General features: G+C 49.5%; 1 protein-coding gene across 1 annotated transcript; it reads left to right on the top strand.

Moving 5' to 3' along the window:
- Positions 1-14,959: 14,959 nt before the first annotated feature.
- Positions 14,960-69,541, top strand: LOC116951024 (solute carrier family 23 member 1-like). The gene is made up of 17 exons (XM_032969294.2): positions 14,960-15,294; positions 20,763-20,882; positions 32,912-33,013; positions 37,106-37,198; positions 37,420-37,545; positions 38,192-38,349; positions 40,357-40,445; positions 41,223-41,293; positions 43,804-43,985; positions 44,609-44,729; positions 45,526-45,682; positions 46,080-46,227; positions 47,493-47,598; positions 47,940-48,069; positions 48,773-48,916; positions 52,079-52,174; positions 52,596-69,541. Exons 2-17 carry the CDS (start codon positions 20,781-20,783, stop codon positions 52,841-52,843), a joined length of 2,073 nt encoding a protein of 690 aa, XP_032825185.2. The 5' UTR covers positions 14,960-15,294; positions 20,763-20,780; the 3' UTR covers positions 52,844-69,541.
- Positions 69,542-72,089: the final 2,548 nt, after the last annotated feature.

The raw sequence follows: 72,089 nt of genomic DNA, 5'->3' as shown, positions 1-72,089 counted from the left end.
TCCCGGTGACGCCACTAGAGTGCTCCTGAGAGTCCCGGTGACGTCACAAGAGTGCTCCTGAGAGTCCCGGTGACGTCACTAGAGTGCTCCTGAGAGTCCCGGTGACGTCACTAGAGTGCTCCTGAGAGTCCTGGTGACGTCACTAGAGTGCTCCTGAGAGTCCCGGTGACGCCACTAGAGTGCTCCTGAGAGTCCCGGTGACGCCACTAGAGTGCTCCTGAGAGTCCCGGTGACGTCACAAGAGTGCTCCTGAGAGTCCCGGTGACGTCACTAGAGTGCTCCTGAGAGTCCCGGTGACGTCACTAGGGTGCTAATGAGAGTCGCGCCCGGCACAGCCCCAGCGAGTCGCTTACAAGAGAGGAGCGACTTGCGGCTTTTGGGGTTTGACTCTGTGTTGAAGTTCATCGACGTTTCGATGTCTCTTAATAATGGTGACGATGTGTCGTCATGGTGACGATGTGTCGTCATGGTGATAGTGACGATGTGTCGTCATGGTGACGATGTGTCGTCATGGTGGTAGTGACGATGTGTCGTCATGGTGATGGTGACGATGTGTCGTCATGGTGGTAGTGACGATGTGTCGTCATGGTGATGGTGACGATGTGTCGTCATGGTGGTAGTGACGATGTGTCGTGATGGTGATAGTGACGATGTGTCGTGATGGTGATGGTGACGATGTGTCGTGATGGTGATGATGTGTCGTGATGGTGATGGTGACGATGTGTTGTGATGGTGATGGTGTGTCGTCATGGTGATGGTGACGATGTGTCGTGATGGTGATAGTGTGTCGTCATGGTGATGGTGACGATGTGTTGTGATGGTGATGGTGAGTCGTCATGTTGATGGTGACGATGTGTCGTGATGGTGATAGTGACGATGTGTCGTGATGGTGATGGTGTGTCGTCATGGTGATGGTGACGATGTATCGTGATGGTGATGGTGACGATGTGTCGTGATGGTGATGGTGTGTCGTCATGGTGATGGTGACGATGTCTCGTGATGGTGATAGTGACGATGTGTCGTGATGGTGTGTCGTCATGGCGATGGCGACGATGTATCGTGATGGTGGCGATGTGTCGTGATGATGACGACGTTGCGAGTGTGTTCAAGGTTTTTGCTAATTATTTAATTAAACGCACGTGCGTGCATCCACGTGACCGTGTCTTGCAACCATCCGTGGGTCACAATGGGTCGATGAGAAGTGACGTTCAATCCCAAGTGTCTCTCTCCCTCTCCTTGTCCAAACACTCGCGTGCGCTCAACATCAGTCGCATTGCGACTCGCAGATGGCAGTGAGGCGGTGGTCGTCTCGACCCGAGGTCCATCCATTTAGGCACGCGCTGCCCACTCCCCAGCTCAGACCACATCCTCTCGACGCGGAGTTGCGTTAGGACGTTAGAGGCGGAGGGATGGAACTTGTATCGTTCTGTCACGGTCTATACAACGTTGCACGAACGTTCAAAAAGATACTGTCGACATGGCCGAGCAGTTGCGCATTCGCCGAATGTTGCAGAAATTCACGGTTCGAATCTAGCGGCCGCCCTGATTCACGCGGCACCACCGTCTGCTTCGAAGCGGACGGTAACGATCCCGTGACGTTTTTCGCAAGATAAGCATCGTGGTCCAAATTTGCCAAACGTGAAAAAGATTTACCAAACAGATTATTAAATTGTGTTTACACGTAGCTTTTGGGCCGTCCATAAATGACGTCACGCACCTAGCGGGGGGGGGGGTCAGACATTTGTGACGATGTGTAACGAGGGGGGGGGGGGGTTGAGAAATGTGACGTCACATCAAAATGCGCAACTTTAAATAAATATAGACAACACGTTCTACTTAATTAAATAGACTTTTTAATAAATGTTTTCTCCTACAACATCAGAGTGCAGCGCCACATTAAATACGCACTACAATGACAATAGTTTCAAGCGATTTGAAGCATGTTTTATTTTCAAAATGAAAATATGAATATGGTTTGGGGGGGGGGCAGAGCTTTGTGACGTCATATTTGAGGGGGGGTCTGACTTTTTGTGACGTCATTTATGGACGGCCCCTTTTTACACAACCCGAACCACTGGCAACATCGTGGGATTTGATTTCAGACAGGCACCGCATTCCCTTCCAGGTGCAATGCTGCGAGACGGACACAGGGTGGCAGCACACAGCTGGGGTGGCGGTGGTGGCGGTGGTGATGACGGGGCAGTGGAGCGGTTAGCGCGCTGCGCTTAACAACCTGGCCACCCGAGTTCGATTCCCGTTCGCGGCTAACATCAGTGAGGATTATCTGAACCGGTCCTGGACCTCCCTTAGGTCGACTCAGCCTCAAATGAGTACCTGGTGCGGTGGGTAAAAATATCACCACTGGGGAGACAAAGGCGGCTGAAGAATTACTCGCAAAATTACTCAATTGGGATCGCAGAGCAGTAGCAGCGGCAGAATCATCGCCGCCACCTGTGAAAGCTTGGCAGGACCCTCCTGGACGAGTCTTGAGACTCTGGGGTGTTTCTGGGTAAACAAGGATCACACGCAGGAAGACCACGTAGAACCAGACTATAGGCGATTCGTGTGTATATATAGTCACCCTCAGAGAGAGACACACGCTCATAGAGATTACACGCATAGATACACTCATAGGGGCCATCCATAAATGACGTCACGCACCTGGGGGGGGAGGTGGGGGATCAGACATTTGTGACGATGTGTGACGAGGAGGGAGGGGGGGTTTGAGAAATGTGACGTCACATCAAATTGCGCAACTTTAAATATAGACAACACGTTCTACTTAATTAAATATACTTTTTAATCAATGTTTTCTCCTACAACATCAGAGTGCAGCGCCACATTAAATACGCACTACAATGACAATAGTTCAAAGCGATTTGAAGCATGTTTTATTTTCAAAAAATGGAAATATGGTTTTGGGGGGGGGGGGGGGCAGAGCTTTGTGACCCAGCCAACGCAGCCTCCCTTGCCGGAGGAGCTCACTTGATGGGACCGTGCCAAAATCTATCACCGCCCGCAGGGCTCGCCATGCAGTTGTCGATCATGGCGAGTTGTTTGACTTAACTTCACCGTTGCTGACCAGCGCAGGCTTAAGAATGCGGATAGCAAAGAGTATGGATCCTTGCAGTCACGAAAGCTTCAAATCTAGAAATGCGGATAGCAGCATGGTTGGTGGCGCAGTGTACTGACCACTGCTCCTCCCAACACGGTAACTACCACTGTACTGCTCACAACTAAAACCGCAGTGGCCATCGTGGCTAGGTTATTGTGAAATATTACATAACTGGGTGAATACTGTGCTTATAAAACGAGTCCCATTCACTTAGATAACGCCGCATTACGCAAGGCGGCAAGAGGGTGAGAGTTATCTAACCACGCGGCCTGAGCAGCAGCAGCAGCAGCGGTGAATTCGCGTGGTCCTTGACCCAGGGGCTCTGTCGCCACCACCACGGCGCGTCGCGCTCGTACGGGAAAGCTTCAAGGATAATTATCAACATCGCGTGCGTATGCTGAACTTCTTTCGCACCGTACACAGCCAACCGTGCCAATCGGAGGTGCGGATCATCATCCTGATGCTGCTGCTGTTGCTGCTGCTGATAATGACCTTAATCTAATCATCAATGTCTCACCGCGTCTCAGGAATAGTTTTCAAGAGGGTCTTTCTGCGTTGGGATGTGTGACCGACAGTGTTCATGGGAGTTTGGCTTAGTGAATGAGGAAATTGGAGATCCCAGCACCGCGCTCTATAACTGGGGGGTAGGAGGACACTCGGAACTCTCACATCTCCTGGCCGCACCTCGCCGTCCCGCACCTGCAACGCCCGGCATGCCCTGGAGGCCGTCAATCCAAACACCGTGTGATCGAGCAGGCCAAATCCCAACTGGGCGTGCGACGTCTGGCCAGGTCTGGCGCCGTCTGGCACAGTCCGCATGGACGCTGGTGCAGGGCGTGAAGAGGGGCCACCTCCTACTCTTTGGTTCTATACGGTAAAGTCACGTAGGTAAAAAAAAATAAAACAACAAAAATCACGACGTTTCGGCCACAACACAAGTGGCCTTCATCAGGTGAAGGGACCAGACTGTCTCGAGGACAGCGCTGGAGTGAACACAGCTAAGCTCAGACCGCGACCTTTAAGCTGTGTGCGAGGAAACAAGGTGCCTTGACAAAGGAATAAGCATAACAAATAGCATTTAATTGGCGGACTGAGCATGATGAAAGGTGAACATGTGCAGGTCGGCGAGGGGGGGAAGTGTGAAAAGGGAAGGAAAGGGAAGCTGCGAAAGTTTGGGGTGCCACTGCTTGAAAAAATATACTGTGCCATTGAAAATGAGTTTAATGTTTGGTTCGATTTAGAACATCTTTCCAATGGTTGCTAAATTTGAAACCACCTTCTCGGTTGAAATTGTGTCTGTGTTTGTAAATCTGAATTGCCTCGTGAACAAATCTCTGATAAAAAAAAACTCCTGTCCAATGCCCCCCAGACCCCTGGGCCCCTTCCGACCTGTGGGCTCAGGTGAAGTTGCACGGTTTGTTTTACCCACGAATCGGATAACATGAAAATTGTTGAAATGTAACTCTTTAACTTTTATGTTTTGTTTACCAGGAAAGGCCCACTGAGCTATACAGCTCCTTTTCAGATGCGAGCTGGCTATCACAAATTATAGCTCAACTAAGTGGCTAATCGCGTGGAAATGTATAGCAGCCATATACTCTAAACGCATGTTTCTCAATGTGGAGGAAAAAGCCGAAGGACCCAAAGTAAAAATCCCCACGACCACGAGGAGAACACGCGCACTCCAAATAGACAACAGGCGTCAGGGTTCGGATCTAACCCACGACCTCCTGTACACCAGGCGAGGCAGAACTCATCTCGCCATTGGGACAACCCCAACACCTTTTATTTACACGCCTGCCACTGGACAGAAGGTGGTGAGCCACGTCATCATAATCAGCAGCATGACGCCGGCGTGGCTTGCAGTGACACCCTCGCACATCAGCAGCAGAGCAAGGCTCTTGTCGGCTCGCGGCTCGGCCTGGCTGCAGACACCGCTCAGATGGGGCTCGCGCAGTAACACCCCCTCCCGCCCGGCTAGAACACACCCTGCCTGGTGTACACCCTGCCTGGTGTACACCCTACCTGGTGTACACCCTGCCTGGTGTACACCCTACCTGATCTACACCCTACCTGATCTACACCCTGCCCGGTGTACACCCTGCCTGGTGTACACCCTGCCTGGTGTACACCCTACCTGATCTACACCCAACCTGATCTACACCCTGCCTGGTGTACACCCTGCCTGGTGTACACCCTACCTGGTGTACACCCTGCCCGGTGTACACCCTACCTGATCTACACCCTACCTGATCTACACCCTGCCTGATCTACACCCTGCCTGGTGTACACCCTCCCTGGTGTACACCCTGCCTGGTGTACACCCTACCTGATCTACACCCTACCTGATCTACACACTGCCCGGTGTACACCCTGCCCGGTGTACACCCTACCTGATCTACACCCTACCTGATCTACACCCTGCCCGGTGTACACCCTACCTGATCTACACCCTACCTGATCTACACCCTACCTGATCTACACCCTACCTGATCTACACCCTACCTGATCTACACCATACCTGGTGTACACCCTCCCTGGTGTACACCCTACCTGATCTACACCCTACCTGATCTACACCCTACCTGGTGTACACCCTACCTGATCTACACCCTACCTGATCTACACCCTGCCTGGTGTACACCCTGCCTGGTGTACACCCTGCCTGATCTACACCCTGCCCGGTGTACACCCTACCTGGTGTACACCCTACCTGATCTACACCCTACCTGATCTACACCCTGCCCGGTGTACACCCTACCTGATCTACACCCTACCTGATCTACACCCTGCCCGGTGTATTGTAGCCGGACACGCCGGTGATGCAGCACCGTGCTGCGTCACAGGGTCGATGGATTACCGCACAAATGTTGCGAAACTCCCTTCCTGTGGTTGCCAAGGAGGTGACATACTCTGGGCCCGCCAGCAGAAGGCGGCAGAAGCAAATCATGGAGACTCCACCTGGTGTAAGAGTATTTAACACGAGCGTGCATGTTTTTTTTTCTCCCGGTTTCCTGCCATAACACTTTGGTATATATAGGACCGCAGAGCTTGGGAAACTGTTCACTGCGGCTCCTCTCGCCGCCTCTGAGTGGCCCTCTCTCGGTGGGTGTGAGCCGAACCCTGATGCTCCTGGCCTGTCCAACTGTGTCATCGATTAATGTTGTGCAACCTACAATCATTGACAGAGTGGAAATACTGCAGTGACGTGCGGTGAGGTCAATGGCTGGGGAGGCTAGTGTCACAGCCATATTCACAGACTGAGGGGGGCGTGGCCTCACGGAGGGGGTGTGGCCTCACGGAGGGGGCGTGGCCTCACGGAGGGGGACGTGTTAAACACGCCCCCCTCAGTGAGGCAGATGTGATAGCGGCCTCCCCTGGTGCTTTTGCCTTGCAGTTTCATGACGAGACCAGCGAACCTAAATATCTTTATACACATACGTGAAATAAGTTACCTGGAGTATGGAAGGCGAGGACATGAAATGAAGGGGTCTACAAACATTACATTGGTGACATACTGAGATAGTAACAGGCACGCGCTTATTGCCCGCGCTCCATCCAGTTACTGAGGGGTTGCGCAATCAGAGGGGAGGCTGAGCGCGTCGCTGCCTCACCTCTCGTCTCTTCCTCTATTTGCAACGGAGCTCCGCAAATTTGACGATTTTGACTGTAAAAATGATTGGAATCGTACAGAAATGACATTTATAACACCGATCAGTGGAAAAATCTTAATAGTTACTTCATTTTTTTTTTCTTTTCGTAACAGCTATTTTCATTGGAGTATGACAGGTGAGGCTCTGCCTCCCCTGATCGCACGTCCCTGATATACTGCATTTTAAAAAAAGAGCCATACACACGAAGCTGGTTTGGGTAGTACTCGTGTTCGGGGGATGAATGCCGGTGAACGAGAATAGCAAAGTTGGTGGTAGCCAAACGCCCCCAAAATGACCCTCCCCCCCCACCCCCCCCACCCCCCAGCGCAGGCGGAGCACTGAAATAATCTCGTGAGCAGATGCTCACGGTCGTTGAGACCGCAGAGACCCTCGTCTAGCAGTGGATTGACCATGGCTGGTGATGACGACGGCCACGACGATGATGATGTTGTGAAAAAGCTGCACCCTTTGAAACTGCAAAGGAGGCTTACTGCGACGTTGGCAACACCGCCACCCATCCACGACTTGCCACGCGGGTCGTACTGCAATCGCAAAGGGTGATTCATCATCATAATAATATAAAACTAATCGTGACACAGCACTAACTCAGCCTGCGTCAGCATGTCGGTGACTCGGCTGCTTTGTCTCGAGATGTGGAGACGTTCGCTTGGGTGGGTTTAGAAAGCGTCTGCGGCGCGTGACTTATCCTGAACGGTGATTGCCAAATAGATTTTTTTTTTAAATTCTTCCAAATCCAAGCTCAGCGCTGAGGCTGCGCTGCGTGAGTTGGTTTCTGCCCGTCGGATGCTATTTTGAGTGATGAATTCTTTGCGCGTTGTGTAACCCTGCGTGGATATGGGGTCCACATCTAACAAGGGATGGAGGGGAGGGCCCCCTTTGTCAACACTGGGCGACTGTCGCCAGCATTGATTCAAGAGCAAGCCTGAGCCGGCTGGTGTCGAGGCGCTTCGCGTGTCGAAACCGGCTCAGAGTATGGATTGCGTTTAAATCAGTGCCGATGTTACGATGAGGTCGTGCGGCCGAGGAGCTGCGTTAGGAACATTTGTGGGGGCTAATGCCCCCCTCCCCACTCCCCATTAGGTGGGGGCAGATCTCCCTCACCACGAGCGGGGGGGGGGGGCGCCACGTCTACTTGGTGGGGGCTGATGCCCCCCCCTTCACTCCCCATTAGGTGGGGGCCGACGCCCTCCCCCCCACCCGCCATGGGGGGGGGGGGGTCAATCACCTCCTCCCCCTCCTCGCGCGTCCTAACCGCGTGGATTACGTAATTGTTTGACTCGCCGCTGTGTGGGGTTTAATTAATAATTTCCACTAAGACGTGTCAGCAAGGCGAACGCTCCCGCGCGGTCCGGATATTAATAAATTAATCGGCGCTCGCGCGGCCCCCCACCCACCCACGCGTTTTCTCCACGTGACACTCGCGCGTGTCTCACCGTTAACACTGTGGTGCACACATAGACACTAGTGACACTCGCGTGTCTCACCGTTAACACTGCGGTGCACGCATAGACACTAGTGACACTCACGTGTCTCACCGTTAACACTGCGGTGCACGCATAGACACTAGTGACACTCACGTGTGTCTCACCGTTAACACTGTGGTGAGACACACAGACACTAGTGACACTCACGTGTGTCTCACCGTTAACACTGTGGTGCACACATAGACACTAGTGACACTCGCGTGTCTCACCGTTAACACTGCGGTGCACGCATAGACACTAGTGACACTCACGTGTCTCACCGTTAACACTGTGGTGCACGCATAGACACTAGTGACACTCGCGTGTCTCACAGTTAACACTGCGGTGCACACACAGACACTAGTGACACTCACGTGTGTCTCACCGTTAACACTGTGGTGCACACACAGACACTAGTGACACTCGCGTGTCTCACCATCAACACCGCTGTGCACACACAGACACTAGTGACACTCGCGTGTCTCACCATCAACACCGCAGTGCACACACAGACACTAGTGACACTCACGTGTCTCACCATCAACACCGCAGTGCACACACAGACACTAGTGACACTCACGTGTCTCACCGTTAACACTGCGGTGAGACACACAGACACTAGTGACACTCACGTGTGTCTCACCGTTAACACTGCGGTGCACACATAGACACTAGTGACACTCACGTGTCTCACCGTTAACACTGTGGTGCACACACAGACACTAGTGACACTCACGTGTGTCTCAACATTAACACTGCGGTGAGACACACAGACACTAGTGACACTCACGTGTGTCTCACCGTTAACACTGTGGTGCACACATAGACACTAGTGACACTCACGTGTGTCTCACCGTTAACACTGTGGTGCACACATAGACACTAGTGACACTCACGTGTGTCTCACCGTTAACACTGTGGTGCACACATAGACACTAGTGACACTCACGTGTGTCTCACCGTTAACACTGTGGTGCACACATAAGACACTAGTGACACGTGTGTCTCACCGTTAACACTGTGGTGCACACATAGACACTAGTGACACTCACGTGTGTCTCACCGTTAACACTGTGGTGCACACATAGACACTAGTGACACTCACGCGTGTCTCACCGTTAACACTGTGGTGCACACATAGACACTAGTGACACGTGTGTCTCACCGTTAACACTGTGGTGCACACATAGACACTAGTGACACTCACGTGTGTCTCACCGTTAACACTGTGGTGCACACATAAGACACTAGTGACACGTGTGTCTCACCGTTAACACTGTGGTGCACACATAGACACTAGTGACACTCACGTGTGTCTCACCGTTAACACTGTGGTGCACACATAGACACTAGTGACACTCACGCGTGTCTCACCGTTAACACTGTGGTGCGCGCATAGACACGCGCCGGCACGGGCAACCGTTTTTATTTTAATATGCGCGCGCGTCACACCCTCGCTGATTTATAGTCACCCACACACCGTCGTACGCCGATCGCTGTCCCACCGCTCTTCACACGCACACCTGCACCACGCGTCACAACGTTAGTCTGTGCTAAGATTTATTTCCCGGAGCGAATAGTGACCCCCTGTTTATGGCCCCATCCAGCCAGCACCCTTTGGGCAGCGCCTAACCTCCTATCACCTGGCCGTCGCAGAGTGCGTCTATCCCCCAAGCTCGAGCTGAATGCGAGCTGGGCTGAGTTGGCCCCCCTCCCCGTACCTACTCACCTCTTCAGCTGCCCGATGGGGGCTGGGGAAGATGCTCGCCTTGGGGACTTTTTCTGGCCGATCGTTTCCAGTTGCACCCTGCATGCGTCAGACGGACGCTGAGGACGGCTGGTCTCTTCCGCCGCTCCAGAAGAACTCTGATTCAATCCGCCCCTCCGGCCCCCTTATGTCTCAAAAGCCCCTTAACCCCCGGATCATATGACGTCATCCTGCGCATCCAATCGAATCCTCTTTTTTACGGCCGTTTTGAGCGCTCTGGCCGTTGGGGGGGAGGGGGGTCGCGTCACCCCCCCCCTTCCCATTGTCTCTGTGCCTGCGTTCCTCGCCTTTGACTCATCGATAATCCCCTCGCTCCCTCCAACTTAAATAAACTCTTATCTGCCTAGGTGCTTTTCCCTCCCACCCCACTGTTTACCCTGCCGCTGGGTGCTGGCCTTGAGGTCCCACCACCCCCCCCCCCCCCCCGTGTTGTGTATGCTTCATCGCGGCCGGCCTGTCAAGCTCTATGCCCCCTTCTTGGGGGGGGGGGGGGCGCCATGTAATCCGGTCTGGGGGGCTCAGCCAATTTCCTGGTCCGGGGAAACCGTGGAACGTCCTTGCTAGTGGGGTCCTCAGGTGAAAACCCATCGTACCACGTGATCCCTCCTCGAGACCCTACGGGGGTGCATGTGAGTGTTTAGTGGGGCGTGTGTTCGTGGGGGGGGGGTAAGGGTAGCGCCGGCCGAGTAGCTCCGCTGCGGTGGCACCACGCATGCGTTTAGACCATTTAGATGATTCTGCTGCTATAAATGCCCACATGAGAAGCCTCTTTTGTTGAGCTGTCGTTTGTGGCCAGGTCGATTTATAAAGATAAGTTAGTGCATCAGTGGGCTCTGTCTGATAGGATCGGGACGGTTTAGTCTTATTTGAACGTGTATGGGTGATTTGTTTACACGGCTTGTACTTTTCACTCCTATCGTGGTTTTTTTTTCTGTATTGTTTGTTGTTGGAACGTTCTTGCCCGCCCCGACTGAACATCCTGTGAAAAAAAGAGCTTTACAGCTCATCGGATTCCTCCAGTCTAAATAAATATTTCTGATTCAGATGATGTATTGTTTCTAAAGGAATTCTCGTACAGGCGGATTGCGTGTGACGCGCACATTGGGTGGCTGCTCAATTGTGTTCTTATACGAGGTCACGTGGGGGCCATTGCGCAACGATGACGTAACCGAATTCACTGGCAGCCCCCCCATGCGTGGTATGAAATGTAACTACGGGCGACTGCGCTTATGTGGACTATGAATTTGCAAGCGGAAATATTCAGTGGTGGGGGTGTGGGCGGTGGGGTAAGCAAAACGAGTCACGATTTGAGGGGGGTCACGTGAAAGCGTGGGAGTCGATACCGATTCCGCTGCAAAAGCTATCGATTTCTGGAATCGATCTGCGAATTCCGAATAATGTAATTTTTATTGAAATCGTGGAAGCGGGATCAGTCGCTAGAAGGATGCTTGGTCGTGTCAACGCGTGGATGGAACGGGACATTTGTTGTTGTTGTTGCGCGACAGAATAGGTTGTTGGCACCGAGATTCGAATCGACAGTTCAACGACTCTCGATCGAGTTGATGACCACCGGGAAAATTGAGATCGGCACGCCGCGGCCTTCTCACCGCCACGCGTTGTTGCAGGTGGCGAAAATCGTCGCGCGTCTGAAGAGGCGAGGGGGCGGGGTCCCGAGTGGAGGGCGGGGCTCGTGGCTCACGGGGCGGGGCTACGGGGAAGAAGTTCAATGGCATGGAGGGCGGGGGTCTCGTGCGTGGGAGGGGGCGGGGTCTCGATGGCAGTGGGCGGGGTTAATTGGTTTGGAGTGGGCGGGGTTAATGAGAGGTGTGTACCAATGTAAATGAAGGGGACTGTTCCTAATAATAATTACAGTATATTTATATAGCGCTTTTCATCAAGTACTGTATCTCAAAGCGCTGTACAGGACAGCAGTTGCAGACACAAAGCATACAAATAATATAAATACATTTTAATAATACATTTTTGTCTTGCATATAAGTACCTGTAATGTACGTTTAACTTCTCACGCTCCGTACGTAGCCAACCCTGCTAATCGGAGGTGCGAATCGGTCTTGGTGTCATCTGGGACCGTTTTTGTTGTTTTGCTGCCTTGCCCCAAGCTTGCGTTTAGTATATTAAAAAAATCGCCCACAATGTATGTTGTCATTTACGAAAGTTCGCGCTTACGAAATTTCGCGTTCACACAGTTGACGAAATTATGCACACTTCTCAATTAACGAACTCACATTTCCGTGTCAACGAAAATGTTCACACGGCACAGCATGAGGTCGAACAACATACCTGTCAAACCCTTAACAGTGACCTACTTCAGTACAGACCAATTCAGACGTGATTGGTCATCCAGTGCCCTTAGAAACCTCAACGTTCATCCTACAAAGTCCCATCACAAGGGAGAAACACAAACAAATAGACTCGTATTGAAACGGCTGTACGCCGTATGCACGTGAAAACTCAATGTCCCCAGCACAAGAAGAATACGGGGTAAACCACATGGGTTGACAGCTATGGAACAGGGAGCAGCCAAGAGGCTGCGTCATCCATCGCGTCAGTGTCACGGTGACCCTGCAGCAGTACAACAACCACGGTCACACATCTGCCTGTTGCGGTGACCCTGCAGCAGTACAACAACCACGGTCACACATCTACCTGTTGCGGTGACCCTGCAGCAGTACAACAGTCACGGTCACACATCTGCCTGTTGCGGTGACCATGCAGCAGTGCAACAACCACGGTCACACATCTGCCTGTTGCGGTGACCCTGCAGCAGTACAACAACCACGGTCACACATCTACCTGTTGCGGTGACCCTGCAGCAGTGAGACAACCACGGTCACACATCTGCCTGTTGCGGTGACCCTGCAGCAGTGCAACAACCACGGTTCCACATCTGCCTGTTGCGGTGACCCTGCAGCAGTACAACAACCACGGTCACACATCGGCCTGTTGCGGTGACCCTGCAGCAGTGAGACAGTCACGGTCACACATCTGCCTGTTGCGGTGACCATGCAGCAGTACAACAACCACGGTCACACATCTGCCTGTTGCGGTGACCCTGCAGCAGTACAACAACCACGGTCACACATCTGCCTGTTGCGGTGACCCTGCAGCAGTACAACAACCACGGTCACACATCTTCCTGTTGCGGTGACCCTGCAGCAGTGCAACAACCACGGTCACACATCTGCCTGTTGCGGTAATCCTGCAGCAGTACAACAACCACGGTCACACATCTGCCTGTTGCGGTGACCCTGCAGCAGTACAACAACCACGGTCACACATCTGCCTGTTGCGGTGACCCTGCAGCAGTACAACAACCACGGTCACACATCTTCCTGTTGCGGTGACCTTGCAGCAGTGAGACAACCACGGTCACACATCTGCCTGTTGCGGTGACCCTGCAGCAGTGCAACAACCACGGTCACACATCTGCCTGTTGCGGTGACCCTGCAGCAGTACAACAACCACGGTCACACATCTTCCTGTTGCGGTGACCTTGCAGCAGTGAGACAACCACGGTCACACATCTGCCTGTTGCGGTGACCCTGCAGCAGTGCAACAACCACGGTCACACATCTGCCTGTTGCGGTGACCCTGCAGCAGTACAACAACCACGGTCACACATCGGCCTGTTGCGGTGACCTTGCAGCAGTGAGACAACCACGGTCACACATCTGCCTGTTGCGGTGACCCTGCAGCAGTGCAACAACCACGGTCACACATCTGCCTGTTGCGGTGACCCTGCAGCAGTACAACAACCACGGTCACACATCTGCCTGTTGCGGTGACCCTGCAGCAGTACAACAACCACGGTCACACATCTGCCTGTCTGTGTCCAGTTTGTTGTCCTTCCCACGCACCTCCGATTAGCACGGTAGGCTACGTACGGTGCGAAAGAAGTTCAACATACACCACCTGTTCAGTCATTCCAACATGCAGATATTTTGGTGAGGTCCATAAAAGGTGATTTTTAAAAGTATATCATTCAGTAATTTTTAGATTTATGTTCCTTTATTACTTGTTTGTGTATTGTGAAAAGTAATATCGGTGTACAGTACATGTACGTATATTTTTAGGTGAGGAGAGTTGGAATTGCTCATTTTTCGTATTAAAATAATGTTGGAAGCCATTCCGATGTTCGTTGTACGCGCGTGCTTTTTTGAAGAACGCATCCCTTTCGTAAATCGAGGGATAGCTGCATAAACTTAATGTTGTTTATTTTTCATGACTTACATTTTCTCTATTTTGCACTCCTATCGTTTGTTACGTATTGTTTGTTGTTTTAACTTGCTGGCCCGCCCTCCCTGCTGGGCATCTGTGAATAAGAGCTTTACAGCTCATCGGATTTCACCCTGCAGTCAGAAATAAAGAGTCTGTGGGTGGGCGTGGTTATGAGTAAGTGGGCGGGGAGCGGGAGTGTAGCGATTAGCGCGCTGCGCTCCCAAGCTGGACCACCCGAGTTCGATTCCCGCTCACGGGCAACGCCAGTGACGATTACCTGAACCGGTCCTGGGCCTCCCCTAGGTCGACTCAGCCTCAAATGAGCATCTGGTGCGGTGCGTAAACATCGCCACTGGGGAGACAAAGGCGGCCACCCAGCCCCTCGTGTGCTGTTCCCGCCTTCATAAGGTGCTCACTAACAGCACTTTGCCCCAACAGTCCGTTGAGGCTATACGGGGGATCTTTGTCTTTGGAGGTAGGTTGGAATGGGGGGGGGTCAGTGATGGCCGGGGCTACTGCGTGGAGTGGGCGGGGTTACCCGATAGGGCATGAGGAGGCGAAACCAGGAACGGAGTGGGCGGGGTTTATGAATAGTGGGCGGGGGCTATGGGAGAGAGTGGGTGGGGTTTACGGGGGCCACTTGGCGCAGGGGGTGAGGAGGACAGTGGGCGGGGTTTTGAAGAGAGTGGGCGGGGTTTTATGGTCAGTGGGCGGGGTCTGGTGTAGCCGTAACGGTTTGACGCGGCGGAGCCCGCGAGCTTGGCTTCTTCGCGTTGTGGCCGCGCGTGCGCCGCCTCAGCGTGGCGGTGATCGCCCAGCCCCGAACCCAACCCCGCCGCCGCATCCACGGCCTGCAGCGGTTGTCTCGCTTCTCCACCAATAGCAGCCGATATCTATAGCTACATATTTTAATTTGCGTTATTAAACGCGCTCTCTTTATGTAACGCCCCTGAACTGGCCGGCCGCCTCTCTCTCGGCGAGAGAGGAGTAGGAGGAGGAGTAGGCGGCGAGGAGGAGTCGAGCGTGTGGAGCGAGGTAAGGAAGGCCGCGCACGGCGAGCTCTACTGGCGGGGACTGCCGTGGACTGCTGCTCTTGTAGCGAAACCGGCTGCTCGTTCGATGTAATGGCAATTGAGAGTCATCGGGTTCCCAGGTTTGCCGTGCGGATATACAACAAAAATCAATGTCGAGTGGTAATGGTAGCACCGCGGTTGTGTGTGTGTTTTTTTTTAGGGGCTGAGGGGAAATAAAATCTGACGGGAGCTGCTTGTTGACGACGGTGGTTGTTGTAATGGGGGAGCCGCGGCGCGCTGGGCTTGCAGTCCGGCAGTGACGACAACGGGACAGGTTTAGTGGGGGGGATGCAGGAGTGGTGATGGGTGAGGCAGGATAGGTGAGGGATGAGGGAGGAGTGGTTATGGATGAGGAGTGATGCAGGAGTGGTGAGAGGATAGGTGAGGAATGAGGGAAGAGTGGTTATGGGTGAGGAATGATGCAGGAGTGGTGATGGGTGAGGCAGGATAGGTGAGGGATGATGCAGGAGTGGTGATGGGTGAGCCAGGATAGGTGAGGAGTGAGGGAGGAGTGGTGATGGGTGAGGCAGGATAGGTGAGGAGTGAGGGAGGAGTGGTGATGGGTGAGGGAGGATAGGTGAGGAGTGAGGGAGGAGTGGTGATGGGTGAGGGAGGATAGGTGAGGGATGAGGAAGGAGTGGTTATGGGTGAGGAATTATGCAGGAGTGGTGAGTGAGGATAGGTGAGGAATAGGGAAGGAGTGGTTATTGGTGAGGAGTGATGCCGGAGTGGTGAGAGGATAGGTGAGGGATGGGGAAGGAGTGGTTATTGGTGAGGAGTGATGCCGGTGTGGTGAGAGGATAGGTGAGGAATGAGGAAGGAGTGGTTATTGGTGAGGAGTGATGCCGGTGTGGTGAGAGGATAGGTGAGGAATGAGGAAGGAGTGGTTATGGGTGAGGAATGATGCAGTAGTGGTGAGAGGATAGGTGAGGAATGAGGAAGGAGTGGTTTTGGGTGAGGAGTGATGCAGGAGTGGTGAGAGGATAGGTGAGGGATGAGGGAGGAGTAGTTATGGTTGAGGAATGATGCAGGAGTGGTGAGTGAGGATAGGTGAGGGATGAGGGAGGAGTGGTTATGGGTGAGGAATGATGCAGGGGTGGTGAGGGAGGATAGGTGGGGAATGATGCAGGGGTCGTGAGGCATGAGAGAGGAGTGGTTATGCGTGAGGGAGGAGTGGTGATCGGTGAGCAGGAGATTGGCTTGTAAGTGAAGTGCCGGGTAAAGTGAAGAGTTGGGCATAAAGAGTCATCAAGAGAGTGGTGGTGGTGATGATGGTGATTAAATGAGGTGTAGCGTCAGATTGGGACAACTAATTGCTGGATAAAGGAACCGATGAGAAATGAGCATGTGGCAGTAGATGGATTCAAATTTGAGTGAACGAAGGATGAGGAATAATGAAGGGAATGATGATGGTTATGATGATGGGTTGGCGAGCAATTTGGGAAGATGGTGAAGAGTGTGAGTGGGTGAGGCTGACTGTGAAGGTTCTTGGGATGGTTGTGTGTGGGAGTAAATAATGAGGACGTGAGAATGAATGAACGGGAGACGGAGTGTCCAAAGGTGTACGGGGGAGAATGGACGGTGGTGATAATAGTGAGAATGTTCATTTTGTATTCGCCCCGGAGACAAGGGAAGAGTCATTCTCAAGAGTTGACCTTGGCTATATAAATGACAAAAGATGAGATATTAGGGAGATGATTATAAAGGAAGTGACGATCGGTGAGTGTAGGTGGGTGGATTGAAAATGGACGGGCAAGGGAGTATATGGTGATTGATGATTGTTGTGGAGAGAGTTATGGTGGATGTTTGCAAGGTGCTGGTATTTCATGTGATTCTGTAACTCTTTTGTCAACCCACCGTGGGACGATGGCTTTCCCATGCTGCGAAAGGTCATGGGGGTTACGTGGTAATACTGGTTAGTGCTGCTTGGTTAAGGTCGGGAGCATAGACACGAGGGCATAGACATACAGTACAATTTATTTTCTTGCACTACCTTCTACTGACAGCATAGACACCGCAGCAGCCTAGAACGCCTGCATTTACGCATGGCTGTTCACCCAATCCCGCTCGACTATGCTTTGTGTCTGAGATCTCAGAAACTTCGGCATCATGCAGGTGATATCGTCACATAGGCGTGCTTGTGCAGGATGTATTCTGCGAGAGAGAGTGGTTGAGGGTGTGTGTCGGTAGCTTTGTGGTTGAATTTGGAAGGCTGGAGGTTTGGGAGACGCATCAATGATAGGGAGGGGCAGACAAGAGATGAGCCGGGAGCTGGAGGGAAGAACAGAGTCGAATCCCTGAGCTTTCGCACTGACACCGCAAATGAAAGGTGGCCGGGCTCGATTAGTATGCGGGTCGTGTGTCCCTTGCGGCCTCCGACTGCCCCTCCGGCATTTCGTGGCCACCGACCGATCGATTAGCCCGGGAGACTGGTTAAGGAAGTTGCACGTATCCTGGGAATACGTCAGCGAGGGTTGTGGAACGGGAGGTCCCCTTGTGTAACATCACCCACAAAACGGTGGTTCCATTTTTGGAGCACCTGCGTCGCAATGCCATTGACCCAATATTTAACCGGGCGAGGTGACTACCCATTGAGGTTCAGTGTTGAATGCCCCCATTGAAGCTTCTTTGTGTGGCTAGCGGTGGGAAGCAGCGGTGAAAAGACAACGGTTGTGTTAAGCACGGTTATTGGGGTGTGTGCGTTAAGTCGGTGTTGCATCTCGGCGTCGGGAAATCTTAGGTCGTACGAAACCCACCGCGGCCACTTGAGCTGCACACAGAGCCGTTGCGGTTAGAGTGCCGTCTTTCATTCACCGAAGATGCCACGGATGGGATAAGTAATGAGTGCTCGTGCATTCATGCTCATGCGTCAAGGTTAATCAGTTTGGTTGTATTGTCTGATTTATAAATACAGTATTGTGAATTACTTGAACTGCGATTTTCTATTTACATTAGCGCCGTGTATTGTATATATGTGCGTTGAACGTCTCTCGCACCGTGCGTTTCCATCCGCGCTAATGGGAGGTATTGCTGCTTAGTTGGAGAGTGTTGCTACAAAATAGTTACTCTGCTTCTGAATTGCCATTTGGCTAAGTACAATTCGGGTGTGGTCAGTGTGTGACACTTGTGCCTCCACAGCAAGAAGGCCCTGGGTTCAATTCCTAACGTGGGTGCTTAAATCTGTGAAGTTTGTATGTTCTGCCCCTGTTCTCTGGTTGTCGTCTCTAGAAAAAAATATATATATACAATTTAACTGATATTTGCAGACAAAACTTCCCAATGCTGAAAAATTACCTGCAAATTATATTTAGTAACAACATAGGATCCCCTTTTCACCGAGGCTTGAGACCTCGTGACGCTTTCCTGAGACTCGGCATTCCTGGTAAACTAGCAAAATAATTAACATGATTATCATGGTTAGCCTGGTTGCGTGTTGCCGTTTGCCGTCCTCTGCTTTTGATCATGATGGAATGGCATACTCATGCCATTATATTTTGCAACCTCACATACATTCCTCTGCACTGTCTCGCTGTCAACATGCACAGGGGGTGTTATCGTGCGTTATTTTACAGTACAATTACACAAAAAACCTGCTACACTGGCTGCTGTCACTATCACTGGTAATCTTTCCCCATCGACTTGTGATTCATCCACATATTATCCTCCGCTCACGATTTAGTTTCAGTAATTTCAAAGTTGCCGAGCACAGTCCCCGTGGCCTTAAGACGTCAAAGTTGTAATCGATAAGGGGCCATCCATTTAGTTCGTACGTATGGAGGGGGGAGGTGGTTAACCCAAATGCGTACGCTTGCGTATGGGGGGGGGGGGTCTACTGAAAATGTACCCATAGGAAACGGGGGGGGGGGGATGAAGCCTCGATAATAATTTGTCTACATTGGCCTTCAAATGAGTTAGAAAGTCCGGCGGTGGACTATCCGTTTGCTTAAACACGTTAATATTATTAGTCCATAATCGTTTCTGCGTGGAGTAAATATCGGCCGTTCTATAGGATTCGGGGGGGTGGGGTGCATCAGGCGTACGAACGCAGGTGGGTGGGGGGGTGTAAAAAGTCCGCGTGCGTACAGGGAGGAGGGGGGGGTCAAGTTTTGACATTTTTGCGTACCTACTCAATGGATGCCTCCTAAGAGGAGACGTAACTCTTGAATTGAGCGAGGTTATTATTCTTAAGCACTTGAGAACAGAGGCGATGGGAGGGAATTCCTAAGTGAAGCAGAGTGACAGAAGAAGACGGCGAGAGAAATGTTGTGACCTTTAGTGTTGGGGTTATTAAACACTGAGGATGAGATGAAGCAGTGGGTGTCTGGTAGACTGAGTCCTCAACATGAGTGGATCATTCAGAGTGAAGTTTATGGGAACAGTAACCATGGTCGTAGCTGTTGAGCGATAAGGAAAGGCAACTGGCTGCCAGTGACTTGATCAAATTCAACAAGAAACATGTTGACTCGTATCTATTCGAGCTTCCATAGAGATGTATGTTTGGGGCCTGTGTTTGTTCACTGGGGGGTGGTGACGTGGCCCTTCAGTAGTAGTGCGTTTTGTCGCTTGGTGTAGGGCATTGGTTCTTCATCTTTACTGCAGCATTGCACCCCTTTGGTTCTCAATGTATAATGTTAACAAATAGATACATAGGTATGATGAAACAACGTAGTTGTCCTTAATTTGTGTTTTAGATTATTTACCTTCTAACAAAATCTGGCCATGTCTCGCACCCCCAGAAAGGGCATCTCACACCCCCAGGGGGTGTGGACACCCCCAGGTTAAGAACCACCGTTTGTAGAGGTTCTCGGTTTGAATCGGCAGGCCGCCTTGGTTATTTTAGCGCGTGCATTGACCGTAGAATATGCGCCCTCTGCTTCGCAGGGGACGTTAAAAATTCCATGACGTCATTCACAAGAGTGGGATAAATTTGAAATTTACCTACAAATTACTAAATTGGAATTACACACAGCAATATCGCACCGTTACTGCGAAACTACTGTAGCCTGTCTGTGAACCACATCAGCGCCTTCGTGATAGCCTTGTGCTATAAGTATTACTCGAATACCAAATGTATTTGATAATTACTATTATTACTGTGTTTTTCATTTCAGTTTTAATGTATTAGGTATAACCCTGTGAGCCATGCGACTCTTGACTTGGGTGCAACCACAACAACAAAAACATGATCAAGAAACATCTTAAATTGACTACACGCAGCAGAAAAATCCAGGAAAAAACAGCAAAGTCTTCCAGAAAAAAACACCGTATTTCAACGCTGTGTGCAAAAATCCCAGTGGGATGCAAGTCAAACAATAACAACCATAAGACAATTTGGATTACAGTTATCATGCTAACGCTGTACCGAAACAAACACGGCTAAACCAAAACGTAAAAAAATTAAAACCCTTGCCCGTGCACACACACACACAGGGTTGCGTGCACCGTGTTATGGGCATCGGGAAGAACACGCAGGCGGCGGCGGTCGGAGAGAAGGGCTGCGAGGTGGGAGGAAACGGCCAGGTGACAACCACCCCGCACGGAGGAGGCCAGGTGAGACTCAGCCCAGGCGCTTTGCTCCGCACTCCACTGCAGCGTTGCCTGAAATAACACACTTCTCAGAGGGCTTAAAAATGCTTTTTATCCCCATTCATAGAATGGGAGTGGTGACGCGGTCGAGTGGTTGCGTGTTCCGCCGCTCGTTGTCGAGGCTCGCGGTTGGAGCCCGGCGGGCGCCCTGGTTAACGCTGCGGGTGCATGAACCATGCAACACTACGTGCTGTCTGCTTCACGGTGGATGTTACAAATTCCATGACACCATTCAAAATGAGTCGGCCATTGTGCGCCGGCGTCATGCTCCACATTGCCAAATTCGAAAAAAACGACAGCAAGTGCTCAATTGGGATTACACATCGCGACCGTTGCCTCCATAGGCAGAATGATGCTCATTCGCGTGCCACTTGAGGTCACCTTGTACGCATATTGACAGTTGCCACTCGGGGGTGCCCTTTCAAATGGTTGAGATGCGATGCAGTATTAAACCAATGCTTCTGTAAAAGGTCGCTCCCAGCAGACTGTGGCTGATGGGATGTGTAACAATGTTTATTTTGCATAAGGCGGGACAAAGATGGGGAGGTGAATTGTCCGTCTATGTTGTTACAATTTGCTATGTACGGTTTGAAAGAAGTGAAAAATACATACATGGTGATTCGGGGTCAGGGGGCTGAGCTGACACCACTGAGGTCCTGGGTTGTAATCTGGGAAGATGCTTGTGATTCAGCTGGCTTCTCAGCCCGGTTACCCAATGACTGCACAAAAAACCCATCGCATCTAATTTGGCTCTGCACTATGGCTGGTTTTTTACAGCTCTTGAGGATTAATAATATTGCTTTTATTGACATCCAAAGGATGTCTGGATAATACACGTCGATAATTATAATTATTATTTTATTAATACGCTTGTTTACTGAGGACGGCCTCGCACTGAGTCTCACCCTTTTTGAGGAGATTTCTGCTTCACAGCAAGGGACGATGTAATGAAATAATAAAGTACTTTTTCAAATGTAGTTAATGTGGACCATTACTCCGGCACATAATGTCCGACTCTTTTGGAATGTTACTGAACCTCCAATGTCTACTTTGAAGCAGGCGGTATGTATATTTTCGGTTAATACACCCACAGTATTAACCGAACCGTGAACATCTGCAACGAGCAGCGGATGCCCTGCCGCTGAGTCGTGGCACTGCCCCCTATTGGAGTGACTTCAGAAGCTGGCATCTGATGTAGTCCTCTGAGGCCATTTGCTGATGCAAGGTGATCCACTGTTAGCTGTAGACTTGCGTATTGGAAATGAATTCATTTCATGCATTTAAGGATGAAGCCTAGGAATCCCCGAACAAAGCAGATGCTACCTTAATGGACTGACTTATCAGCTCGTGTTTAACCACGTGAGAGCCCCGTGATGTCTCGTATCTGGTTCATTGATTGGTTTTCCAGTGCTGTTGTTTGTCTTTGATATTATTGCATATTAACTGCCGCTGGTGTATGTCCAGCGCTTTTTTCAAATATGAAGAGGGCCTCGCCAGACTGCGCAGGTCATGGGGGTTATTTGACCATACTTCACCACGCTGGTCGGAGATGGGGGCGGGCAATAGAAGGCGGGTGGCAAAAATGCAGGAGCGTATAGAAGGACAGTACAGTAATGGTGTTGCTGCACTACCCTGTGCTCTGAAGAGCCCAACCATTTGTGGCAAGAGTACTCGTGGTAGTACCGTATTGCTTGTGGTGATGATGGCCATGATTTATATATGACCTGTTCTTTTTGTAACAAAATAAGCAGAGCATTCGCCTCCTTTCTCATATCTGTTCCTCCATGTAAACAACAATAAAAAAAATCCAATAAGCCACACAGCCTTCTGCAAGTGATTATTTTTCAGTAGCATTGGTGTCATGCAAGAAAACTCCACCAGCTTCGACATTCAGTGTCTCATCAGCAGTCAGGCTTGTTTAAATCATCACCGGTGAACTGCCAGATGTTTATCGGCAAGGAAAGGGCAAAGCCTATTTCCTTTTTCATCATCTTTATGGGTCCGATTTCATCGCAAAGTGATATAACGCATAACACAAAATAATTATTAGCATTGTTGTGGAGAACACAAGTAGGTGGATGTGTGGGGTTATTCAGAAGGAATGACCAGCAAGTAACCTGGAACGGGCATAACAACATGAGCATTATTCCTCAAGAGCTATCCTTCATTACTCTTTGGTTCTTTCGATAAAGTCACATACCGTGAGGGATAAAAGTATTTGATCCCCTGCTGATTTTGTACGTTTGCCCACTGACAAAGAAATGATCAGACTATAATTTTAATGGTAGGTTTATTTGAACAGTGAGAGACAGAATAACAACAACAAGAATCCAGAAAAACGCATGTCATTAAAATGCAAATCAATTTATAACATTTTTGACATGCGTTTTTCTGGATTATTTTGTTGTTATTCTGTCTCTAAATGTTCAAATAAACCTACCATTAAAATTATAGACTGATCATTTCTTTGTCAGTGGGCAAACGTACAAAATCAGCAGGGGATCAAATACTTTTTTCCCTCACTGTAGAAAATAAAATAATAGAATGCGACGTTTCGATTGCAACACAGGCAACCCTCATCACGTAAGAATGAATGAGAAAAAACAAACATAGTAAACTTAGAAACACAATGCAACACAACACAGAGAGCCGGCCAACACAACAGCCAACATCCCACCAGGCTGACCACGCTCCTCCAAAGAATGACAAACGGAAAGACAGCGCCACTGTGTCGAGGCCTTAAACAGAGAGAGGGGGGAGAGGTTGGGGCAGAGAGAGAGGGGAGGGATTGGGGTAGAGGACAATGAGAGAGTTGTGTGGAATTCTGGACCATAGTGGCCGGAGGAGAGAATGGACTATGAACAAACCAGCATGGCAATATTTATAGCAAGGAAATCGGAAGTTTGAGAAAGCAAATTGAGTAAAATTAAGAAGTGTAATGCAATGCAACACAGAGAGTAGGTTAACACAATTAACGCATAGCCTGGTTGATTTCGTTCTCCTAAAGATTGCTAAATTAGAAGTTAAGTGTGAGTTGTGAGGAAACCCTCCCCGTAGAGGTGGTTCAAACTAGATTTGAAGCTTTCGTGACTGCAGGACTTACTCTTTGGTTCTTTCGGTAAAGTCACGTAGAAAATCAAATCAAATAATATTATCGGACTGTGCGCCGAAACCATGGATCTGGCACGCCGTCTATAAATAAATGGGAGGGGGAAAAAAAACAACCTCGTATTTGAGTGGAACACTTTGTGCATTTTAAGTGCCTGGTATCCTTGGCGGTGGTGACGCAAAGCTTGTAAAGTTATTGTCTGCCTCTGCTATAACGTTTAACTAAAGTGTGCGAGCTGCTTTGATAAAAATAACGAATAAAAACGCTGCGTTACGACAGAGCCTTTACCGCCTTCTAAACTGTGTTTGTTCTCAGAACGTGTTTTTAATGAGCGATAATGACATCACATGTCCAACCCGCACGAGGAGGTGACTTCACAATTGATAGCGCATTGAAAAGTAAAAGCAATTTTAAATTAACCTTGTCGGTCTTCCGTTTTCGTCGCTCTGACCCCTTTGGTGTGTCGTTTTCTATGATTCGTTTTCCGAACCTTCGCCGTATTTGTAGCAGCAGCCCGCAGCAGCCACGGACAACAGAGTTATTGTTGGGGTAGAGAGGAGCCCAGCCAGGAAACCGAAGGCATAGATTATTTTGAATAGTATGATAGTATTTAACCTTGTGCAAAACCACACATCACCATATCAGAGGTCAACACTGCCCATAGCATTACTCAGATCCGGAAGTCACTTTGCATTTATTGGTTTTAATGGTTACTTCAAATAATCTCCTCGCAATTACAGTCTGTTTTTCTATAACACGTGTTTTTCACAACGTGAATTGGATATAACCATGATGAATGTATTAAGGGACACCTTTTTGTATAATGCGAATTAGATAATAACGCGATTGGGTGAACAAATTACGTTCCGTGAGTTGGAATAACCGGTTGTGTGGCTGCCTCGGATGCTGAAGCATCCAGCAGCATTGGGATGCTGCTGGATGCTTCTAGACACTACCCACGCGCCTCAGTCTTTGTTCGGCCTGCGTATGCATCTCACGTGTTATCGCAGACTATGCTTAACCCTATATCATATATTATGTATTATAATGCGGTCTTTCCATAACGCGGTGTTCTTCAGGAACGCAACTACTACCGCATTATAGGAGAGCAGACTATACTACAACATGAGTTTGAACATGGTGGTAAGAAGTATTGAATATTTTTACTGCAAATTATACTTGAACTTCCAAGCATCTTGCATGGAGGAGCCATGCTCGAGCAATGTTTACGATCATCCTATAGCCATTGCAGTTTGCACAGTGTCAGTAAATGTTTAAGTTTATAAAGAAATTATGCAGGAAGTTAGTGACACGACTCTATCTTGTGTGTTGTTCGCACAATGCAGCTGGTTACATGAACAATGTCGCAGTACCATCCCTTTGGCCATTCCACGCAGCATTATAACAATGATGCTCGTGTTTTCATTCAAGCGAATCACCCGGAATGCACAGCGGCAATGGGAGGCCTTCACCCTGCAACAGCCGTATTGACGGTGGTGTGGCCAACCTTCTGACATGTGGTTCAAAAACATGGACATTAATGAAAACAATGGAAGTGCGCCAAGGAATGGAAAGTGTTCATAAACTGAAAAGTATTCAGTAAAGAAGAGAGAGAGAGAGAGGTGCATGCTTAGAATGCCATTGTGACCCCTGGAAAGGCACACACAGAAAAGTAGGGGCTAATGGCATAATTTTAACTGTTAATGAATCCAAGTGGGTGGAGGCAGAATGCATCACGAGAAGGGGCGATGGCCGATGGCCAGGAATATTTATTCAGTGACGACAAGATAGGGAACACGCCTGAGATTACGTACATTGAGGAGATGGAGCGTTGTAATCCGTTAATGTTTTAGGTGCCTGATGGATTGTTACATCGCAAGCATGTTAAGGTATGGCAGAGGCTTGGGGGAAGGTGGGGGGGCTTAATTCAGCAGTGGAGAGATCATGGCTGATGATTGTGAACAATGGTCTTGTCAAATTTTGATTTAAAGCTTTCGTGACTGCAGTAATTCATATTCTTAGCTCTTTCGGTAAAGTCACGTGACTTTACCGAAAGAGCTAAGAATATAATGGTCTTGTCAGTCGCACGAGGTGACGTCACACAGTATGACGTCACTGGGAGACTTGCAGGTGACATACCCAGGTTGTCAATAGGGTAACTAGAAGCAACACAAGTTATAAAAAAACGTTGGTCATATTGGATCGTCGTTCAGAGAGTTATCGCTATCCCCCGTTTAGAGATGCAGAAATAGCTAATGTGTTAAGACTTTAAATCGTTGTTCAATGATTAGACCTTTTGGGTTTTGGGTCTTTATGAGGCGTGCAACGACGAATCAATCAAGTTATTTTGAGTTTGTCCATGTTCATACAGCTAAAGAGTCTACACGCTGCACCGCAGTACTCATAAACCAAGAATGGAATTGTGTATCTGATCATTGCTTGGAACCTTGCTAACCCATTGCATCAGAGGAAGTGATATAGACTCCGGTCTGGACCATCAAAGGCAAACAGAGTTTGCTTTGGTGTTCAACCAATGCTGCTGAAACCGTGCACTCAAACAAGGCCATGTTGCTGATGGTATGTGTAACAGAAAAAAAATACTTTCATAGTTGTTACGTGGAGAGACAGATATGTGAATGAGGCAGACTGCCTGTTTGTTACAGGCAGATGGGACTGATGCTCTTGGGGCCGCGTCCACGATTTCTGACATGCGTTTAAGACCCTTGTGAGACGTCGGTACTCTTTAGTATAATTACGAAGTGGATTTTTTTCGTTTGGCGTCACATTTCGACCAATTAGGGTTGCAATTCAGATAGAAATCATCTGTTCACTTTTCTTGATGAGAGGTGGGGGGGGGGGAGAGGGATGCTCAGAACACACTGGTGTGTCGGATGTACTCTCTTCATGTTCACACATCCCACTCCACAGGGGGATTTCAGTTTGAATCGGCATCCTGGAACCATATCTTTGTGATGATGCTTTCAGTTTGATGTGACAGTCAAGCCACTAACTTAGTCCACCAACGAGAGCCGTATTTTATAAAACTGCAACAAATTTACCTGCACAATGACACTCTGTGTTGTGATCATATCGTTGCCTTTGAGGCCGTCTAATTTGTGGAGATGCGCTTGCGCAATATCCACGCTTCTCTCGGGTTATCTTTTGACACAATCCTGCTAAGAGATTAGTGCAGGTACACGGCATACCCAAGCAGTGTGTGCTGTCTGAAGGTCAAGGTTGCATATGGGTAGATAAATAAAAACATTGTTGTGCCATTGTGCGGCATGGCCAAGGTAATGGAGTTCTTTAAAATAGCTTTCAACTTTATCAGCTTCCAAGGATTCTGGTGGGTTTTTTTTATTTTGTAAAACAATGTGTGCAGCTGAAAATGAAAGTCGGTGGCAGGAAAGTGGCTCCTCCCGAGTTTCTGCGAGCCACCCGAGCAGCCTCGCCGCTCGTGGCTCTTTGCTCCGCATACGTCTCGTCGGTGGCTCTTTTTGCTGCCGTTGGCCGTGCCCAGTGGTTTCGTTCGTGGATCACGACGGCGCATGTGGGTCGTCCACCACCGCGTCTCTCTTCCACTGCGCTGTGAAACCTTGGCGGGGTGGACTTTGATTTTCAGCCATGGCCAATGTCAGTGGCGAGTGATACTTGGAACAGGTCCCGGGCCCGTTTGCGAGTCGTTCAAACTGTTGTGAGATGCAAGTGGGCTTGGGCAGGACACGCTGCTTGAAGGATTGATGGGCGGTGGGCGAGAATGCCGACGGATTGTCAAGTCAAAGGAGAGAATGCACCCACAGTTATGGCCACCGGGTAGATGGATCAATGAGGTGAGCTCGTGCGTACACGCTCGGTGGGTTGTTGGATCCAACATGGGGCCATGATACATGGTGACCGCTTGGGGAGACCTTCATCCAGCAGTGGATTGACTGTGGCTATGAGAGAGATGCACGCCACTTGCGCAACAGCATTGTAGGAACATTTTAAAAACAAGTAATTACAGGAACTAGGCTCTAGGAGTGAAATGGAAAGTGACAGATGAGACAACAACAAAGTATATATTTATTTATTATATAAAGGCATGTTGCATTTGTATTGCAGTAGGCAGGGGCGGAGCCAGGATTTTGGCTTTGGGAGGGCTGACTTCAATATTCTGAGATATCCAGTGTAATGTTTTCAATGGGCGCCACAAATGTATAAAACAAATTTTATTGGATTTGAACGCGGAGTTTATTAATAGGTCGGAGCCGCTGATGTGGCTAATAAGTTCGATAAGTTCGAAAGGCTGCCGCTCAAGCAGCCTGCAGGGCAGCACGAGGTGACAGCCTGCATTTTGCAGCAGCCGGATATCCGGTTATCCCGATTACCGACTTTCCCAAAATTTCAGGGGGGGCTGAGCCCCCCCCCAGCCCCCCCCTGTGGCTCCGCCCCTGGCAGTAGGTCCTTGGTGAATTGTTCAAATCTCGAGGTAAAGCACATTCATCAAGGCAGTATGAGGCAGATAGTCATCATGCAATTGAAAAATTCAATTCTAAAGATATCTTGTAGATTTATATCTAGGCAGTGTGTCATGGCCTGTCCGGGGAAAGTTTGAAGCCTCGTTAATTAATGTGTAAAGGCTTTCATGGTAACGGTCAAGCATGTCATTACGGCCCTATAATGATGTCACCGTGACGTACAATGTTAATTACATGTGTACACGTAATTCCTCTTATGTGCAAGTAAAATGAAAGGCAGAGAGAATCCGTTGAGAGCGTTTTCGCTCTCCTCCGAGCGCCACGCTTACAGTGTCTCTTCATCCCACGTGGAACCACCGAGCCAGATGGCGGATTATCGCCGTGTGCACAGGGCACAAATCAAACGCACAATTAGCAGAGAGCAATGAAGCGGCGGCACGTGCGCGTTTCACAGAGTTGTTTTTTTCCAGTCCGGCGTGCGTCACGCGCGGCCAAAGAGCGCCGCTCTCGCAGATTGCTCTCCGACAGAAGTCCATCTACACGGTGCGCGGCACGCCACGGCATCGAGATACGTTACCGGGTATTGAATATTTAAACGCGCGGCAAACCGAACGAACGGGGTGCTGTTGCATGCGCATTGTGTGCGTATGCCGTGGTCATGCGGGAAAAAAGCTGCTATTTTTGGTTATGGGGGAGGAGCAGAGGGGCAGCTTCTGTGCACACAGATGGCAGGTGCACGTGCGCGCGTGCGCGCGTGGGAATAGGAGTGCACGCACGCTTAAAACGATTGTGACTGTCCGGACAGCGTCGGTGTAACCGGCAAATGTCAAGCGAGCGAGTCACGTCTAAGTACTCGGGGCTAGTTGGGCGTCGGCAGATGTCATGAGCGGTGAGCGACCGCATGGGCACGGCGCCATCGCTCATTGCTTCCGGTGTATCGAATGCGTGCGTGTCTTTAGCTGAGTGTGTACGTGTGTCTGCTTGTATGTTGGGGTTGTTTTTGTTGCGTTATCAGTAGCCGCTTGCAGAAAAATGTGACCGGTTTTGCCACACGTAATTATATCGAGTAGTGAATGTGAGATGTTTTAAAACTGCGTTTTGGTTGTCGGCGCACTGGACTTGCAACCCAGAGGTTGGACTCCATCTCTCGGCACGACAGTTGAAACGATGGTGCAAGATTCTTAAACCCCCCCCCCCACTGCCTGTTTTCACCCAGCAGCTATTCAAATGGATTCTCAACAGTCGACCAGTAGTAGGTCGTGTACGTGGTGGGGTAAACTGTGGGTTATGCCTACCTCTTCCAAGGCATATGGCCAGTAATTAAGAGTAAACCAAATTCCCTCTCGAGCAGTGGTTGTACCTACATGCCTGTGCTTAATTTGTATTTCTAAAAAAATCTGTCCATGTCTCACGCTCCCAGAAAGGGCATCTCGCACCCCAGGTTAAGAGCCACTGCTCTCGAAGCTTCCTTTCTCAGAGGCCCTTCTACCAGCAGTGGCGTGAGCGAGCAGTGGAAGGGTTGTGCCCTCGCCTTTTAATTGACAAACGAGGGCAAGTGTGTGGATTGTATGCCGGCACGTGCTAATCGGTGCATTAATTCGCATCTAATCGAGTTTGTAGCCAGCCAATAGATTAATCACGGCTGATGATGATGATCATCATCATCTATTATTATTATATCGCTTGTTTACCCAAGAAAGCCTCATTGAGTCTCAAGACCTTTTTCAGGAGGGTCCTGCAAATTATTTTGCAGTTGGAGGGCGACGTTGCTGGTTGTAGTCCCAACTAAGTAATTTGCAGGTCATATTTTCAGCATTGGAATTTTTCGATTTAAAGCTTTCGTGACTGCAAGGATTCATCTTCTTTGGTTCTTTCGGTAAAGTCACGTAGAATGAGAATAAAATAATAAATTGATAAAATAAAATAACACAATAATATTCTCACGACGTTTCGGCCACAACACAAGCGGCCTTCATCAGGTGAAGGGACGAGACTGTCTGTCCTACCAGTGTTGCTGCTTATTACCTCCTCTCTGTCTGTCCTACCAGACAGTCTCATCCCTTCACCTGATGAAGGCCGCTTGTGTTGTGGCCGAAACGTCGTGAGAATATTATTGTGTTATTTTATTTTATCAATTTATTATTTTATTCTCATTCTACGTGACTTTACCAAAAGAACCAAAGAAGATTGGAATTTTTGTCCAATACCAGGTCGGGGAGCTCTTGAGGAAACTCGTACAGGGCGACAGGGTGAGAACTCACAAACTCTACACAGCTTCCTGAGTCACGAGTTGAACCGAAGCGTTTCATGTGGTGAGGCGGAAGTGTTATCACTGAGCCACTCTTCCGCCCCATGATCATGAGATGTTTTTCATTGGGATTTTGAGGAAGAAATCTCTGATCTCAGTTCCGCTCGCTGCTCTCTGATTGCGTTTGCCTGTAGAACGTAAAAAGGACCTCTTGCTGTCATTCATTGATTTACCTTGATTCTTGTGCTCGTGATACACGGCAATGAATTGTGCATGTGACGATCGATTCTTTTTTAAGTGTGCAAGTGTTGCCAAATAATCACCACGTCGCGCTTGGTGTGGGGAGGCCCCCATTCAGCAGTCCAGGGACGAAGGGCTATGCCTCGCACCTTGGGAATTTTTAATGTCTCAGTGTAATTGAGAAATGGTGAAATGCCCGCACCATACCACAAGCGCAGTTATTGGGTTTTTTTGGTTTTCAGCGCAGGTAAAAGCCATTGGGCAATAAATCCTCATTTTCTGTGGGGACCTGGTTACACTTTGGTAACCTGTTTTCAGCAAAATACATGAACAAACCCAATCCACAAGCAACTGTACATCATGGGCAGATTCCATACGGCAAGGTCGTGCATCAACATCGCACAACCAGCGCTGGCACGTAGTGCAAAACTAAGTTGCTTTTTAATTGATTTCTCTGATTATTTTTTACGGGTGCTTTTCATTAAAGAAAATCATGTGACTCGTAATAGGATCAGTGGGCGGCGCAGTGTTTGTCAGCAGAACACAGTGGCGTTATTGTCCTGTACAACGCTCCCCCTCCGCCTGCGTGCCCGCCCCCCCAACCCACTGCTGCCCTGAGATGCATGGGGGGCTGCCCATGGGTTTACGGCGCCTGGGGGGGCTATCCGAGCCAGTTTTTCTGATATGCGATGTTTTTTTTTTCTAACTTTACAGCGAAGGCTAAAAGTGTAAAATGCATTTGCGCTATGCGCCCACATGTCTATAACGGCTCTTGTAGACGTGATACAATATGGACACCATTCGAGTATCCAGCTGTGCTGCTCCGATGCACTGACTCGAGAAATCCGGCCACATCGACCGAAGGTCTATTGCCAAAATGTGCCGATAAAAACACCAGCACTGTGCGTGACATCATCTGCTTGCGTGGCTTGGAGCGTAAGGCACAGCCCTGCAATTGCGCGCTCGCGCCACTGTCGGCGGAAGGGCCTCCGCTAGAGGGAGCTCTGGAGGGTATTTGGTCTACTCTTCCACGCTGACCAGACGTGTTGGAAAAGGAGGGAGTGCCCACACTTTACCCCACTACACTCCACCTGCAGATCAACTGTGCTGGGTGGACAGAGGTGGCGGGGGAGGGGGGGATTTAAGAAACTCGCATCGATGTTTCAACTGCAGTGCAGGGAGATGGATTCGAACCCGCTGGGTTGCAAGTGCAGCGTAATAACCATTACACCGCAGTGTCAGGTCCCGTATTATCGCAAATTCATCTCTTACTTTGACAAACGCGGGAAACTCCATGGGTGTGCATGACCCGTTGTCCTCGTGGCCGCTGGTCGGCGTGGATTTTTCGAGTGAAACGGACTCGGACGCGTAGGGAACACGTGCGTTGACTCGTGTTTGTGAGAGTCGATTTGTCCACTCGTGAAAGGACGCGGTCACGGTTGTGGAGCTAACAGAGTCGTACGAATGGGGGACAACGGACGAAAAGGCCTTGCGGCACGCGAGATGACAAACACGAACGAGACCCACAGTTCTATAGTACTAACGAGACGTGCGGCACAGATAGCGTTGAACAAGCAAGACAGACGGCTCATGCGATTCCTGACTCTGGTGCCCTTCTGTGAAGAGTCTGTGTTTCTCCCCCTGTTCTGCAAGGCCTTATTTTAAGTTATTCGGTTCCCTCCCATAGCTTAAAAAAAAAACCATACAATGTTATTGGTATTGGCCAAAAATCCCAGTGCAAAAATGTTTCCCTGTGAATTACTTGATCGTGATTACACACAGCAGCAACATCGTCCCGACTGCGAGAATGTGGCCAGGACCCTCCTGAAAAAGAGTCATGAGCTTTCCTGGGTAAAGGAGCTATATAACAGCATGACAATGCCTCTCCCTCCCCTCCTACCCCCCCCCCACCCTCCCTCCCCACATATTTTTTGTGCAGACACCCGCCGGGCAAAAGAACGGCGCTGCTCTCTCGGCAGACAACGGCAGCGGTGACTGCCTACCCATGGTGCCCCTGGCCCAGGAGAACGGAGATGCCAAGGTGACATCAGTCTGTGGCTTTGTAAGGTTGGGCCTGGGCACGGCTTGAGTACAGAATGTGCGGAAGTGCCGCTAGTTGGTGCTGCCCTTGGGGTGCGTGGAACATGGTTCTACACGTTAGTGTCATGTACGCGTGTGGTTCGGGGCAAAAATTATCTGGGCGGTCTCCAGCTTAAGACAGTTCGATTTACAACGATCCACATTTACAATGTTTGTATCGTGCCACCGTGGATGATTGGTTTGCGACACATCTTCCGACGCTACTCCAAACACATTTGATAGGAGTCAGTCTAGTTTTTCCCGATGTGGCTTGGCGTGGAGTTTGCGTTATTCTCGAGCGCTTTTTGTTCATCTTTACCTATTTTGCCCTGTTAAATATCGCTGATAAAAGTGAAAAAACACATCGGCAAGTGATGTTCTATCTATGGGAAAGTCCGATTTTATAATGATCCGATTTACAACGGCGGGGTTTCCAGGAACACATTGCATCGTAAAAGCAGGGGGACCGACTATATATGGAAACTAAAAACTTGGTGATTTATCTACGAAACGAAATGTATTTTCAGTTGGCCGTTCTTGTAATGTGTTTTGACATTTACAACAATGCTCAATCAAGCATGGAGGCGTTTCAACATATCTGTGATGGGGGCGAGTAATGTGTTCCTGTGTATTTAGTTTAACCCTGTGTGAACTCAACAGAGCAGGATGAGTCTCATTTGCAAATGTGACCTTCGTCACCAAAATGACAAAAGTTTAAGTAAAAACAAAGTACAAAAATTAAGCGACGAGCAATCGGACGTAGAACAACGGCATGACAAAATAATAATTAAAAAAAAAATTACGAACAAAAATAAGTTTGTTCATAAAAGCTGGCTTCTATGAAGGACTCTTTAAAAAAAAAACATTCGAAGTAAAAGTAAATGAGAGCATTATATTCGGTTCAGGGTAATTATTGCCCTCGTACGTTAACAAAGGGTGTATGACGTTAAATACATCTGCAAGGGAAGCTTTCGCAATTAATCGACAGCTCCGCGTCAGGTTGCAATTGAGCTGGGAGAGGGAAACGGGGACGTCTAATGAAGCGAGGGAATTTCAGGGGTTTGGGGCATGAGCAGAGGGATATGAGGTGAGAAGCGTGCTTTGGGACACCACAGTCGACATCCCATAAGGTGACGTTTAAGTTCATAAAACCCCAGGGAGGTGGTGGCGCACGCTCGTGATCCAACGCCGTGGAGGCGAGGGTTGGTGGATGACACAAGTATCGAGGTGTCATGCCCTGGGTTGCCAGGAGGAGGCAGTAACAGCGAAAATGTGTACTTCCATCTGTTCCGTCTGAATGGGATAATGTTTTTCCCCTCGCAAGCGTGGGTTTTTTTTGGGTACTCCGGTTTCCTCTGACATGCTAAACGCTCATTAATTGGCAGCTAACACCTCAATATATGGAGGAGTGCAGAGCTTGGACGGTTGTTGATGCTGGCATATTGCATGGCTGCTTTCTTGTTTGTCTGTGGTTTGTATAATGTGCACCATGTTACAATTTGAATTTACATTATTAATAATAATAATAAGGGATCTTTGGCCTTCTCCCAGTCCTGCCACACCGGCACAGATCTCACTATCATAACCGGGGTCGCGAAGATCACTGGCCACGAAAATTTGGAATTTGAATTCAATTCTGCGTAAAATCTTGGCATTAGCCATAGAAATAAGATACGTTAGATTTCAAAATGGTTGTTTGAGCTTTTTTTGTGTATATATACAAATATAATATAATGTTTTAGTCGGGTGCTACTTCTGATTCCGTGACTTTCTGTATATTTACTGAATTACCCTGATGGAATAGTAGTAGCCCTAATTATGACACTTTGTTACACACGTGTTCATATGTGGGGTTATTTGACCATACTTCACGACATTGGTCAGTGCGGGTTGGTAAAGATGGTTATCATAGACTTGGGGACATAGAATTACAGTACAACAATGCATTATTCTCTGCTGCCGTCCGTCGACCACGACCTCCAACACCAGTTTTCCGCAAGATGGTCAGCCGTCCGAGCATCTGAGATCTGATGAAATGGGGCGGGAGTGCGGGTGACATTGCCACGTGCAGAGACTTATCCGCGTGTGTTTGTGCGCACAAGGCGTAAATAGTTGTGGTTTAAAAAGAAAAACGAGTAATTGGCCACGAATAACGAACACGCGACATGTTGCGAGCTGTTTGTGCTCTGCAAGGCACGCGGTGTGTTTGTCACATGGAGCTATGTACGGGATTACATCCTGGCAGCGTGAGACTGGGCGAGGGCACAACAGGAGAACGAACAATCATCTGGGATGCTTTTTTTATTGCTATGAGAGCATGTGAAATGTAATGATGGCCATACATTTTGCATACGTTTGATGTTTGGAGTAATGTCAGATTCATATTAATTTCAAAGAACAGCTTGGCAATGTTCTGAAGGGAAATAATGTTTGGCACAAACAATATGTTCACTAGGTGACCATGCATAAATTTGTAGCAGTCAAATGAATCCTGTTGTAAGATTTTGCCCAAGTTTTTGTCGCGCCTTATTTTGCATGGCAAAATTTAACGGCGCGTCGGTGCTGCTGCTGCTTGTGTGACGTTCTTGTATGGTCAGTTCTTTATTAAGTTTAAACATAGTTGCTGAGTACAGGGACTCCTCTACTTACGAACATTCAACTTACGAATTTTCAGAGATACGAACAAACCTGTCCGTATGTCCAGTTGCCTGTTTTGGACCGAGAGTCGTAAGTTCAACCGCCACGCAATAGATGGCGGTGGTGGCATCTACATCTGCAGAACGCGAAGAACCAGTGGCATCTACATCTGCAGAACGTGAAGAACCAGTGGCATCTACATCTGCAGAACGTGAAGAACCAGTGGCATCTACATCTACAGAACGTAAAGAACCAGTTGCATTTACATCTGCAGAACGTGAAGAACCAGTGGCATCTACATCTGCAGAACGTGAAGAACCAGTGGCATCTACATCTGCAGGAGATCATACAACTTTTAAAGCCGTTTCCCGAGTTTAGTGTACACGCCGCACAACATGTTTGGAATCGACAGGAGTAAAGTTGGACTTGCAAACAAATCGACTTATGAACAGACCTGGAACCTAACTCGGTCTCTATACAGGCAAAAGGGCTCAAAACATCAAGCGGTCAGCCACAAACAGCACTATAAAAGTTTAACACTTAGGCTTTCATGACCAATATTCCTAATAGAGTTTTTTGAGTTAGATTGCGTGAATATGAATGTCATTAAACACGCCACCACCCTATGAAAATAACTCAACCGGTCATGGATATCCATTGTAATGTATATGCATACGTTAACCCCCTCTCCCCTCTGGTCTTCGCACCTGATTGTCTCACAAGTGAATACATCAAATGTATCCCTCCATTTAAAACCGAAACAGGAGGATTTCATCACAGCTCAGGCTGTACCCTGATGAGGCTGGTTGTAATTCGCGGCGAAACGTCGTACTCGAATTGTAAATGTTGTTGGTTTACTCTCCAACACACCGGTGTGCTAAACCAGTCGCCAATTGGCATGTTTTGTTTACGTGACAAACCTTACTAATTGGCTGTGTCGGGTGTTGGCGGGTTTTACGACAAATTAATATTTACGCAATTTAACCCAAAAGCCTCTTATGGATGAGTACTATCAAAGGTGTAAGAGACGTGATTTTGAGCAAGGTTATTTAAAGAGCCCCCCCCCCCCAATTCCCAGAGATACTCGCCACAACTTGAGAAACAGCTGGGAGATGTCGGCACAATCCTGGACAAGTTTTTTGTTGAGCGCCATATCTGAGACGCCGTCAGAAGGGCTGCGGATGAGACGGTGGTCAGAGAGTCGTCCTTGAAACCTCGGCTGTCTGAGACAACCTGAGCATGCAAGAGTGGTGGCATTGCTGAACTTTTTTATCCAATGTTTAGGGGTTCCCCAAAAGCCAGCGGTGTCTCTGACCACGTGATTTTGAAGACCTCCTCTGTGTAGGGATAAACTACCTTCTATGCGGACGGGGCATAGACGCCTAACTTGTGTGTGTGGTCTCTTGCTGTGTCACAGGTGCTCACGAATGGGTCTGTGCCAGGCACAGAGGAGGAGGAGGAAGTGTCCGTGTTGGTGGGAACGCTCAATAAACAAAATGGAGAAGCCAGGGTGAGGCTGTGTGTGTCTAACAGTGGAGTGTTTATGGTTGATGAGGATGATGATTGTGATTGAGAATGAATGTGCGCACATGTGTGTGTGTGTTTGTGGGAAGTGGTGGCACCGTGATTGGCACACTGTGCTGCAAACCCAGCGATTCGAGTTAAACCGTGATGGTAACTGTGGGTGTTGCGGTTGTCGTGGTGATGGTGATGGCGCGGTGTGACCTGCAGCGCTCGCTGTTGGGACTGGAGCCGCACGCACCAGAGTCGGCCACCCCGCAGCGCCGTCCCTACGACATGATTTACACGATTGAGGACGTGCCGCCGTGGTACCTGTGCATCCTCCTCGGCTTCCAGGTACCGCCTCTTCCCTGCGCCCGTGCAGCCACCCGCGACCTTCAGGCGTCGCGAGCGTTTGCCGAGACGGCAGAGAGCGCACTAAGGCACTTCCCCGGCTCGTGAGGGTTCATTGTTTATGCCCGAGGCTCAGAAAGCCAGACAACAGCACTTTCAGGATTTTTAAGTCGCGGTTAATTCAAGTTTAGGAGCACACGCTGTAACGTCGCGTGGTGGCGGTGGCATCCACCCTTCCGGCGCCAATCCCGAGGGGTCCCCTCTTGACAAAGCTCCCAAGCGAGAGGCCCCCCCCCCCACCCTCCCTTACCATCCCCGAGTCTGGAGAGCGGCGACCATTGCTTGTTTCGAATGACATTGGGAGATCTTTGACATCCACTGCGAAACAGAGGCGCATATTGCTATGCTTAATGTATTCGCGTTAATAACCAGGGGACTGCTTACTGGATTCGAATGGCAATCCTCTGCAGCGAGTGGCGAACGTGCTCCTGCCGGGCCACGTCACCGCCCCAAAGCACACCTCACGATTCGATTAACCTATCGAAAAGCGTACGCCCCACGTCGCGGCGCTGCCCTCGAGCCACCGGCGCGCACCCCGGTTGATGGCGTCGTCTCCTCCTCGCCCCCTCCACCGCCATCTCGCCACCAGCACTACCTGACCTGCTTCAGCGGCACCATCGCGGTGCCGTTCTTGCTGGCCGACGCGCTGTGCGTGGGCTTCGACCAGTACGCCATTAGCCAGCTCATCGGCACCATCTTCTTCTGCGTGGGCATCACCACCACGCTGCAGACCGTCTTCGGATGCCGGTGAGAGACGTCCAAACCCGGGTCCTTCTTTACTGTCGCCGCCCTCCTCCCACTTGCCCCCCCCTGCCCGCCCACCCGCCAGGCCCTCCTTTGTGGTTCGTTGCAACCCCTCTGTGATACAGTGCAGCGTAGGACTCGCTCTACTGGATTGTTTCATCTCGTCTATGCCTCTGTTCAGCCACCACACTGCATGTGTTACAGCAACACACTGACTCGACCACCCACTCGCTCGCCCACCCACTCACTCAACCACTCAATTCACCACACTGCATGTGTTACAGCAACACACTGACTCGACCACCCACTCACTCGCCCACTCACTCAACCACTCAATTCACCACACTGCAGGTCACAACACTTCTCTCTCTCTCTTTCTTTCTTTCCTCGGACTGCAAAACTTTGGAATTCCCTCCCATTGTCTAGTTATCTCAAGCCCTTCTTAACCGTCCTCATATGTGCTCAGAAACTATGTTTAAAGTACATGACAGTACATTTGCATTCATATAGCTTCTAAATGAGGCTGCACCTCAGGATGCTGCACGGAAAGAAAAGCATTTTCATTTTATAGAGAGGCAGTGAACAGAAGAAACTGTCCTGAGCTTGGACTTGATGAACAAGGGCAGGGGGTTGAGAGCATGGATAGCGGTGCAATAGGAAATCCAAACTAACTGTAGACTTCTTGTCAATCCACTTCTGGATGAAGGCCTCCTCACACCGTGTCAGCCATGGGGGGTTGTTATGAGGGGGGGGGGGGGAAAGGCGCAGGACCGGTTCAGATGTCACTCGCCACCGACGTTGGCCGTGGCCCGGGTAATCGATAGCGACGCTCAGGAGCCACGGCGACTCGCAATTTTGAGTGGCTCAATGTCGGCGACCGAACATACACGATGCTGCTCGTGCGTCCCCCGGTCGAGAGTTGCGCAGCGCGGCCCGTTGTCTTCTTTCCTGGGTGCCCAAGAAGTGGGCTCTAGATGTAAGGTACCCCAGCGGATAATCCCTGTGAAAGCCCTGACCTAATCCCTTGCTATTAAATGTACCGTTGTGCTGCAAAGCGTATTACTTTTCCAGCTCTTGGCTCAGCGAGCGTTGGGTGTCAGGGATAACTAGGCCACGCTGCTAGGCGGCCAAATTGGAGTAATTCCACGAGTAATAGCGGTGTGGTGGCTGGTAGATGCTCTTCCTCCAGTGCGTTGTATTGTAGGGTGTCCTCGCAATACCGTGAGCAGATATAACGTGTCCCTAACATAACGAGGTTTTTCTGGGGAGCCTTGAAAATTGGAGAGATAAAGAGGAAACTGGCATAAATGGAAGCTCAGGAATGAGCTTCCGTTAAACTGGCACAAAGCAAAGGCACGCAGCCTCGTGGTCGGGAGCCCCACGGCTTCCCACTAGCAACAACACTGTATTTCACATTGGAGCGTGCTCAGTAAGGCGAGCGGAATTATATTATCGGATAACATGGGGTTTGTTTATAATTATAAAAATGCACGCGGTTTTTATTAGACTTTTAGAGGCGTGGGAAAGCACAGACAAGTGTGAAGGGCGCCAGAACAGGTGCTACCAACAATTGCCCAAGCTCAGTGGTCCAATATCGAGATGTTTGGGCAACTCCGTTTCTGAGTGTTTATACTTGTGGAAGGAAACCGGAGTACCCAGAGGAAAACCCACGCATGTGAGGGGAAGGGGTGAAGGGGTAACATTAAATCGTCATATTAATGGAAATTAACCCACTTGCCGTACTGCCATAACACCCCAGCAACCCGAGAGTCTGTGCACCAACAACCCTCGCTGTCTCGACAGTGCTGCACATCACAAGCCACTTGCAGCATTATCGACCAGCGTAGCTCTCCGCTAGGGTGTTTTAAACGCCCGATTCGTTCCGCGGTGAGGTTAAGGTCCCAACCGTGCCGACGTGGCAAGGGAGAACGCGGGCTGTGGCAAGGGGAGAGCTGGGTTGGCGAGGAGGGCTGCGTCGCTCACTCGCGTGTCTTGCCGCTCACTGCGCAGGCTGCCGCTGTTCCAGGCGAGCGCCTTCGCCTTCTTGGCGCCGGCGCAGGCGATTCTCTCGCTGGACAAGTGGAAGTGTCCGGACACAGGTGCCCCACACACACACGCACACAGCTCCTTGCCTTGCACACAGGACACCGGAGCACCGGTCACACCGCTCCTCACCTACGTCAAGACAGTCGTTTATTGATATCCACGAGTCTCAAGACTCTTGTCTCAAGGAGGGTACTGCTACATTAGGATGCTAGGCCAATTCCATGAACGGGAGTTTGGCTACTTGTGAGAAGAAACGAGAGAACCCGGAGCTAATCCACCCGATATAGGAGGGAGATAACACCCAAGCTTCCACATAGATGGGTTCATGAACCCACTTGCTGTACTGCTATATACTGGCCACCAGGTGATCCTTCATCTCGTCATTTGACATCTATTGGCAGTGGATTCACACTGGTATAAATACTCATTATCAACGAGCGATTTATTTTTGATAGAGCACCATCTACGCCGTGGCATGTCGGAGCGTTCAACACATGATAAGTGGCTTGCATCGCATCTCAACACATTTAAACGGCACCCCCAATGGCAGCTGTCCTTTTGCGGCACAAGGCGACTCTGCACACAGTCTGCAAGCTGGCACGTAGTCCGCTGGTTGAGTAATTTGCAGTGTAATGTTTCAAACATGGACATTTTTTGGACCTTGGCGCCGGCACAGAATGGCCTTCTCATTTCCAACGACGTTAGAAAGACGACGTTTTTTCATAACACATCTGTGTGGAGTGTAACAAGTGGCTCCTGGTTCACGTTCCCCACCTGCGCGCGAGCAGCGTTAACGCGCCACCCTTCCGCTCGTCTGTCTCTCCGCCCAGATGCCATGTTTGCGAACAGCACCACGCAGCCGCTGGACACGTCCGAGATTTGGCATCCGCGCATGCGCGAGGTACGACCACACCGGCCGGTCCCGTCCTGGCCTCCTCACCGGGGCACGCGGCCAGGACAGTGCGAGCAGGCCGGGACAGGACTGCCACTGCCCGAGGCGGTCGTGCCCTGTTGGTGTTGAGTGTCACCGTGGGTGGTATTCAATGAGTAAGCCCATGTCCATTAAATTAAATCAAACCATTTTAATTCTACCTTGAATTCTACAGGTTTGACAAAATTGTAAGCATAAAATAATATTTAGCGGTTGTAAATATTTACAACCAGGTAAGGGCCCATTGAGAACAGAAGTTTTTGGCAGACGACATAAGTTTACTTGAGGACAGTGAAACAGTAAACAACAGGCATTAAAATACACTGTGAAGATATTTTCAGTGCAGTTAAGCAATAATATGTGGAAGTGGCCGAGTGGCTCAAAGGTCGGAGCACTGAGCCAGCAATGCTGAGAAGCCTAGGTTTAAGTCCGGATTTTGACCGCATTAAATTTTAGTTCACCAGTCTGAGCCCACCTGCATTAGAAGTTTACGTTCCGAACCAGACCTACGTCAGTAATGACATTCGCTCTCCAGACACAGGCTTTTACTAAGGGAGTAAACCTTCCTGGAATAACACACCTGCAGAAGGTGGTTGATACTCTTTGGTTCTTTTGGTAAAGTCACGTAGGTATAAAATAAAAACACGTTTCGGGCGCAACACAAGCGATACCTACGTGACTTTACCGAAAGAACCAAAAAGTATGGATTCCTGTAGTCACGAAAGCTTCAAATCAAGGTGGTTGATCTTTTAAAAGTTTGGCAGAATGGTGAGATGGGGCCCCACTGTGAAGAGCCTCGGGCAGCTCGTCTTGCTCCCAAACCTGCATCCTATTGGCCCCTTTTCACAATATTTTAATTAATTTTCATCATTATTTGTATTTGTGTTGTTTACCCAGAAAGGCAGTTATTCAGAAGAGTACTGCCATGTTTTGTAGAAGGGGGGGGGTGCAGCTGCTCCTGTGTAAATCCCATTTGAGTAATCTTTCAGCATTGGGATGTTTGGCCAATACAGGTTACATTCTATGGGGGGGGGGGGAGTTCCTATTGGAGGAGACTTGAGAACCCTGAGGAAACCCATACGGAACCTGTAGGAGAAACTGTGAACTCTGCAGAGAAAAGCGCCATATATATGAATGGAAGCCAGGTGCTTCTTGCTATGAGGCACGACAGTTACCGTGGCATCAACGTTCAATACAAATGGGAGAATTATTTTGGGAATGTTTTAAGCGCTGAGCCAAAATAAAATGTATGACTTTCCCCACGCACACCTTTGTTAGACTGTACGTGTATTGCACAACAGGCGATGGTCAAACGCGACTGCTTGCTTGCTTGCTTCTGTTATGCAACATTACTGGGCCATTATAGCTGGCCCAGTAATGCATCATTACTGGGCCAGCTATAAATGCACTGATACGTGCCTTTTCTGTATAGTATTCGCCCTTTGGCGATCTCTGGTTTACACTGGTGAGACTAGGCCCTAAAGAATGTGGTCTCTGGTGGAGACCAATCAGTTTCAAGGACAATCCATATATTATCAGAGCATGTTTTGTTTGCTTGTTCACCACCAGTACGTGTGATGAATGCGGACATGACTCCTTGAAAAATGTCTCTATTTGGTGTTTCAACATCTTAGCACCTGTTTTATTGCCAGAAAGGGTAAAACCGATTATTCTTTTTCATACATCCCCATCCGACCAGGCAAAGCCGACCTGATGTATTAACTTATTTTTCCAAAGCGACCTGGCCACACAAATGATAGCTCAACAAAGTGGCTCATCATTTGGACATTTATAGCAGCAACATAATCTAAATAATCTCAATATAAGGGGGTGACGCTCAACGCTCCGCACAGATGGATTTAATACATAAATACTGTGAATTTAATTATTGTGTGGACTGAGCCCAGTGCTTTCCTGCCATCTCCTGGCCAGCCTCACACCTGCCAAGCTCTTGACAATCACCCTGTAAGGCACCAGGCTCAGTCCTTCTCAACTTGTCAGATCAATTGCAGTCGATCACTCCTTGTTCTTTCATTATGAACGCAGGGCAGGCTGGGAGGGTCTGTACTGCATTTAATAAAGTTTTAAACTCGTGTTTGTTGGCCCAGAACACAGTAGGTGATCGTTTTTTTTCAGCAGGCTGGGAAAAGCGGTCCCTGAGTGAGGGCCCAACAGAGGACTCTCCAAGGCCCTTGGCAGGCAGCTGCACTTGAACACGCACATTACTGTTAGCCAATAAAAATGCAAAAAATAATTAGAGCTCATCAGTAAAAAGTATAGAAGAGGTGATGCTTTGGGCAGTGGCCCTTCCAAAGCACGTTGAGAGGGCACTACCTCTCTGGCCTCCGTATGTGCTGTGACTCTTCCTCTGGCCTTTCTGTTTGCAGTCATAAGGGGCAGCCGATGGGGTCTGTGTCTCGGTGGCAGTACCGGTGATGGTGATGACGATTTTGTGGTGGTGTCTCGGTTGCGTTCGGAAGATCCAGGGCGCCATCATCGTGTCGTGCCTGGTGGAGGTGGTGATCGGGCTGCTGGGGGTCCCGGGCGTGCTGCTCGCCTACATCGGCCCGCTGACTGTGGCTCCCACCGTGTCGCTCATCGGCCTCTCCGTATTCCCGGCAGCCGGCGAGCGTGCCGGCAAGCACTGGGGCATCGCCATGCTGTGAGTCGCCGCCGGTGATGACCGCCCCGCGGTGCGTGTCGCCTGTGCCTGCCTCCCGTGCCTTGCCCCCTTGGAGGGCCACTGTCCAAATGACGTTTACTTTCGATGTGGAACGTCATATTGGCCCGGCGGTTTTGCAGACGTTGAGGTTCGATTCCGGCAGGCCTTCCTGGTTAATACTGCGGTGTGTGTTAACTTGTAAACTCTGCACGCCATCTGCTGGACAGCCGACGTTAAAGAACCCCGGACGCAATTCGAAACGAGTAGGGTATTGTGTGTTGGCGTCTTGGTCCAAATTTGTACCAATTCGAAAAAATTACCCGCAAATAACTCAATTGGGGTTGCTCACATCTATCGTTGTCCCCAACTGGCAGACTAATGCCCATTCACAAGTCACGTGCTGAGTCACCTGGTGCCACATGGGGAGAGCTGTCACTGGGGGTGCCCTTTCAAATGTGGCTCGAGAGGTGACCTAAGTCACTTATCGTGTCTAAAGCGCTGCTTAGACAACACCCATGTGTGAAGAACACTCCATCAAATACAAATCCGTGTTGTCTCAACTTGCGGTGCGTTTTTCCTGTGTGCGTCGCGTGACTTGGGTGCTGCATGCGTGCGTCTGACAGGACCATCGTGCTGGTGATCCTCTTCTCCCAGTACTTCCGTAACGTGCACTTGCCGCTGCTGGGCTACAAGCGTGGCAAGGGTTGGACCGTCTACAGGGTGCAGGTCTTCAAGATGTTCCCGGTTAGTGCCGCCCGCGGCTCCTGTGAGGCCCAAGTGGGGAGTGTACAAAAGAGTGAGTCAGGGGTGTAATGATTATCTGGTTACATTGATTTTTTATTTATTCACGGTACATGCATGGAATTACAAATCAGTTATTTTTTTATTCGCATGTGGGTACATGGTAGTGCTTGTGGTGGTGTAAATCTATAGTCGACTCTTGATTATCTGGGGTGAGGGGTGGCCCGAATAAAAGAACACGCAACTAATGCAGATCACGAGTAAGTTAGGATCAAAACGTGTGTGTATCGTCTAGCTTAGTCGCATGGGGGAGAAGACTTAAAATGAGTCGCCTGTGTTTATGCTTCTTACGGTGATCGGTGACTTGCCGACGCGTTTACCCACGGGGACACCAGACGCTGACCCTCGACGAGTCGGGAGCAGACAAAGCAGTGAACGCGTCAAGATATGTCATGGATTTATCCGCAAGCACGGTTATTCCGCAACCCAAATAGCCCACCCACGAGTGATCGAGTGCGAGCTGTAGATCGGTAGCGGGTTTACACGACTACCTGAATAATAATTATAATAGGGCACATTTGGTATTCGCGCCGTTCTGGCCTACTCGTGTCCTACGCTTGTGAATTACGTCATCGGATCCTTAACGTTCGCTGTGAAGCAGATGGCGCGTAGTAATTTATGGTTAACATGCATTGCAGTATTAACCCGGGGTGGCCTTCCGGATTCAAACCGTGAACTTCTGCGGCAAGTGGCGAATGCGCTCCTGTGGGCCGTGTGTCCGTGCCTCCCTCCCCCGCAGATCATCATCGCGATCGTGATCGCATGGCTCCTGTGCTATGTGCTCACGGAGACCAACGTGTTCCCCAGCGAGCTGGCGACATACGGATACCACGCACGCACGGACGCACGCGGGGAGGTCATCTCCATCGCACCCTGGTTCCGCATACCCTATCCCTGTGCGTACCCCCTCACACGATAGATTCCGCACGCACTATGCTATAGAATCACGACATTTTGTGGAGAACTTGGTCCAACTGGTGATTGTTCATGGGTGATGTGTGTGGCGTGACCGCGCACTGTGTTATAAACCCAGCGACCCGAGTTCGGTTCCCGTCCACAACCAACATCAGTAATTAATATCTGAACCTGTCCTGTGTCTCCCCTAGGTCGACTCAGCCTTAAATGAGTACTTGGTCCAGTGTGTAAACATCAGCACTGGGGAGAGTGGTGTTTACCACCCACCCCTTCGTGCAACTTGATAGTCTCAGGCCTTAATTAGGTGCTGCTCACTAACAGCACTCGCTCCTACGGCCTGTTAACGCTACACGGAAGGGGTTCTCTCTGTGCGTGCAGGCCAGTGGGGGATGCCCACGGTGACGGCGGCCGGCGTGATCGGCATGATGAGTGCCATGCTCGCCAGCATCGTCGAGTCGATCGGGGACTACTACGCCTGCGCCCGCCTCGCCGGGGCACCGCCACCGCCCATCCACGCCATCAACCGGTGAGCGGCACGCTCGACCATCCTCCACCGCGTTCCGCCTCACTCGCTGCCCTCCTGCCCCCTCCCCCAAATGCTGGACTCGCCGTCAATCTGCTTGGGGATTCTGCGTCTCTGGGTTAAGCTGGGATTAGAGTGCAGGGCATTGTCTGGTCCACACGGGGCCGGCATTAGGAACTGCTACTCTGCTGAGTTTGCCTCTGATGTTTACAGTGTGGTACAGTGTGCCCACGGCTTCAGTTATTTTAGGGTCGCCGGTAGACTGGAGTAGGTGGCAATTGACCAGTAACCCCCACAGCCCATAGCGAGCAGTATACTGGATTGTGGTGTGCCGGGTGCGGAAATATTTTCCAGTTCTACCCCAAACAGAGACCCGGTTACCATTAAGCCCTGAGCGTGCGTGAGCATGATGCATTGCTCCGGTGTTTTAATTCTGCGCTTAGGTGCCGAGCGCTAGGAGTAGGCTAGGCGTCCCCCGATGTAGCAGGACTCTCATGCAAAGTCTTGAAACAAAGTGAAGCTTTTTATGGATAATTAAATCACGTTACAGTATCGTGAACTTTTTAACATGCAGGTGAATAAAAACAGTAACTGGTTTTACAGACACTCGGAGAGCTCAAGCAGAATTATTTCAGGTCAGACGGCTCAGCAGATGAGCAAACTGTTTGCAATCGGAAGTTCACAAAGTCAACCCCCAACTCCCGGTTGGGAGTTGACTCAGTTGTGTGTCATCCCTGCAGAATCAATAAAATGAATGCCACGTTGTTGGGAAGTCAACAGTGGTTGTCATGAATGTTGAACTTGCGCACCTTCTGTTTAATTTTATACAGCGAGGGTGAGATTTACATCTTGGCTGAATCCTTAGCCACAAGGCCAGATCGAGAGGTGATCGTGGCCAAAGCCGTCACTGCTGACACAACAACTCATTGCCGTTGAACCCCCTGCCAGAGCTCGCAGCGGCTGCATCGTAGATACACGCAGAGATTTGCCCTCGCAGCCTCCCTCCATTGCCCGCTCGGTCGCCCGACTCGTGGAGACGACTCCAACAATGTCTGTCTCGGCAATCGATCCTCGCGTATCCTCCTGCACGGGCCCACTCGGTGCAGCCGCTGTTGTTGAAAAAAATTGGTCTGCCTAGGATCTGATAAAAAGGAACCGGGCCTCATAGGAGTTGAGCATGGGGGTGGGAGGGGGTTGAGAAGGTCGAGCGTTGATGCTGGCGGCGGTTGAGCGTGGCGGGGGTTGACGTTCCGTGTTTCCTCCATCAGGGGAATCTTCATGGAGGGTCTGGCCTGCATCATCACCGGACTGTTCGGCACGGGGAACGGCTCCACCTCGTCCAGCCCGAACATCGGCGTTCTGGGCATCACCAAGGCATGCTCGCCACAACACTCCCAACTGCACTCACAGTCACACTCGGCGTAGCAGTCGCCATGACATGCTCACCGCAACACTCACCACGACACGCTCCCACTACACTCACCATGACGCACTCCAGTGCTCGTTATTCGCTGTCCCATTTACCAGTTGCCGGCACCTGGCCACGGGAGTGCGCCTTTCGGGGAAGGATGGAGGGGGGTGGGGGGGCGTGCAGGGGAAGTCCGTGAGTCCCACTGCCGCGTGTACGAACCGGTGAGCAGCGAGGGCCGGGCGAGTTGATGGCTGTGGACTGGAGCCCGCGCTGCGTTGTTGACACCGCTGCTGCTGCGGCGCAGGTTGGGAGTCGCCGTGTGGTGCAGTACGGCGGCGCCATCATGCTGGTGCTGGGCCTTGTCGGCAAGTTCAGCGCCCTCTTCGCTTCGCTGCCGGACCCCATCCTCGGGGCCCTCTTCTGCACTTTGTTCGGTAGCGACGCACGCCGTGAACGCACGCCCAACTAGCGCGAGGCCCGACACGGACGCTTAATGCACGGCCACTGACAGTGGGCCTAACGTGGACACTTAACACACGGGCTACACGGCCAGTTACGCATGGCCGCTAACCCAGGGGCTAGCACGGATGCTTAATATGGGGGCTAAGACGGCGGCTAACGCGGGGACTAACATGGACGTTACAACAGCCTCAAACACATGTGTCTAGCATGGCCCCAAACACAGCAGAGCTAAATTTTGATTTAAAGCTTTCGTGACTGCAGTAATTCATATTCTTGGTTCTTTCGGTAACGTCACCTTGAAGGGAAACAATAAAATAATAGCAGAGCTACTAAGGCAACTGTTAACAGCCACTAACACAACATGCTTGTGCTGAACATTTGGCGGTTCATTGATGAATGTATATTTGTACAATCATGGTGCAGTTATCAACTCTAAGGATCTATAATCGATAGGTGTCTACCTTTGTAAAGGTGCAGACAGGCAGATTTCCAATAAAACCAGAGGTAATCGTTAGACTAAGCACGGCATGTCGAACTGGTGCTAAAGGAACAGAAGGCTGCCTGGCCGCCGTGGGCACGCATCTCCACCACAAGCGCTGTGCGTGTTGGGTTGCGTGTCTGTCCGTTGAAACCACGAGCGCGTAAGAAGTGAGATCGCGCGTTGTCCGTTGCCAGGGATGATCACGGCTGTGGGCCTCTCCAACCTGCAGTACGTGGACCTCAACTCGTCGCGCAACCTCTTTGTGCTGGGCTTCTCCACCTTCTTCGGCATGGCGCTGCCTAGCTTCATAAAGGCCCACAAGAACATGGTTCAAACCGGTGAGCAGTGCAGCAGCGCCACCACGGTCGGTGTCGAGTCGTTAAAACCTTAATCACAGCGGCTGCCAGTCACAGAGGGGTTTTATGGAATGAGTGGTATTTAAGAAACCTAGGGAGCTTCTGTGGTGTAACGGTCGACGCACTGGACCTGCAACCCAAAGGTCCATCTCCTGGTGTGGCAGTTAAATAGGGAAAAACTCTTTGGTTCTTTCGGTAAAGTCACGTAGAAAGAAACTAAATTAAATAGTAGAATACGACGTTTCGATTGCAACACATGCAACCGTCATCAGGTACAACTACATTTGAGAGAGAGACAAAACACAGACACAGAGACACACAAGCAGAAAGAAACAACACAGACACAGAGAGAGAGAGACACACAACATAGACACACAGAGACCCAATGCCTCTGTGTCGAGGCCTTAAATAGAGAGGGGGGGGGTGGGCAGAGAGAGAGGTGGGTCTGCTGGGGCAACTGCTGGAGCAGAGAAATTAGCATGTCAATGGATCCACCCCGAAGCGACCGAGGAAAAGAAGATCGAATGGCCCTATGGTCGCCTGGTACATTTTAGAGAGAGAAATAGTTTGAGAAAACAAAATGTAGCAAATATTTTGTAAATGTAATGTAATGCAACACAGAGAGTTGGCTAACACACAGTTAGCGCATAGCCTGGTCGATTACGATCTCCGAAGATTGCTAAAATTAGAAGTTAAGTGTGAAATTTGACACACAGAGAGATGTGTGGAAATCCACCCCGAAGCGGCCGGGGGAGAGACAGAGCGAATGGACCTATGAGAGCCTGGTAAATTTTAGAGAGAGAAATAGGACGTTTGAGAAAACAAACTTTTTTGGAAATGTAATGCAATGCAACATATTTTCTTTCTACGTGACTTTACCGAAAGAACCAAAGAGTAATTCCTGCAGTCACGAAAGCTTCAAATCAAGTTTAAATAGGGAAAGTTTATAAAATCTCCCCACCCCCTCTCACCCTCTATCCACACAGCAGATATATAAACGTGTATGTGGGTACGCCAAAAGTAGACCGAAGGCTCCTCTGCCAGCAGTGGCGTGAACAAGCAAAGTGCGGGGCTTCACCTTTAACTCTTTACCTTTGTATAGCACCGTGCGTGTCGGCACAAAGTGTGCAGTTGGCCACAAGGACCACGCCAAGTGGGTCCCATGCCTCCAGCAGAGCCGGCGTGTGCGGCCCTCTGCTCCGGCTAAACCACCATGATAGTACCTAGGCTGAGCATGCTTACGGTGGCACTCTACCGCGGTGCCACGCTAGCTTGCGTTTGCAACATTCAGCCTCCGTTCTGCGAACGACAAAGTCGACACCATGAAATAGCTACGGAGGGACACAAACCGCCAGACTATAACCGACTGAAACATGGCATGACTAAGTAGCCACCTGCAGATGATTTTAATCCGACGGCCTACAGGTCCCCGAACGTGCGTGACCGATATTTTCACGCTTGATAACTCACCGTGGCCTCGCAATGTTCGCTCCGACACGCGCGTGAGGAGTCGCCAAGATAGCACCGGCCCTCGAACCGAAGACATTTCGAGCATCTGTGCGTCGAAACCACGTCGTGCGGAGAGCGTACACCCGCGCCGCGATCCACACATCTGGCTCGGGGAACTTCTGCAACCGATGTTCACTCCCAGAGTCCAGGCGCGTCCACCCGTAGCCTCCTGCGCGGGGCATCCCGCGTCTTTACAAGACCAAGACAATGCTCGGCAACCGCAGCTTTTGGCATTGTTGGCACACACTGCGTTTGGCATTGTTGGCACACACTGCGTCTGGCATTGTTGGCACACACTGCGTACTTTTTCTCGTTGCAGTGGACTAACGTTGAATATTCTCGTCGTTTGTCCAGCGCCCTCGTGATAGCTTAATGCGCCCCCCCCCCCCCCTCTCAGAAGCCAAGCAGCGCTTGGATGGGTGGCCACCTTGCTGCAAGCCAGGTTGTCTTAGGCAGCTGCAGGGACTGTGGTCAACGTGACGCATTGCAAATGTCTTATTTCTTCCCCGAGCTTGTACGCTCCCAAGTCCACGCCGTCCATCTTCACCAACCCCGCACCGAACGACGTGATGCAGTGTGGCCGAACGACCCCTTAGACTCGCATGGCGAGCATAGGCCCTTAACGAGTTTACTTCTTATGTGTTTACACCCTTAAAATGTTACTTGGAAACGTTATTAAGTTCAACGTTGCGCAGAGGTCGGCAAAGCATACAGGGGAATTGAGGGTAATGTGGTGGAGGGGTTGTTTGCCATTTAAAGGCAAGTCTGGGAATGTTTGTGGTGACTTAGAGCTGTGGCAATGTGCAATTAGTGTCAATGCGTGGCAGTGAGTCATTGCCGTATTTTATCATTTACACAGAACATGAACACATGACTCCTTGTAAAAAACTATCCGCTTCCTTCAGTGGTCAACTGTAATTAATCTGTGTGTGTAGAGCTTCTTTGGCGTCATACATAGGCAACCGTGCTAAATCGGAGGTGTGGGAATTAATGACTTATTATAAAAAAAGAAGTCCTGTACAGGCCCTTTGTCAATCCACTGCTGGATCATGGCCTGACCACACCAGTTTGGCCACAGCTCCGTAGAGTCGCTGACCATCGGCGAGGTGCAACTGGTAATTAAACGAGCGCACCGTGTGAAGATATTTTCTCATTACAAAATGGCAAGCACGGTTAATCCGAACCCTGGATAATCCATCCACGCATTATCAAGTGTGTTATCTGTAATTAAAAATACCCCAAGAGAACTGTGTGTGTGCACAGTCCTGCTGGTCTTAACCCACCCATGTCATACTCTTGGCATCACCTCCTTGGGGTTGTGCACCTGATTGAGTTAGTGTGTCAGGGCTTTGGCAGGCGCTTCTGTGCATGTTGCAGTGCGCTGCGCTACGAACCCGGCGACCAGAATTCGATTCCCAGCCATGGCCAACATTGGAGGCGTTTATCTGATTTGGTCCTGGGACTCCCCTAGGTCGACTTGGTGTTGAGAACATGGTATGGTGTGTAAACAAACACTTCTAAAATCGGCCAGATGTGGTGCTTGCCACGGCACTGTCCCATGCTTGCGTTTACACCACTTGGCCCGACAAGGTTATCAGGCTACATGGGCGATGTTTGTCTTTGTGGCTTTGGCAGGTGTGGCAGAGATGGACCAGGTGCTATCAGTTCTACTCACCACCGAGATGTTTGTGGGAGGCTGCGTGGCCTTCCTGCTTGACAACACCATACCAGGTAGGATGCCACCACGCTCGGTCCATGGAGCTGATTGGACTTGCTGATGACTGGTACCAGCGGTGGCAAGATCGGTCTCTGTGAAGGAAGCTCATGAAAGATGCTACTGGGAAGTTGGAGGCGGTCGCCGTCCAGCAACAATAGAGGGAAGAGGAGCGATGCTCACAACAATGAGCGGAGCACCGGGCGGCTAAAATGCAGAAAATTGGCACAGAGGGTAGCACAGTTGGTGCATCTGCCAGTCATCTGTCAGTCAACCCATGAAACGTGGGTCCGTTCCGTGACCTGCCAGCGGGTTTTCGACACTTGACGTGGCCTCAAAGTGCACCTGGCATCACCGCACGCTTGGTCGTGAACGGCGGTTGTTGTTTTGTTGTTGTTGGTGGCACTCATGGTGACGACGTGGTGTTGATCTGTGCAGGCACTGTGGAGGAGCGGGGGCTGCTCAAGTGGAAGGCCACGGGCCCCGACACGACGCTGCCGTCCTCTGTGCACTCCGTGGCGAAGGTTTACGACTTCCCCGTGGGCATGGCCGCGGTTCGGCGCACGCGCTGGCTGCGTTATATCCCCATCTGCCCGACGTTCACTGGCTACGGCCGTGGGTCTCCACGCACGCCACCACCGCCACCCGGGCCCCACGATGACCGGCGCGGCTCCGTCGACGTATAGCCGGCACTGCGTGGCTGTCACCGCGGTTTTACTCGGTTTCCGTACGGCGACATCGCCAATGACGCCCCTTTGTTTTTTAAAACCTGGGTGCGTCGTCGCGATCGGCTGTCCCGGTCACGCGAGCGGGCGGGGAGTGACGACGCAAGGGGCAGATGCGCTGCGGTTGTTGTTGTTGCTGCCGCCGGGTGTGGTGGCAAAAGGAGTGAGTGCGCGATTTAATCGGTTTTCTTTACCACTTGGTGGCATGGGATCCCTCGTGTGGCGGGCCTGCTACCGGCTAGCGTCGCGTCTGCTCCCTTTGTTGTCGTCTTTAGCGTGTGGCCATTTTAAAAGTGCATTCCGCAATCGCGTAGACAATTCGTCAGCGACTTTGCCGCCTTGTCGGGCTAACAGTGGGCCCATCTACCCCGCCCTTGATGGGCATTCTGTTGTACCACCGTTGTGTCGCTCGAGCAAGTGCAGGTACACGTATGGGTTTGTGATCGGCCACCATACCGAAATGGTGCAGAATGCACAGGTGCGTTACAGGCAAAAGTATGAGATGTTACATTCCTATCGGTGAAATCATGCCAAACTTAATCATAGTGGATAACAAATGTTGAGTATTTTTGGTTGAGCGCTGTACACGACTTGCATGTCATCCCAAACATTTGCAAGGGCACCCCTATCGGCAGCTGTCCTTGCGTGGCACAAGGTGACTCGGTACCTGGCCTGCAGATGGCACGTATTTTATAATGCACACCGCAGTATTAACCAGGGTGGCCTGCCGGATTCGTACCATGAACCCCTGGCAACATGCAGCGAAACAACCCGCCCCTACGAAAGTAGTGATGGAAAGTGATGCTTTTGCACGAAAATTAATTAAGTTAAAATCCAAGTTGTAAATAAAACTGTTCCTAATGATGATATTTGAAAAACACACTTGACCGGCGGCTGTTAAGGCGTTGCGAATGATCGGTGGTGTTGGCACCACGAGTTCAGTTCCCAAGCTCCACTTGGAAGTCACAGTGCCCACGTATACATAAGACAGACACTTGACACCTAAACACAAACACTTTACATGTGTGTTGCAATACAGTTTACTTAAAATGGATGGACATTTTCTCTTTAGGAAAATATACTTGGTGTTTTTTTTGCAGTTGTAAAATAAGCTGCTGCGTTTGTAATGAATGATGAAACAGTGACACCCGTACTCCGACTCGTGGCTGGAGCACCACATTATCAATTGAGCCGACAGCACTTTGATCATCTCTCTCAGAGGGCATTTCTCTCTAAACTACTTGCCGTTCTCTCTCCCGTTAAGGTCACATGCACCGGCTGCATTCCACGAGCGGCCTGACAGTCCCAATTAACCCTGCTCCGCTCGCGAGATGCGAAGCGTTTACGCTACCATTATGTAAGCGCAGCGGGATGTAACCTCGGCCGCAGCGATGGTATTAAGCATTCACGCAACAGGGCGAATTAGGTGTCTGCACGTGTCTTCAATGAAAACGCGACCCAGAAGCAGCTACTATCTTGTAACTGCACACACAGGCCGTATGTCCCACACTCTCCCACACGAGTTTGAAGATTTGATAAGAATAAAAAGTCCCCTGTGAGTCTAAGGCATTCTACTGTGACGTGGCATCGGCAGACCGTGCCTGACGGTCACTTACAGGGCTTCTCACCCCCCCCCCCCCCATACTCATGGTAACAAGCAACAGATTCGTGTTGGACGGAGACGCGCGGCCTGGGTCTGTGGATTGCTTCTTGAAGCACACAAGTAATCATGCCGACCACTTGACATAGGCACATTCTTAAGTCACAACTCTGGCTCCAAACGAGCCAGCTCAAGGCCATGCTTAACTCGAGCTCGCTCTGAGCACGAACCCCAGCCAAGCTGAGGATTTCCACGAGCCGAGCCGAAGCCAAGCCATGGCTGAACCGTTCACGTCCTTGAAAGCAACTGAGCGGCTCAAGCCCAGGCCAAGCCATGATCGAGGCCGAGCCAGAGCAGAGCCACGACAAAGCATACGAATCGTAGGCCTTGGTTACACGCCCTGCGAACGCGACCGCGCGGATCCTTGATTTTTCTAAATAATGTTTGAACTTGCTATGACGTGAGCCCGTTGAAGGTCTGGAGTTTGGGCTTGCGTCGGTGTTAATCCCTGAAGTTCCGTGTGTCCCCATGGTCTTAAACTGCATGAGCACCGAACTACTGCGCAGAAACGAGCAACGGAATGGCGAGGTTTACATATTTAATCATTATTTATTTTTTTGGTGGGGATAGGCAGGCATCACGCAACATGTTTACAACAGCTCATTATAGAAGCGGAGTCTAATTGCATCTGGATCCGTCCGAGGGAGGCAATCTGGAATATATATTAATTTTCTACATTTGGTATTCGCGCCATTCTTATAGTGCAGAGCTAACCCAAAGGTGCTGTGTTTCACGGACGGATATAGCCTGCCAATAGAAAGTGATGTTGATATGTATAATCACAATTGCGTAACTTGCGGCCCATTTTTCTAATCTGGCAAATTTGGACCATGACACACAATGCCATACCCGATTCGAATGACGTCACAAGACTTTTTAACACCGCCGCCGTGAAGCAGACGGCACTCAGTCGCATTTAACTGTAAATGCTCCCGAAGTAATGGCCAAGGCAAGCCTGCTGCATTCAAACCCGTGAACCCTCTGCAACCAAACGCCCGGCACACCCCGCACACACCGTACCATTCGCTGTCACTCCGGAAAACCGGTCGGCAGGAAATGACAGCCCGAGTGGAATGTTGCAATGAATCGCTGCGTTTCGTTACAGAAAGTGCGAGTTCCATTGTCGTTGTGTTAATATGAGCGAGTTCCAATGTAATGTTCTGAAAGTCGGCGATGCTTGCACAAATAATTTAGTTTTTTTTTTTTAAGCGGGATCAGCTTAAATATTTAATTTAAAAACGCGTTTTTAAAAGGCATTTTATATGCAAAATTGTGCACGTATCAATATTTTTTAAAGATTGCTGCCCATTGTGGAACAATGGTTAATGAAGTTGGAAGTTGATAATTACCGTTTATTGTGTGTGTGTGTGTGCCACTGTGTGTGCTTCAAGCTATTTCATTCCAAACTACAATCGCCATAGCGTGATATAAATTAAAGTAATGGAGCGCATTTGGTATTCATGCCATTCTAGTGGAAGGCCGTCACAAAGGAAGGTGCTGCCGTTTCATTTTGCGGTCGTGTCGTAGTGGGGTCGATATTTGCATGTGTTTGATTCCAATTGTGTAAATTGCGGGTTTGTATTTATATTTTTGGCCAATTTGGACCTAAACACCAGCACACGGTGGCTTAATCCTAGCAAATGATGTCAAGAGATACAACACCGACTTGAGAAAACAGTGCATATTTTACAGTCAATACGCCGGCAGTATTAACCAAGGCGGCCTGCTGGATTTGAACCGCAAAGTTCTACATTTTGCTGTGAAGAGGCTGTTTTGAAATCTTAATTGGTGGATGTTGATAATTCCACAGTTTGTATTTATGCAACTGCTATCCTTGATGGTGCGAATGAATATTCATCAATTGGGTTCAATTGCAGCTGCGTCTCACGTACATGTCATCAGTTAAATCGTTTAAACGTGCTGGGGAAAGGTGCAGCCCTGCAGTTGCTTGCTTACGCTAGTGCTGGCAGAAGGGCCTCTACTCAAGCCAACTCTACGCGGTGTTTTGTCTACATTCCCACCACGTCACCCGCTGATCAGACTGTGCTGTAGCCATTTATGCTGCTGGGTGGGCAGGAGCCGGGAGACTTTGTAAACTTGTTCCCCCATTGTTTTAACCGCCGTGCCAGAAGATGAAATCGAATCGGCTCCCAGTGTTGGGAATGGTCACAAATTGTCGAACTTGATGAATCCCACCAATTTACAGCAAACGATGATGCTGACGAAACATGAATTAGCATTCGAGTAAAAATGTCACTGGAAGAAGGGGGGGGGGGGGTGCGCTTTTAATTACCTAATTACGGGTGGAACCATAGCGATTAACATTAACTGTGTATCTTTTGGTGAATTCATCAAATGGAGTAAAAACCAATGGGGGCGGAGGGGGGGCAGGGGTCTAGGTTGTTTGTAATGTGTTCTTGTCTCCCCTGCAGCTAGGACAGGCACTACCAGTCACCACAGTGCTTGAATAAGATTCGATTCTTGAATTAGAACCCTCAAATCGCAACAATATGTATGAACTGCTTTCACGTCGTACGCAGCAAACCGTGCTAGTCAGGTGTAGGAGGACTGCAAACTCGACAAGTAAAAACAAATAGTATCGATGCAGGGTTGAATCTTTTCACGTCTACGGCTGATGCGAGATGCTACACGTTGATTGAAGACTGATCTGCACGAGCACAAAGATTGACATCGCCACGCAATGTTTCAGTGATTTCTGACATCACCATGAATCTGTAAGACCGAGGCTTAACATTGGCAATCCTCGGTCCTCTACATCGAAATGTTTCAGTAATGTCAGTGATCCAACAAAATCGTGCCTTGAATGATGAACTCTTGATTTGGTTTCGGTGTTTCTCGTCACTTGTATAAGGAGATGAGTGTTGCCCAAGCCGGCATTCTGTAAATTTGGTTGCCTGGTCACGAAAGCTGAAACCATCTCCGGCTCTGCATCGTATTCGTTGCTCTCTTGCCTCCTTTGGTAAATTGTCTTGCCCGTTTTAAACCTAGCGTGCGACACGCGACGCTCGCATGCGGTCAGCTAACCCATCGGCCCCTAGAGTCGTCCCACTTATAGACACCCTGGTGATTATTATCACTCCAATTAGGGATCGTGGCCACATGTCCCAGGGCATGATGTGGTGGGGGGCGGCGGCTCAATTCGCACGCGGAGCTACCCACACAAGACCCTAGTCGCAAATCCTGCACTCACGGGAATTGGCGATCCCATCCTATTCTTTGGGGCTTTCGTTAAAGTCACGTAGATGGGTTCAAAGAAAATAACCAAAAGCTACGACGCTTCGATCGCAACACAAGCGTTCGTCATCATTATTTTTTATTTCCTTTGAACCTATCGACGTGACTTTACCGAAAGACCCAAAAGAACATGAATTCCTGCAGTCACGAAAGCTTATCTCTCACCTACCCAAAATTTTACTGCAAATTATCATTGTTAGCAAAGGCCGAGGGTTGTCATTCCAGAGATGAGTCAAGTGACAGCTAGGATTTGCACCTATCTGTTATGTATTTGTGTTCGTCCGCTATGGCCTTGCATGGCAAACGGCCAGAGCGTAGTAGGAGAGACATTAAAGTGACACCGTGTGTCAGTCTGTGTAAAAGCAAGTGCAGTAGACTTTCGATAATTATCGATGCGCGGTTTCTCCAATTTGCGGTTAACTGCGCACCTGAGATTGACATAAATTAATAACTCGTGGGGTTTTCGCTAAAGCCCAAATAATCTAAAAAAGTTTTAGTTATTCTGGGAAATGTTTTTTACAACGTCACGTTCTTAAACCGAACAAATGTGCTCAAGTAAATCCGAAATCCACGTGATCGCCTCTACAGTACAGGAGTTGCATATATTTACAAGTGGGGCGGAGTTTGATTGACTTTGATTGGCGTGGCTCTGTTATCCACTTAGTGGGCTGAGTCTTCTGCGCGGGAGCAGGGAAGTCTTATTACCGAGCGAGCGCATAGATCGATTTAATAAAACAGGATCAATACATTCTTTCCTACAAACGTTTGTTTTGTTCATTAATAAACTCCACCTTAATTGAAACATAATTGATACCTGTATTAATGGATTTAGCCATAGAGATCCGCAGAAAAACTGATATTTTTCGATTATCCGTGGCCATTCTGCCCGGATAATCAAGAGTACTGTATGTGGCTTTTCGTGCATGAGCCCAGAGCAAGCATTGATTTCACCAGAGATGCCATGACATTGTAAAAACGGTTTTCGCAAGCAGAACTGAAATCTAGCTCTGCAGGTTTTCAATGAACCATCGCCAAGCTTCCCATACAGCTGGCACCGACAAGTAGTGGTGGACCCCCAAAAATGCGTATCTTATTTATATTTCATAAAAGTAAATGCATTGAATTTGTATTATTAATGCAGGGCCCTCTTGAAAAGGTTTGATATTTTGGGCCACCGCTCCTCCTTATTGGGACGTTCCTCTAGCAGGCACTGCCAATGAGGTGTCTGGTCCTGATCCGGCACCCATGGACTGTGGAGTGGTGAATGTCTGTTGTGCATACAGCTCGCAGCGAATGTTTAGTCTAGGGACTGGTTCTGGGGGTTCCCAATTATCGTCCGCGCTCGTCAATTCCCGATCGGAAACGTCGGAACGCTGAGAGAACAGAACTGAAAGGTGTTTCACTCAGCTCGAGACCAGGACGAATGATTTCAGGTTCTCGGCGTGAGCACGTGTTGGGCAGCGGAGGAAGGTTTCGCTAACATCCTTTGTTGTACTGTACTGCTATGCTTTCTCGCATCTTTGCTCCCTCGAAAAACCCTCGTGGCTTGCACAAAAAAATTGGAGGCCCTCAATCAGCAGTGAATTCATAAAAAGGGCTGTATATGTACAAGTGCAGTATATATTTTGTTGACGTTTATTTATAATTCATAATAGATTTTTGGGGTTACAACATGCAATGATCCGGCAAAATGTTTGTAGTGAAACCCTTCCACACCCGACATATGGGTTGTGAAAACTACATTTTCAAGTTCATTTAGAATAAAGGATGCACTATGTGTGTTCAGAAAACTGGAGCTGCATCCTACTGTAGTAATTGGAAACCCAGCGAGTCACACAGACAGCAGGGCGGTTTTAAATGTACAGTAGTTACCAGTCCTGAAATTGTTCTGTACCACAAACGTGACTTTACAAAACACTTATTTCATGCCCTAATATTGTTTTGTTACAATACAGCCTTTGCGTCCATTGAAGATGTGTTACTATCTTGATCATCATCGTTTCCGCTTACTTGTTTTCAATTGCGAACTTGTGTTTTCAAAATTCCAGTCGGCAGTGACGGCATCGAATCATCCCGTGCGTAAAGCTGCGCGCGCAGTTTGTGTGTTGGCGGAGGGGTGGATTGACGACCCGAGTGTTTTAAAAGGCAACGCAACCTCAGCCTCCCGACCCACTTGACAACAAGTCCAGCGGGCCCGTGCCATCGATGAGCAGAGTTGGCACCACCCTCCTACTTCGCTCTGTGGAATCCGATGTCGGTGGAAGTGTGTCTTGCAGATTCACACACAGACTGTGTCCGGGTCTGTCCCAGACACCGATTTACAGCTTCGCTAAATTATGAAAGGAACACGGTCATACGCGCCCTTCAGATCGATCTACCTCTATAATGTAATAATAAGCGAACAAAGAAACTTTTAAATAAATGGGGGACTAATCCTTGTTAAGAATGTAAATTCGTTTTTTTTTTAAAGTTGGTCAAATTTCAACAAATAGTGACTTGAAAAACAGGAACAGCAGCATGTAAAAACACCAACAATTGATGGCAATATTACCACCATCGATTGTGGTACTGGTTTTAAATGTAAAGGTTTTTTTCCCCCCCCTTTCCTATAAAGAAAACTACCAAGTTGTGTTGGCATCTCACAGCTTGGGCACGTCTTGACAGGATAACTTCTTGCGCTTAAGAGTTTGGCTGTGTCTTCAAGAGGTTCCTGACCATCCGCTCTCCCCTTACCCGACTCAGCCCCTGGCTAGCAGCCGGCATTCATTTACAGCAACTGCTGGGTTTTGTTTATTCGTAGAGGCAAGTTTGCCATGTAAATCGGATTACGCAGGGTGCAAGTTAACCATGTAACCCATATCTGTCAACCTCTTATCAGTGCCCTACCTTATTACAGACCAATTCAGACCTTATTGGTCTCACCCCGTGCCTCTTATAACATCTCAACGTTCATCTTACAAAGTCTCATTACAAGGGAGAATCACAAATAGACAAAACATGTTTTTGCCCGTACTGAAACGGCTGTACGCTGCATGAACATCACAACTAAATTTCCCTATACAAGAATACTGGTAAACTTATGGGCTGACAGGTATGGTAATCATCTCACACGGGGTTACTTTTAACTTTTAAATCGGGTTACGCCGAGATTATATTTTACATGCAACCAGATTACGCTTGGTGGTTACATGTAAACATGTCTATCATATCACGTGGCGTGACATTTTAACCTGTAAATCGGATTCCACAGGGTCACGGCCTATCCGCCGAGTCGCTTGACCAGGTCACCGCCGCTCTTTGTGATCGTCCTGCAGTATTTCGGCCGTATTTGTGGGTGGTCGCGTGACAGTGATTTCTACGTAGTGGGTGGAGGGAGGTTTGTTGTTGTTTTATTACCGTGATTGTTGTTTCTTATAATTTGATGACTAGAATGACAAATAAGACCGTTGCCGTGACTACAGCGCACAGAGTTATGGCATGCACTAATGTACCGAGAGTATTTGCACTACTGCCTTAAATATAATGCTATATGCGTACATATATTACAACAGCAACAATCACAACGCTATATATATACAAACAAATACAACTGTTACTATGTTGCCCTGATGGATTCTGGTGGTCGTCTAAAATCTACCCCACCCCCGACTGACCCCCCCCCCTTTCCTACCACAACCTCCACCACCACTCAACCACCCAACCACCACCACCACTCAACCACCACCACTCAACCACCACAACCTCCACCACCACCCAACCACCACAACCTCCACCACCACTCAACCACCACAACCTCCACCACCATCCAACCTCCACCACCCAACCACCACAACCTCCACCACCACTCAACCACCACAACCTCCACCACCACTCAACCACCACAACCTCCACCACCACTCAACCACCACAACTTCCACCACTACCCAGAGCAGGCCAACCCCTGGGGGTGGGGGGGGGAAGGGGGCGGGGTTAAACAAAGAGGAGGCGGGGCCTTAAAAGGTGTCGATGGGGAAAGAGGAAGGGGTGAGGCCCAATTCGGCAGAGTAGGGGGGGGGGGCTACAGAGAAATGAGGCAGGGTCTATATAGAGAGAGGTGTCGTTAAACCCGCCACCACCCGACACAGCCAACTAGTAAGGGTTGCCACGTAAACAGAACGTGGCCAATTCGTCACTAGTACAGCACTAACCGGTGTGTTGGGGAGCCAAGCCACAACATTTACAATCTGAGTACGACGTTTCGCCAGTAATTACAACTAGCTTCATCAGGCGACAGCCAGATTTGGTGGCGGGTTTAACAACACATTTATATATTTACGCGATCTAACACAAAAAAAACATTACGGCTGATATTGACCGCGAAATCCTACGTGTTAAATTGAACGTCCCTGTTGGTTGAAAGTAATAAACACGAGCGAGTACGTGCCACGGCAATACCTTTAGTGCCACCAGATGTGGCCACATGATAACTAGTTTCTATAAACACATGCATACATTGCTATGTACAAAGACAAAGATGCCCCCGTATAGCCTTGGACAGACTGTTGGGCAAGTGCTGTTAGCGAGCGCCTATGAAGGCCGGCACACGAGTGGGTTGGGTGGCCACCAGCACCACGCCCGGCCGCCTTTGTCACAGGATAACGAGTCTGTACATACACGTGAGTGGTGATACATGCAAGCGAACGTGCGAGTGTCACTGCCCAGAGCCACACGCACGGTTTGTTAATCCAGTCTCGACAACTCCCCATTTGTCACGACCGTGCACCGAATGTGAACATCGGCGAACCAAAACCGGGGCTTGCCGCGTCGTTTGGGAGGGCTTAGCGGCCGGAGCTGCTTTGCTCGTTGGCGTTTTCGCCGAACTGTGTTTGGTTTAGTGTGGTCAGGATGATTAGGTGGGAAGCGGGACTCTGGTTGATAAGCGTTAGGGCAGGACTCAGGCGCACAGTAATACCTCGGTTAACAAAGCGGATGCGTCCCATGACGTCACGTCAGAAACTTCGTTACCAGAGGTGGAGAGAACAGAGGAGGGGAATCGGGATGCCTTCAAGGACTTCAGAGAAAGGGTGGAGGGGGGGGGGTAACTAATCGGAAAACATCAAATAGGCTCCGTGCCTTCTGTATTATCAGTGCATGGCCGAGTGGATGTGACGTCGCGTCATCAAGGACACCCAAACACTCAACAGTTTCTCAATAACACTGCTTCGTGAGCATGCGAATTCAGTAGCACTAAGGTCACTCGATTTCTGCAGCAAAGTATGTTTCTGTTGTCCGCTGGGTTTAAAATGCTATTTAAGATGGACTGCGTTGATCCAAACGAACACGCCGCTTCACGTTTCTTCTCTCCCGCCTCTACCCTCCTTTATGATCTGCATGTTCGCTCCCAGAGGGATAATTTGGATGACAAAGGGTGGTAATAAAGCATTCGTATCGCTGCAAAAAACACGCGACAACTCTTTACCAACACTCGGGGCATGAGCAATGGTGAGCGAGAGAAGACCGCGGCTGAGGCCGAGTGAGGGATACTCACGACGCTCTTCGCTGATCATTCGCTGTGTCACCAAACTTGTTTTTTTTTTGCCCCTGTGCAGTAAGTGTTGTTTCCTAATTGCCTATGCCTCAAAAGTACAAAAAAATGGCTATTATTCCCCACAAACTTTGCTTTTGTGACCAGGACAGTGATATTTTGAAACGTACCTATTTTCAATGAGAAAACGTGGTGTGCATTTGTGTCTTTCGTTCACGTAAAGTCCTGGTCACAAAAGAAAAGTTTGTGGGGAATAATTGAAATTTTCTATACTTTTTAGGCATAAGCAATAAGAAATAACACTTACTACCCAGGGACAAAAATCGTGTTACATTGTTTCCTGTATATCACATATGCAGCGTGAACAGAAATTCTACCTTTTAAAAAACATCGCTTTGCATACATTCTAAAGACATTTCATTTCGTCGATTTTTTGTTGTTGTTGCAAAAATACGGAGATGAAGAGGCCCCTCCGTGTTCGACTTTCGTTATAAAGGTATCTCCTTGGTTCCCAGAAGCTTCGCTGGCCGGGGTATTGCTGCGCTCGGCTAGTTAGAGCTATCGCTCGAGCATCACATTTGGGCTTGTCTGGTCGGCTGCTGTAGTTGGAGCAGGGTGTACGACGGCTGCCCGCTTGATGGCTTTGGGCAGGCCCAGCCCAGTGTCTCGGTCGCTCGTTCGCGCGGGTGAGGATGGAGCTCATTTGTGGTTCGCGCTTGGACTCGCCTATCGTGGTGGTTACGTTTTGAGTCGGGCCGGTGGGTCTGGATGGCTCGTGCGCTTGACTCAAGTGCTCTGCATCCGCGACGATTGCAACGTGCGGCCTCTTCACTGTGCGTGGCGCTTTTCCTGTTCTGGTGTTCAACAATGCCCAGCGTCGGCCGTGTCCAAGGTTCAGGCGGTTGGCTCGCCCGACACTCGCCCGACAAGTCCGCTCGTGTTGACCGTCACGCCCCGCCCCACCCCGTTACTGTGTAACGCGTTCTGCCTAATTCTACCTTCGCAGGGCCCAAAGCTTCTGTTTAATCTGAGCAGAATGCAAGGGGAGACGCTGCCTGGCTGTCACTTGTGTCACGCTCGAGTGTGCCCTGATGACAAGTTTAGGCAACAAGGACTCGCCACTCACCCACACTGCAGGTCGCACCACCCGGGTCACACCACTCACCCACACTGCAGGTCACACCACTCACCCACACTGCAGGTCACACCACTAAGGTCACACCACTCACCCACGCTGCAGGTCACATCACCCGGGTCACACCGCTCACCCACACTGCAGGTCACACCACTCAGGTCACACCGCTCACCCACACTGCAGGTCACACCGCTCACCCACACTGCAGGTCACACCACCCGGGTCACACCGCTCACCCACGCTGCAGGTCACACCACTCACCCACACTGCAGATCACACCACTCAGGTCACACCGCTCACCCACACTGCAGGTCACACCACCCGGGTCACACCGCTCACCCACGCTGCAGGTCACACCGCTCACCCACACTGCAGGTCACACCACTCAGGTCACACCACTCACCCACACTGCAGATCACACCGCTCACCCACGCTGCAGGTCACACCACTCAGGTCACACCGCTCACCCACACTGCAGGTCACACCACCCGGGTCACACCGCTCACCCACACTGCAGGTCACACCGCTCACCCACGCTGCAGGTCACACCGCTCACCCACACTGCAGGTCACACCACTCAGGTCACACCGCTCACCCACACTGCAGGTCACACCGCTCACCCACACTGCGGGTCACACCACTCACCCACACTGCAGGTCACACCACCCGGGTCACACCGCTCACCCACACTGCAGGTCGCATCACGTCTTTTCCTGCCCTCCTACTGCTCCACTTGGGTTCCCGTCGTCTCTTCTCCCAAGCTCTCACGGTAACCTTTCTATAAAAAAACCGTCAACTTTAATCGATTACAACTTTGACAGAGCTGTCTGTTGCTGGACATTGATGTCTTGGGGCCTTTGGGACTGTGCTCATCAATTGTGTAAAAGGGGAAAAAAACTCAATTAACCGTGGCAATGTCAGTGGAGGAGGGGCGATGGGGGTGCCTGCCCCCCCCATTGACAAAAAAAATCAAATTTGTATGTTCAAGAGTGGCAGAGAGGTGGCCTGGATAAAACAAGAATACGGATAATACAGAACACGAGTTACTTCGGGTGTCAGCATGTCTCGGTTACACGCGTAGAGTGGGAGTCAAGATGTGTAGGCTACGTCTAAGTTGCATCTTCAAGTAAATCGGCATACTTGATGTGTTTGCGGTCATGTGGACAGACTCGCTGGCCCGCGACAAGTGAGGAGCATCTGATCATAGAACCAGCAAAGTGTGAAATACACACGTATAATTTTGCAAGCGCTGGAAGATCCACCCACGGATAACCGAGAGTTGTCCGTACGTACACCCAGCACGTATTGCGTTGCGTGTCCTGGCCCTTGGCTTTATTGCAGCATGACACGCGGCTGCGTGGAGTCGCAAGCGGCAGCCGACACGGCGCACGTGTCATCGTTGTATGCCCATTCGTGTCGGTTGCGATTCTATGAAATTTGGGGGCTGGGGGGGACACGTGCACATGCCCCCTTTCTATTAAACAGCAGTGTCCCCGCCATCTCCTTATTTAGAGTTGGCTACAACAGGATGGCTGCGGAGACACTCAATAAGTTCGAGTTAATCTTGTTGAGAGGTCATCACGAGGGGTGCCGCTGATACCACCGCCAGCATCACCGCCCTCGGGGTTGAGAGCGCGCGGTGAATGTGCATTCGGTACAATGCACAGAGCAAACACCGTGGCTACCCACACTGACGGTAGCGATGATGGTTGTCTGTTGTGTTGGACAATGCATGTGAAGGGCTGTGCGGAAATAATTCCTACCGCCAAGCTTTAATATTGGCCAGGGCACTGCGAACGGGGGAACGGGGCGCCCTTAAAACAGACACGAAGAGTGATAGACCGACCGACACAGACATAGAAAGAAAAGAGTCATGTACAGAGAGACGGGGGGGGGGGGGGGTGACCTGCAGAGAGAGAGACGCAGACATGGAGACTGACACACAAATGGAACTACGGAAACAACTTTGACGACAACCGAGACGGAGAGACACCGATCATGCCGGGAGCCCTAACACACGGGTGGGAGCGGGTGTGCACAACAATTAAGGTTACCAGCAACGATGAGAGCCACTGTAGGTTCTTATCTTAGGGAGCCACGTGTCCAATAAGGCAATGATGAGTACGCGAGGCGCGTGGTTGATGTAGACCAGGGGGGTATGGAAGCTATTAACTCACCCAGGTACAAATAGGACTTCTAAATACCTTTGACGGTCCAACCACACATTAGCCAGCATTAAACATTGATCGTGCTCGGACTACTTGAAACTCAATGAGCGTGCTACAATTGTGAAGTGTCGCCCTCTAGTAGCCGATTAGTGCGCCCGAGATGCTTTGCAGCGACGAATAAATATTGTTTGTATTGGGTGGGGGGGAGGGGTCGTCGCGAAGTGGCTGACTTCGTTTTACCGCCCAGCCGCGTGTAACGACGTCTCTTTAAATTCTCCCGCTGCCTTTCACGGCAGAGGAGAGACGCAGGCGGGGAATGTTGCAGTGGAATTATTCTCGATGAGAATGTATTTTTGCACCGTTGTCTGGCGTGACATGTACAATATATAGTGTGTATATACACACACACACGGTCGCGTGTAATTAAGAGGTTGTGTCGGGCTGGGAGTTGTGGTTAAGGGGGCTTAGAACGAGACCACGCTTTTAACATATCCTGATTCTCCCTACCAGGGCAGTGTGCCGGGATCGCTTTTGAACTGGCAGGAATGTGATTCCGTTTGATTTTCATCGACTGGTTTAGCTGCATCGTCGATAAATGTAACCTTTTGTGAGTAGAGAGTCTCGTATGATAATAAAAAAAATATATAGCTGCAGTAAAGTATGCGCACAATTTAAAACGTGTAAATGTGAGTTTATATTTGATGAAGGCTATGGTCGGAAGAGATCTGTGTGTGTTGTTGTGTGTGTGCATGCTTGTGGGGCCACCGTTTCGCAATGCCAACAGCATCCATAATAGAGGGGTTTTTTTCGGTGAGATCTAACCCCCAAAAACACTATCTAACCCCATAAACCCCCCTGTATTATGGATGATATTGGTCGCGAAAGCGGACGTGTTAAACTGCCAACATCATCCACCGTCAGCATCGATGCGCGCAGCCAACTCGGCTACCCCGGCTGATGGGCGACTCTTCGGCCCTTGTACGACCAAAACCCGGATGATACCCAGACATTCGTAAATACGGGTTCATTACCTACTCGAGTAGGACTGTAGTAATAATAATAATAGTACATGTATTTTATTTATAAAGCGCCCCTTAAACAATCGCTCTCAGGGCGCTGTGCACAGAAAGGCGGAAGCAGTTTGCATCAACCGATGAATGCAGAAGTGCAAAAGACGTTTGAAAGTTAACTCGAGAGAGAGAAAGCCATTTTAAGCAGATACGTTTGTAGTCGAAATGTGAAGACGTTTGAGAGTATCAGGTCAGGGCAACGAGTTCCAGAGTTGAGCTCCCGCAATTGCAAAAGGCGCTGTCACCACCCCCAAGTGTGTAGCCCAGACCGTGGGACAGTGAGCAGTGCACAGTCGGAGGATCTTAATAATATTGATGGAATATATGGCTGAAGGAGGTCATGAATGTTGGAGAGGAATGGGTCAAGATGTGGCACGTGTCATCCGGTTTTAATTGTTAATGACGAACGTATTGCAGTCAATATCTCAAACGACGCCTGCAATGCTGTGGCCTTAATGGGGAACAAATACAGGCGACGTTTCGGGCAATGGCCCTTTATAAGCGTGTTATGAAAGTGGGGGGGGGGGGGGGGTCATTGCCGTGATCGTCGCCTACGACCTTAACATTGTTTTCCTTTGAAGCGATGCCGTAGACGAATGTGTCGAGTTGTTGTTTGTACGGCACGCACGCAAAAGGCTCTCCTGGAGTTTTTGTGTTCGCGAGCACGGTTAATCCGCAAGGAGGGATTGTGCGCCCAAGGATCATCGAGAGTTCACCGTACGACTTGTGTATATAGGCGAGTACACGAAGAGCGCGCGGCCTGTGTTGTGTTGTTTATTTTACAATGTTGGTACACAATTGTAAATTACAATACGCGGAGGGGTCGGCCAAGCCACAGCCGACCCAAACGTACAAGTCTTGCGATTTTAAAAACAAAACATTCAACTCAAGCTGTGTCGATGCATGATGTGGACGCATTACCGAGGGCAGAGCAGCATGCAGGATGCGGCGGGGGGGGGGGGACGACTTTGACGTGCCAAGGGAGTGATGCGTTTGAGTTAACGAGCGAGAGAGCATTTTGATTTAAAGCTGTCGTGACTGCAGGGATTCATATTCTTGGTTCTTTCGGTAAAGTCACGTAGAAGGGAAACAATAACATAATAAAGATATGAAACAATAAAATTATCACGACGTTTCGACTGCAACACAAGCAGTCATCATCAGGTGTGAAAACCACAGCAAGAAAATTTGAAAAAAGTGGCGGTCTATGTTCCGAACATAGATGGACGAGTCGATCTATGTTCGGAAAAGAGGAGGGGGGAGAGGACATAGATGGACTCGTCCATCTGAACAACTGCCAAAATCGCTGTCCGTGGTGCGAACGTTAAGGAAAATAACGCCACTTTTTTCAAAATTTCTTGCTGTGGTTTTCACACCTGGTGATGATTGCTTGCGTTGCAGTCGAAACGTCGTGAGAATTTTATTGTTTTATGTTTGTATTAATTCATTGTTTCCCTTCTACGTAGTGACTTTACCGAAGGAACCAAGAATGAGAGCGCATTTGTTAAGAGTGCCGGACTACGAGACTGCCTGCAGTTGAGAGCTCGTGGAACCACGGTTGCAATCTCGACGAAAAGTAAAATTTCGTCGTATTCTTGGCGAAAGAGCCCCAGGTCGTCTCCGTCAACCACCGTGGCGTTCAGGCCACGCTCAGCTTTCGTCCAGTTTGCAAACTCGGTTCGCGAGGGTCCCCGCTTGTGTTTATTTATCTGCGCATGGTTGTTCTAATCACACTTCGAACACTTTGTTTTACCCGAAAGCGGTCGTTTCCTCGATGGTTAATAGTGTCTCTTTATTTTGCTTTGTAGAAAATCGTGCATCTCTCTCTATAAAGAAATCTGTCCGTATGATCGTGTGCGGCTGCTCTACTCCTGACTGTGTGGGCCATTCTCCGGTAACGTCATTAGGTGCAACGTTGGTGACTTTCCGGATGAGGGCCTCCCTGCCATGACACTCGTTGTAGGCATTATTTGCCCGTACTTCACCATGCCGATCACAGCTGGTTTGGTGAAGGCGGAGAGAAAAGACGTGGAGGCATAGCACAGTACAATGGATTATAGATTTGAAGCTTTCATGACTGCAAGGATTCACACTCTTTCGTTTTTTCAAAGTCACGTAGGTAAAATAAAAAAATATAATAATAAAACGACTAAATTAAATCACGACGTTTCGGAGGCAACACAAGCTTCCGTCTTCAGGTGGAACAGTCACAGCAAGATAGCTGCATCAAGTGAGGAGCTCTGAGACACCCGAGCTTATATACAGGTTAAGGTGGGGGGGAGGGGCCAGGCTGTGGATGATGATGAGGTGCGGGGATAAGTGAATCCGTCTTTTGTTATGCTGAGGGTTCGGGGGATGCGGTGGTTCACTGCACGAGGGCAATGGGAAAAAGGCTGTGCACTTATAAGGCAGCTAAAGTTTTGACTTGGTTTATTACATCTTTCCAGTGGTTGCTTAATTTAAAACCATCCTCTCGGTTGAAGTAGTGTTTATGTTTGTATATCTGGATGGCTTCATGGACAAATCTTTGGTAATAACCGGGAGGTGTGCATAGTACTTTGGTATCGGAGAAAACAATGTCATGAGAACCCGCTGTGTTGAGACAATGATCAGCCACGGCCGAAGAATTCGTTCTGCCGTGTTTCAAATCTGATTTGTGCTCGCGAATTCGGTCAGAAATATGTCGTTTCGTCTCCCCGATATAGCAGTCACCGCAATTATCAAAACATTATACCATAGAGCTCATTGCATTTCTGACCAACACCACCTGACCAGTGAATTAAAACATGTACATCTAGCCCTCAAGATGAACGGTTACTCTGACCGTATCATCCGCCAAGCTGTTTCTCCCACCATACAGAAACAACCACTTGATACTCCAATCAAAATCATCACACCGCCATACATAGCAGGCGTTACCAAAATATTTCAAAAATTCTAAACAAACACAAGATCCAGGTTCGGTTCAATACAGTACACAAAATCCGTGATCTGATCCCATCCGTAAAGGATGTCATTCCTGACTTACAGTGCCCCGGTGTTTACAAATTGAGTTGTATCTGCGGTGACTGCTATATCGGGGAGACAAAGCGACACATTTCTGACCGAATTCTCCAGGACAAATCAGATTTGAAACACGCAGAACGAATTATTCGGCCGTAGCTGATCATTGTCTCAACACAGTGGGTTCTAATGATATTGTTTTCTCCGATACCAAAGTACTATGCAAACCTCCCGTGTAATTACCAAAGATTTGTCCATGAAGCCATCCAGATATACAAACATAGACACAACTTCAACCGAGAAGATGGTTTTAAATTAAGCAACCACTGGAAAGATGTAATAAACCAAGTCAAAACTTTAGCTGCCTTATAAGTGCACAGCCTTTTTTCCATTGCCCTCGTGCAGTGAACCACCGCATCCCCCGAACCCTCAGCATAACAAAAGACGGATTAACTCAGCCCCGCACCTCATCATCATCCCTGGCCTGGCTCCCCCCAACTCCTTAACATGTATATAAGCTCGGGTGTCTCAGAGCTGCTCACTTGATGCAGCTATCTTGCTGTGACTGTTCCACCTGAAGACGGAAGCTTGTGTTGCCTCCGAAACGTCGTGATTTAATTTAGTTGTTTTATTATTTTATTTTTACCTACGTGACTTTACCGAAAAAAACAAAGAGTATGAGTACAATGGATGTTGCCCCAGTGTGAGCACCGCAGCAGAATCCCACCGTGCACGGCCTCATGTTCGTGGCCAAAATAAATAAGCAAAACCTCCATATGTCCCTCCAACGAAAACATTGAAGGATTTATTATGATTATTATTTTACACATCCCATCGGCCACCGCAGCCTGTTGGAGGTGTGTATCATGGCAGCAGCAATGGGAATGTGTGGACACAACACAATGGGGACGACTAAATTTAATGCTGAGGTGACCCTAAAAATAAATTGTTCGGCAGTGTGCACGATTTTGAAGCATTTGAGGCGTTTTGTAGAGCGACAGTACTGGAAGTGCCATTTGCGTAACCAGGAAATCCGGTGGCGTTTTGGCCAATACTTTTTTTTTAGAGTTTGGCATCAGAGAACGCGGAGGAAAACCCCACGACGACTCCAATGTCGGCTTAAGCTGGTGCGGGGCCTGTGGCATATGTTATAAAGGGGCCCTAAATTCGAAACAAACCCCACACATATTAAAACACTAATTTCTAACTTGCATAGTAAAGTAATTGTATGTTTTCATTTGCTATACAGCCAGATAATACGACAAATCGCTAACCTTAAACTACCAGTCGGTCATAAAAGTCGAAGGCGGTATAGTACTATAGTAATAGAGCAAGTGCAGAATCACTGAACCGGAATTGACAGCTTGAAAGCATTTAGCGCGGGGCCCTTGG

Source organism: Petromyzon marinus, chromosome 41 (assembly GCF_048934315.1).
Source record: "Petromyzon marinus isolate PM22_M1 ecotype Great Lakes invasive population chromosome 41, UKy_Petmar_22M1.pri1.0, whole genome shotgun sequence".
NCBI lineage: Eukaryota > Metazoa > Chordata > Hyperoartia > Petromyzontiformes > Petromyzontidae > Petromyzon > Petromyzon marinus.
Note: the sequence above shows the minus strand (reverse complement) of the source record. Positions and strands in the feature narration are given on the sequence as shown.

Bases quoted from the DNA above. Each gene is read 5' to 3' on its own strand.
- LOC116951024 (XM_032969294.2), top strand. From the start codon at position 20,781: ATGGGCATCGGGAAGAACACGCAGGCGGCGGCGGTCGGAGAGAAGGGC. The intron at 44,730-45,525 runs GTTAGTGCCGCC...CCTCCCCCGCAG, and splicing joins AGGTCTTCAAGATGTTCCCG to ATCATCATCGCGATCGTGAT. The intron at 48,917-52,078 runs GTGAGCAGTGCA...TGGCTTTGGCAG, and splicing joins CAAGAACATGGTTCAAACCG to GTGTGGCAGAGATGGACCAG.